Raw genomic sequence first — 64,446 nt, forward strand, 5'->3', positions numbered from 1 at the left:
GCACAGCTTGTGCCGATTCCTGAATGACACCATGAGGTACTTGTACTTTGCAAAGTCTGAGTGGCGAAAGTGGAATTGCAAGGTTGTGTTTCAGGTGGACGTCATGATCCACTTAAAGCATTTGACTAGTTGAGCACATGAATAGCGAACGAGGTAATTCGATTGGGTTAGGTAGCACTAAGATACACTTGCCTATCTTATAGTTCATCATATATAACAAAATGTTAGTGTTATAATAAAAGTTTGGATATATAACAAAATGTTGGTTATATAATAAAACGTTAAATATATAATGAAAGGTTGGTTATATTTTAAAAGGTTGGTTACATATGAAATATGATTGTTTATATGGTATGTGGTTGATCATATATGTTATGTGGTATAACTGCGATTAAACATATATGTATGTATGTGTGTGGTTAAACATGCGATTGAATAATTATGATATGTGGTTGTTTGCTAAGTGGTATTGGTTTATCATTTTTATGTTTTATCGTAAAATGAATGATTGATCAATTTGGGGTTTGTATGTTTTATAAGCAACCTTTATGAACTCACTCACCAGCGGCTAATACTTTTTTCTTCTCTCTTTTTTGTCTTGTGATCAGTACAGGTAACTTAGGAGTTTATCCTTGGTAAGAGGGGTTACTTTATGGGGTAGTTATGTTGGTTTTGATGATATCACTTTGGACATGTTTGATGTATTACAATTTCGAACATTTACTTTTGTTATGACTAAATGGTTCGGAAATATGTTTTTGATTTTGAAGTAATGTTGTGATTTGAAAATATTTTAAAATAAATAACTAAGTCTTTTGCTCACATATTATACTAAAAAGTGTATTAAATAAAATAAATAATTTATGGTAAAAATCGTGACGTTACAAATCAACCATGTAAAACCATGTGACCTTCGATACAAATTATTCTCACATTGACATGTCGGTTAACCACACATGATCAATCAATAGAATAATTTTACAAGTGACACATCATTTCAACTTATATTTTTGCAATGATGTGTCGATTAACCACACACGTTCCATCCTCAAAATATAAACGAAATGTCTGTTTTCATGGATAGCACATGACTCACTTGTTTAATATAAAAACGAGAATTTTGTTTTATTATTTTTAGTCAATACTTTTAATTTGGAACATCATCCAATGAAACCATTTCGGCAACTCTCCTTTCAAAATGCAAAGAGATAGTAAAGTTGGTAAGCCTAAGAGCTTTTAAAAAAACATCCACATTTGGAATCATAAATATCTCCTTAAATCTCTCTAATGTGAGCCTAGTGATGGTTCAACGATAATCTTTTAATTAAACATGTGAGTGCAATGTTGTATGATTGTTATAAATATAGTAATATACCATATATTAAAGTTAAAAGTTTTAAATTCATATGTTTATATTTTTAAATATTCTAAATTAATTATCTTATTAAATAATGTTTAAATTAAATATTCAAATTCTAATTCTAATTAAAATAATATTCAATATTAATTCCAAATTCAAAATCTTATTTAAATAATATTTAAAAATTAATCCATGATTGAATATTCAAATTTAAATGATTCAAATAATATTTTAATCAAGAGGTGTATCCCCAAAGTTCGATAAATAAAAAAATCTGAAAACTTGGCTAGACACGCCGTGTCCAAAAAGGGGCGCGTCGCGTCCATCACGGATCTAGAAATTGATTCTCAATTTTTTAAGCCTTGCAAATAACTAGAACATGATGTCTCTAATACCATTATTGGGCTTTCTTTGCATTTATACACACAATCGAGACAACATAAACAAAACAAAATATTTGTGTAAATGCACCCCTAGGATCTAGATTTTACTAGTTATATCATTCTACTTTAAAATTGAACTAAATAAAGGATAAATTACTAACCTATTTTTTTCTTTGATTGCATCTCGTAACACTAACTCTTGTAATGGATGAATGATCGAAAGTGGAATCTCTCTATTGTAGTCAGACCTGAAACTCCAAAAAGCTAATAAGGATTAACCATATTGAAGGGTGTTTTGAAAATACTGTAACCATATGAGAGGGGTTATAATTTTTGCAGAAAAGAGAGTGGATGGTTTCTGAGAGGGAATCAACAACTATGATTTAATCTCTAACAATTTATTTATAGGCATCAGATAAATCTTTAAGGAATTCAAACTCTTAGGATATTCCTCACATTTCCTTATCTCTATCTTGGGATCTCCTAAATCGTCCCATGCTCTTTTCCAAGAGCTTATGGAATATTCAAATTAATCTTTATATATTAATTAATATTCAAAATCTTTAATTAATTAAAACTATTTAATTAATTTCAAAATAATTTTTTAATCACTTAATAACTTAATTTTATATACTTTCTTATAGATAATTATGTTATAAGGTCAACCCAATTAATAACCTTAAACACTATTTAAACATCTGGGTAAGAGATGATGATGATGATGTAAATTTGAGACGATCTAAGTTGTTGTATGAGGACATATCTATGTTGATGGCGGTGTACATTTGGAGGGCTTGGGGTGAGAGGGTTCCCATTTTTTTTATAAAAATGTTAATAATAAATCGAAAAAAAATACATTTTTCATCATTACCACTCCAATCTAGTGACAATTATTTTTTGTCACTAAGTCTCCAATATAGTGACCATTATTTTTGGACACTAATACTTGTTATAATATACGAAAATGGTTATTTTACTTTTATTCTACACTTTAGTGATAGGTGAGTGACGACCATCATGAAAATGGTCATTAAAATTGTAGTATTAGCAAAATTAAGCGACGACTAAATATATGGTGACTAAATGATGTTATTAATGACCAAATTTTAGGTCGTCACTAAAAAACAGGTCACTAAATTAGACTTTTCTTGTGGTGATAGTAGTAAGTAGTACTTTCATCCATTTGGTCCATAAATTCCAAACAAAGTTTACTTGGTGAAAAAATGGCTTTCTTCCCTAATTTAGGCTATCCCTATCAATTAGGGATGAATTCATATTACAAGAACGCTAACAAAATAAGAAACTTAAAATATAAAGATGACATACTAAAAGATTTTGTAAATAGAATATATGCATATAGATAGGAAATATTATATACGAAGAAATAGGAAGAAACAAACTAGGACTGCACCATTTGGGTAAAAGAAGAGTCAAACATAGGATCTTTTTTAAGGTTCGATGTTGATTTAAAGAGTGATTGTCTCTTGTTTGAGATGAACCGCTCATAATTCGGTATAGGAGCCTCATTCGTGCCACTCAATAACATTTTCATTTGGTATAAAAGCCATCCCTACCATCCAAAAATCAAGGTTATTACTCATTAATACAAATATAGTAAAAGCTACAACAATTTCTTTAAAATTGGTATAAAGTTGTTAACGTATAATATATTTTCTATTTTAAAGTATACCATCAAGTTAAAATGCATATTTTGACTGTCTCAAATACTAAGGGGCTGTTTGGCAGGATCTGAATTTTTAAGATCTGAATTTTTAAGAGGTCTGAATTTCTAAGAGGGTCTGAAACTTTAAGTTCTGAATTTCTAATATACTGTTTGGTTGGAACCTCTGAATTGCTATGTTGAATTATAAAATGACCATTTTACCCTTCAGTGTTATTTTTTTGTGGAATTTAATGTTTCAATTTATAATAACCAAACAAACTTCTTGAGAATTATAAAAAAAAAGTATAAACATAATACAAAATCCAAATTAAAAAAAATATCAAACCAAAATAAATATTTGACAAATCAAATCAAACAATGCTCCAATATAAAGAGGTGAAAGTATGAAAACAACCTGAACTTTATGCTTATTACATGTACACAACCCCATTCATTTACACATCTTGATAGACAAGTATAAATGAATCACAAAATTGAAACCATTCCATTCATTCTTTGTGTTCCAAATCAGTGATATGTGGTTAGCTACCGGTGAACCTTTCTTGTCCAGCAGTATCCCATTGCATAAACATGGTACATTCAACATTTGTTTCATACAAATATACTCTTATATATATTTTCAGAAGAGACAGAAAGGAACATACAATCAGTTTCATCCAAATTTCTAATTGCTCAAGGTCAAACATCAATTCCTAAAGTTCTAATTGCTCAAATGAGAGACAGAAAAGGAACAATTTTGGCAAAAAAAAAATACGTCACAAGCTTCATCCACCATCATCCTGACCATCAAAAATCAGCTTTAAATCAAGAAATTTGGAATGAAGCTATGTTTCACCATCAATTCAAACACATCATAGAAAACCCAAAACATGAAAACAATTCGATTTCACAAATCTAGAGTGATTTTAGCAACTTCGTACCCGACCATTGAAGGAGATCGGAGACCGTATGGTGGAGCCCATCGTCGTTGAGGGCGGAACCATCGCTGGCAAGAGCAGCGCTTTCGAGGTTGGAACCAGCGATGCCGGAGCTTGCCGTCGGAGGTCGTAGTTCGGCGGTGGGAGTCGATTTCATGGAGGTGGGATTCATATCAGAAGCCGTGCGAAACTTGTGGGTGTACGAGATCGGCGATGGGGCAGCAGCGTTGTGTGATTCTACGATGGGAAGGGGTGTTCGATGATGGAAGGAGGTTGTTGGCATTGGAGTTATCGGAGGTGGGAGGAGACATGAGAGGATATTGTTAAAGTGGGCATTGGAAGCGTTCGTTCATACAAGGGTAGTACAGGGAGGATGCGTATTCTTTTTATTCAGATACAAGTTTAGGTCTGAAAATTTAAGAGGATTTAGAGAAATTAAGAGCCTTTAATTCATAGGCTATCAAACGCTCTACATCTGAAATATTAAGAGGTTGCCTCTTAATTTTTCAATTAAGAGGCTACCATACAGCCCCTAACATTCGTTCACAAACCTATAACCAATCATCTAATGAGCAATATTGAGCTTTAAAGTATATTTAACCGGCATCTGGCTTAAATACTAACATTTGTTCACAAACCTATAACCAATCATCTAATGAGCAATATTGAGCTTTAAAGTATATTTAACCGGCATCTGGCTGCATCTAATCTTTCGTAATTAAAATTTGTGGCATATTCCTTGCAAAATCAAAATATTGTAGATTCAAAACACAAGGTTGTAGCCAATTACTATGAATAGGCTTCAAAAGAGTAGAATAAAATCATAGACTATTAACTCTTACATGAAATATTCCCATTTTCACCTCTTTGTAGCCTCCATTGCAAGATTTATGTGCCTTGTCTGCAAATAAAAAAAGATACACATGTAAGGACAGGAAAGTTAACAAATGGAAGAAATCGCATTCGTTCTCAGAAAAAACAAAAACATATCTTTTATATTCCAATGGAATAAACCATGATTGAGAGAGTATTAACTTACAAATTAAGCAGCCTGAGAAAGTTGGCTTGGTTTCTAGCAAAAAGATGGTTTACAAGGTGTGCAATGCTCTTAGACAACACATTGTTGGTTGATTGTTTAAATTACCAAACGACTAACATACAATATTATGAAAAATCTGCTCACATACCTTGGTGGTGGTGCTAAGAAAAAAATCATTTTTTGAATTGATTGAAGAAGGAATGATACTTATACCTTATGGTTTGAAGAGAGGACAGATAGCCGGAGGATTTGGGGGCAACAACTGTTTTAGCATTTGTGAGGATGAGTGGTGGAGTGGTGAGTTAGGTTAGAGAGCGATGGTTGAGATGACGTTCGGTTGTAGGAGACAATCCACCGTTGGTAGAGTTCGAGGATGGTGGTCATCGAGGGCAAGCCCCTGGTTAGTGGCGGATGTAGGGGCAACCACGATTACAAGTTCTCTGAGGATGGGTGGTGGAGTGGTGGTGGAGTTAGGTGAGAGAGAGAGAGAGAGAGAGAGAGAGAGAGAGAGGGGAGAAGAAGGAACAGGAAGAGGAGGAGGCAAATATGGATTCTAGTAAGGATTCTTTTCCAGAAAAGTGGCTTGAAGGAAGAGAGACGGTGGTCCGATGCGATTCTAATGTGGGAGAGATAAGGATGAGGAAAATGACAACGGTTATCCATCATTTTTTTAGGGTTTAAGGGTATTCAATGAGAGTATACAAGAGAAAATGTTTTTAGTTAATTAAAACGGATGCAAATATATGTTTAGTAAGCCAACATAATATGATTGTATATGATGTATTAGAGTTTGTACCTCTTAAAATTCAAAAAACGTACAATATGTTTTATATAATAGTAAAGATAAAGATAATTTTTTTAACTAATTAGCAAATTTAAAGACAATTTACAACTATTAAGCATATTAGAGACTATTTGAATTAATTTTAAAAAATATGTACTATACATACAATTTTTGACATTTGATGTTGGAATGCATCAATAATATTTAACAACGCTAAAAAATAAAATAGGCCTATAAACTGTTATAAATCTGGCTAACGAGAGGACAATAAGTTAAGTTTGTAAGAGAATCTTATAAAAAAAATAAAATATATATATATATATATATATATATATATATATATATATATATATATATATATATATAAGATTTAAGTAGGAAGTAAAAGGCCATAAATCTATGAAATCGAGGAAGGTTTTATTGTCCCCATTTAATCAAAAACAGAAAAAGACAGAAAAGTAATGGAACAGGGACAATGGAGAGTAGTAGTATGTATGTAGGGTTATACAACACAAACACCAATTTTTACAGACCTCCACTTCTCGTTTATCGGTCCATCCCTTCTTCACGAATATCAAGGAATTTCTATTTCTTTCTCCCTTTTAATTAAATTAAAATCCCCAATTCTCCATTTTTTTTCACAGTTTTAATAAAATTTAACCCCTTACAAATTACAATACAATACCAATCCCATTTGGCATTTTCATTCAAAGGAGGAAGAATAAGAAGAAGAAGAAGGTAAACAACAATCTCCTTTCCACCTTCCATATAATATACATACATTATACGTAATTTCTTCCGTAACTTTAGTTTTAATCTTCATCGACCCATATGATTATGTAATCCCTGTCGTCATCGTTCTTCAAAACGACGAGTTTTACGTTAATTTCTACCGACGAGACCAGGTTCCATTTACCAATGCAGAAAGCATATGGAGATATGGTTAACGCGGAGAGATTCAATGGGCGTTGGATCTGGATCCACGACAGATATATTGGTTGTTCTTTAATATTATAAAATATAATAACAACAAATAATTACATTAGCTGTTAGAATATATATAATTGCCTTTACTGATCTGGGTTGGTGTGTAATCTTTTTATTGGGGTTTTAATTTTTAATTAATATGTTTGGTATGTTCGTTGCCTAGGGCTTAAAATGCTTGCTTTCTTGAGGTGACGTTCATGGGCTGAATTAAAAAAACAACAAAAACATGAATAGCTCATGCGAGGAAGACGAGTATCGATTTTTCGATGCTCCCGACTCAGTCGACTCGCTGCCTCATCCTGTTTCTGAACCTGACGAGATTAGCCATGGGGATGATGATGACAACGACGACGACGACTCTGTGCCTAATGATTTCCAATATGATATCTGGGCCAACGCTCCTACAAGTGTTCTCCAACGAAAGCACACTTTCCTTCGATTAATGGGTTTAAGCTCCGAGGAAGACGATCATATTCTATGTAATGATACGGTTGACGACAATGTGGTGATACGGGAAATCGAAATCGACGATAGAATTATGCAGACCAGTGGAGCCGTGCTGAGAACCCCCGTTGTAGAAGATGATGAACAACAAGAGAAAGAAGAATCTCCGGTTAGTTCCTCTAATTCAGCCTGGTGCGACGATGCCACATGTTCTTCGTCTACAATTTCCAGAACTGAAGATTCTAATGGCGGTGGGGAGAGCAAAGTAGAAGAAGAAATTGGAGGGAAGTTATTGGCGACAACAGATATCATACCAGCTCCGGTTGTTCAGAATTTGACAGATAGGCTTAAGGTCGCCGGGACAATGGTGAAGACGATGAACAGAGTAAAAGGTCATTTTTTTGGTAGGTTACGGTCAATGACGTCGCGTAGGTCTGATAGTTTGGCACTTATGCCACCACCTCCGCCACCACCGGAGCCCCAGTGGGGGAAAGTTCAGAGAGTCAGAGTTCGTCAAAATAAGAAGAGATTAAAGGAACTATCGGCTGTATTTATCGGGCAAGATATTCAAGCTCACGAAGGTTCAATTTTAACCATGAAATTTAGTCTTGATGGGCGTTATCTTGCTAGTGCTGGAGAAGATATGGTGGTCCGTGTTTGGCAAGTTGTTGAAGATGAAAGATCCGATGAAACTGATATTCCAGATGTTGACTCCTCTTGTTTATACTTCACTGTGAATAATCTTTCAGAATTGACACCATTAATGGCGGACAAAGAGAAAGAGAAGGAGAAACAGAAACTTAGCAGGATGAAGAGTATGAGAAAAAGTAAAAACTTAGCCTGTGTCATCTTTCCTCCTAAAATTTTCCGGATCCTAGAGAAACCAGTCCACGAGTTCCATGGACACACCGGCCATGTCCTCGATCTCTCATGGTCCAACAATAACGTGAGTGTCGTCAATCATGATTAAGAAAAACTACAGCTCTGGTTTTTTGATCTTGAGGAAAGTGATTGAAAATTTGTTTTTGATGTTATAGTTTCTTCTTTCATCATCGGTTGATGAAACGGTTCGATTGTGGAGAGTTGGAAGCGATCAATGCCTTCGAGTCTTCCCGCATAGCAACTACGGTATTGAATTTGTCTCAAATGGATTAATTATATTATATTCATCGTCATCATACTTACTTACATTTTGATAAAACAAAATACAAAATGCAGTGACATGTGTTGCTTTCCAGCCTTCGAATCAAAATTATTTTATAAGCGGTTCCATTGATGGAAAAGTCCGAATGTGGTCCGTTTCTAAATGCCAAGTGGTCGATTGGATGGATCTACGTGAAATAGTCACGGCTGTTGCTTACACTCCCGATGGAAAGGTTCAACACTATACTATATACTATACTATTTTCATTCATAATACATTTCAATTACTAAAATTAAAAATATATTTTTTTCCAGGGTGGTGTCATCGGATCCATGAACGGTTGTTGTAGTTTCTTCAGCTTACCAGAAAATCAGTTTCAAATGGAAGAATCGGTTTACCTAAATAGTAAAAAGAAATCACAGAGGATAATCGGTTTCCAGGTGATCATTTTTTCCTCGTCTTTTTAGAGTTTAAATTCATATCGCACTTCAATAACATAACACTGATAAATTGTTATTACATTACATTACAGTTTTACCCACAAGATCCAAGTAAACTTATGGTGATTTGTGCGGATTCCCAAGTCAGAATCCTCAACGGGATCAACGTGGTTGGGAAATTTAAAGGTCAAAGGACATCTACAAATCCGATTTGTGCAACCTTCACGTCAGATGGAAAACACATAGTTTCATCAAACGAGGATTCAAATGTATATATTTGGAACTGCTATGATCAAAAAGGACTTTCGTTTGACCAAAATAAGACTGTTACATCCTACGAATGTTTCTCTGCTAATGCCTCGGTTGCAGTCCCATGGTCCGGTTTTGCGGGCGGTGGAGGGGAGGTGGAGGATGGGTGGTGCCGCTCGTTGCCGCCATGTTACTTCTCCCAGTACTTTACAGAGTCGATACCAAAAGCTTCTGCGACATGGCCAGAAGAAAAACTTCTGGCTGCCAGTCCCAGTCAGCCACCTCCACCTGGCATGTCAAAATCACTGTCAAAGTCACTGTCGATGTCCATGTCAATGTCCATGTCAACTCCATTACGTAAATCTGATAAAAAATTTGTAAGATCGTCGTCTTCTTGTTCGTATAATTGTCACACGTGGGGTCTTGTGATCGTGACAGCTGGATGGGATGGACGGATCAGATCGTTTCTCAACCACGGGCTACCGGCTACTGTTTGAGATTTTTTTTTTCCTTTAAAAAAAAAAAAGGGGAAAAGGTTAAAGTCTTGGTGGAATGAACATAACAAGACCATCAGTTTAAGCATGGGGTACAAAGAAAACAGCCAATCCTGCCTTATTTGATTTGGGGGATTCTCTGAATCAAGGCTTATTTGAGAAAATCATGTGTGTTCTGGCCCCGGGTAGAGGTGGAGTCATCCGGGCAGGTGGGGGCCTGTATCCGGGCAGCAGGTACGGAAACAGGAAGGGATTGGTTGTGACTTTTTAGGGAGGGCTAGAGAAGCAGTGATGAATGATTGAGTACAGAGTGGGGTCAAAATGGGCAGAAATGGCGTTTTATGTGCTTGTATGGCTTTTACTTTTGGTCCAAGCTTTCTTCTGATAAAAATGGGGGTAAAAAGCAAAATATGTTCGTTCATGACTTTATTAGTGGGAGATTGAGGAGGGGTGATAATTTATTGTCTTTTACAGTTTACTTTACTAACAAAGCTGTCGTTCATGTCTGGCATTCTGTATTTTGTATTTTGATGCCGTATAGATTATAGAGTAGCAACTAGCAAAGGGTATTGGGTTATTTTCTGGAGTAGCTCCATTGTACATAACTACCCCTTCATTAGGTTTTCAAACTGTATCTATAATTTTGGCTCTAATGATTTTGTGGCAAAATAGATCAACATTTATCAACCAATCATGCACTTATTTTGTTTCCTAATTACGTAAATTTCATTCAGTTTCTACCAAATTACTCAAAAGGAACAACAGCCAGTGTACGGAGAACAAGAATCAACATGCAAATTCCAATAACACCCAGTTGGATACTAATTCTATACCAAACTGTATTTGATAAGAACAAATGATATATCATTCTTGGGGATAATGCAGGATTTAGAACCAAGGAAACATAATGACACTTTAGCATTCTGAATTTCTCATAGTATCAAATAATGAACATCTACAATTTGCTTGAATCGTAGTTTAATGACAACATGATACAATGATTTGCGAAAACCATTTCAAAGCGGAGGGCCAACACAAGATACAATAATTTTCGAAAGAAAATAAAAAATATATCATCCAGCGACGTAAGAAGTTCAACCAAAAGTGAAACCGTAATTAACAGATCGTAGCATTACAATAGAATCACATCAACTCAATTATACGACAATATCAAGAATAACATCGAAAACTCAAGTACATACTTTTTGTTCTTGGATTCTGGATAGGATCACCAGATGAGAAGAACGATTTACACGGGGAGATGCTCGACGGAGGTGGGGGTGTGTGCGGAACTATCGGATGCTGGAAATTGGATATTTGTTTGCATGAGAGGACGATCTTTGGCTTCTTCTTCGTTCTCATCGTCGGAATCGGAAGTATTCAGGTTGACGCAGGAGAAACGTTCCAGCGACGCGAAGAACGCCGATGCCACGTTGTTGCCGACCCAACAGGCTACCCCTTCGAGTTTTTCGTACGACAAGATACTCGGATTCTCCATCTTCGACGAATTTCTCCGATCTGTGTATATTGACTTTGATCCGGTCTTCTTTCTGTCCTAATTCGATTACGACAATGCAAACCCTAGAACACAAGGGGAAACTTACAGGGAGAGTTTGTGGAAACTTAAGCGAGCAAAGGTGTGCGTGTCATGCGTGTGCTTTGATTTTTGAAATAACTCCCCACGGGTCTATTTAAGTAACACTCGACACAAATTTTAAATTTGTTTGTGAGATTTTTAGAAATTAGAACTTTTGTTCGAGTAAATTATAATGTTTTGACATCTTTTGCATTAAAATTCTAAATTCAAAAATCATTTTGTGTCTTTTTTTTTTTTTTCAAAATAATAATCACACAAATATCATTTCATTATCAGAGCTAAAAAACATTTTATCTCCAAATTTTCTTCCAATGTTTGTCACGCTTATTATTGCTACACTGTTTTCATTAGGTCATCCACAATAGAAATTGTATGAGATCATCTCCAATCTACTCTTATTTTCCTCCAAAAAATAGAGTAAAAAATAAGATAAATAGTGTTTCATTTCCAACCCTACTTCATTTTTTACCTTATTTTTACCCCAAAAAAATATATTCATAGTATATTCTATTTCCCCAACTTATATAGATTGTCAATTATACTGTAACATCCCAAAATACGACCAAATTTTTTTTTTGTTTAAATAGTAATAAAAATCATATACTGTTTGTCATATCATAAAAAACATATGTCAAATATCTCAACTCATAATAAAATGTCGTGAAACAACTGTATCAAATCAAACTACAAATCAAAACAAACTCCCAGGATAAAGACTGAAGTTGTGGTGTGTGCGATGTCATCAACCCGAGCTCTTCCCCTTACTTGCGGAAGTACCTGAACCAAAACTGAAACTGTAAGCACGAAGCTTAGTGGGCTCCCCCAAACTACCACATACCATACAATAACATATAAACACATACTAGGCCTTGCCCACTACATCGGGCCGAAGCCCGGAAACTGCATCGGACCATAGTCTGGAACTGACTGGGACCTTGTCCCCTGCATCGGACCGATGTCCGGAACTAGCTGCATCGGACCGAAGTCCGGAACTGACTGCATCGGACCGAAGTCCGGAACTAACTGATCATAGCATAGCATAAACACATATCAACTAGCATAACCCTCATCATCATAAACTCATATACTACATACTACGCCAGGCCGTAGCCTAGAACACATAACACATAAATCCTGTCTGAACCATGAAGGCATCAAACACACTAACAATTGCATTGGACCGAAGTCCGGAAACTACTACTAACTAAACGGGTCGGCATTGTGGCCTTAGACTCGTTCCTACTGGAAGTAAACTCACCTCGTAGCCTAGCTGCTGAAAGGACTGCTCCGGAATCTGTCTGCTGCGTGTCCGGTTTCACCCCGGCTACAATATCCATGAGCACCATCAATCAAATACTGATAATAATAATACCGAGGGTAAAATGACTCTCCTACCCTTGGTCCAAGTCAACATTCAGTTGACCTGACTCGTCGAGTTGGGCCGCCAACTCGTCGAGTCCTTACTTTTACTTCCTTGATTCCACTCGCTACTACTCGTCGAGTTTTGGCGCAAACTCGACGAGTTCCTCTTCGCTACTAACACTCTGACAATCTGCATCCGACTCGCCGAGTTGTATGAACAACTCATCGAGTTCTTCTTCATCAGATGATCATTCTAGCTGTGACTCGCCGAGTTGTATGAACAACTCATCGAGTCTGTTCTTGAAGTATGAAGATGGCCTTGGACTCGTCAAGTTCTTCCACAAATGAGTCTAACCCTCTAGCTCACCGAGTCCACCTCTCACTGACTGGTTCCACTCGGCATAACTCGAAAAAGGAAACACAGGGGACTCGCGATTCGACTCGCCGAGTCGTATGCATGAAAATAATATACACTCGATTCTGCTTGAAACTAGTCCATGCCATTAATAGATCTGGATTCCTGGGACTTGATTTACACGTAAGGTTTCCAACTTTACGTGTAAATAACATCAAATGAAGGTTTTAAGGTTAAAAGCACACTATAATAGTAGATCTAGAGCTTTCATGCAAAATGGATCCATAAAGGTGCTAGATCTAAGCTCCTGGAAATCAAACCTAGCTAGATCTGAAGGTTAATCAACTCCATGAGTCCTCTATGCTACTACTAAGCTAAGAAATGGTTCAAGAATGGCTTTAATGGCTTCACAAAGGAGATTTAAGCATAGAAACAGAAAAGGGCCAAGATATACCTTACTTTCTTCTGAAATTCCTCAAGGATCTAGGATCTCCTTCTTCTCCTCTTGATCTACCTTCCTTTATCTCTCAAAATCTTCAAAGAACACACCAAAATCACACAAAATGCAAAAAAAGACTCTAGGGTTTCGAGAATGATGCTCTGAGGGGTGATAGTGGCTGACTAGAGGCCCCAAAAGTTGTTTAAATAGGGTGCAAACCCTTGAAATTAGGGTTTCATCCGAACTGGTGGACTCGTCGAGTCCGAAATATGGACTCGCTGAGTCGCCAACTTAAACGTGCTCGAAATCGCGACCCTACTCGACGAGTCCAGCTACTGACTTGTCGAGTTCCCCTTAAAACTTGAAGAAAAATAACAATAAATAACAATATAAATATCATACCAGAATTGGGGTCCTACATATACCCTTTCTACTAATTTGGTTTTGACAAATACATAATCTATATTTTTTTTCATTACAATACTATTAAATAAATAAGATAATATTTATAACACATAATTATAAGCTTTTGTAAAATACGTTATCGTATTTTAAAATTTCAATATGTATTTGAATTTTCATATGAATTTGATAAACAAAACATAAACTTTATATTTATAATTAATTAATATAATTTAATACATAATACAATGTTATAAGTATTAAATAATACATTTAAATTATAATTAGTAGATAAAATAAACTAATAATGTATAAATATATAAAAAGAGAAACTAAAACTGACAACTCAAAGTTCATCCTCATTTTGGGGGAAATGAATAGTATAACACAAAATATGATGTTATACTATTCATTTCCCCCAAAATGAGGTAGGGTTGGAGAGAAATGGGGGGAAAAATGGAAGAAAATTAGAAAATGGAAGTGAGTTGGAGATGCTCTGAGAATTTAATAGATTACATGTAAATATAATACAGATGAGAGAGAGTATGGAGTTGAATAGGGATACACCGGTGCAATAGAATTTTAAGATAATTGGGTGTGAGCAACAAGATGCAACACCAAATTGTGTCATCTCACATGTCACATAAGTAAATGACGTTATAACAAGTAGGAAAATGTGCAACAAGATGCAACACCAACTTTTTGAAAATAAATATGTTTTATTTTTTATTTATTTTTTGAATTTTGTTTCTTTTTTTTTTCTATTTCCTTTTTTTTTCCCTTTTTCGTTTTTTTCATTTTTGGTTTTTTTTTTTTTTTTTTTCCTTTTTATGTTTTTTCTTAACTACTAAAATGAATATGTTTTTATAAAACATAAGTTTTAAAAACAAAAAAAGACATAATATTTAAAATCTAAAATTACGATTACAATTAAAAAAAAAAAAAAACATAATTTTAAACCTAAAATCATAACTAAAATACCATTTAAATCACTTCTAAAATCACACAACAATCCTAATTAACCCAAATTTTTTTTTTCTAATTTGTTCATTCATCGCTTGTAGCACCGTTAGATCAGCAGGTGCCAAACCTTCCTCGTTCGTCCGAAGAATTGACAACTGATATGTCATTAGTTCCCTCTCTTTTTGCTCATGCTTCTCCCGTGCATGCCTTTCCAGGAACTCCAAATGACAGCGTTTTAACTCATTTTTTCTTTTATTAATAAGTTGTGTTCGTCAAATTTCGCTCTCATTTCCGACGCCTTTCTTGCTCTCGCCTCCACTTCCTCCATATGTCTTGCAACACGCCTCGCTTTGTTGCGTTCGAGCGGTCATCGTGGTGGGAATATCTCTTGGATATCATCAGGGATCCCATCGTCATCGGCGTTTAGGTCGATGTGAGTCCATGCGTCCGACACGTCGACCGAGCTAGAATTGTGAGACATTTTGGATTGAACCTCCGATGATGTAGGCGTTTTATTCCACTTTGGATCCGCTTGCAACATTTCCCATGATTTTTCGAAGTCGAAAACATTACTCATTTCAACCCGATATTATTCCTTAGCAGATTTGAACAAATCGAAGTCGTTGGTTCCGCTTTGTTGTTGCGTCTCAAGCCGGTTGTAAATATCGTTGAATTTGTTGCATCGCTTAGTTATTTGACCCCATTTGCTGCTCAACATGTCATTATTGCGATATGGATTTTTCTTCAAAATAGCATGAAACTTATCGTGCACCCCCCACCCACCCAATAAGCTCCTTTCTTCTCCATATATTTAATCCGTTGGAAATGACTTAAGACAAAGAAAATTGTTATTTTTTATTGGAACCAAGATACTTTTTCTTGACTTTTTTTTCTTCCCAAATGTGTCTTTCTATAGCTCGCCTTTTGTTAACATATTTAACACTACGTGCAACAATAATCGTCATATCAAAAGTGGTTGCACATTTTAATGCTAATTCACATTTTCATGGAAGCCTATTTTCATATCATTTAATCCTTTAATGTTTGCCTTTTGTATACTCATTCACAGACATGCTACTCTTTTTCAAGGCAACAAATTCTTCTTCAAGTTTTTCAATATCTCACGTGGTACAAAAACTTCCATTCAATCTTTTGGTGAAGCCGGTTGAATACCTCCCAAAACCATTTATAGCGTCTTCTTCCCCAAAGTTTCGTCTAAAATACTGTAATACTCGAGTTTTTCGTTAGACATTAATAAAATAATGTAATTGTAATGGTCAACGGTTATAACCTTTTAGACTACTCCGATTGATGATAGTTTTAATCGGTTGGTTGGCAAAAAAAAATAGTTAAACCCACCAATGGAGTGGGTGTACCAACCCACTAGTTGGGAGCATATCTCACCCAGGTGTCATCCATATATCAATTTCTCAAATTTTTTATAGATAAAAGATATTAGTATTATCTAATAAGATTTTATAATTATTTTATCTAATAAAAATTAAAAATTATATATATAATTTCATAAAAGAATTTATTTATAAATAGAATATAATATTGATATACTTCAACAGTTCAATCCCGATTCTCTATTTCTAATATCTTTTGAATTTGTATTTTGTAGAATCGGAAACCAGACCGGTGTACAGGAACCGGTTCCGGTTCGGTTCCGGGTAAAGTGAGTATAGAACCAGAAAATCCGGAAACATCATAGTGAGTAGGTTGTAACTGGATAAAGCGGGTTTAGAACCGGAAAACGCGAAAAAACCGGAATTTTTTGGCAATTACTTACTAATTAGTGGGTTGAATTTTGAAAATTTTCATATTGATATCCCAACTTCGGAAGATTGTAAGTCATTGAATATGAAACCAAAATTGACAAAATTATAGTCGAAAATCATATACAAACTCTAAATTACACTCTGGAAAAAACTGCATGTCAATCCGACTTTAAACAAATGAGATATGCACGTGTTAACGTTTTCACAAAATACAAAGTACAGAAACAAATAGCTAAAAAGTTCAAAATTTTCAGCTTTGATATCCCCACTTTGGAGGACTGTAAGTCATTAAATATTAAACCAAAAAAGACAACATTATAGTCTAAAATCATGTACAAACTCTAAAATGCAAGTTGGAAAAACTGTACGTCAATCCGACTTCAAAGGAAATGGATATGCATGTTTTAAAACTTTCACAAAATACAAAAAGCTGAAAAACTAAAAACTTCCAGCTTTGATATGTCGACTGTGACAACCCTATATTTTCCAAAAGCATTGTAACGCTCAAAAGTCAAATACAATTAAATTAACCTTGAAAATAAAGTATTCAAATATCTAAGTTGGGATGCATCAAATACTAGATAACGTGTCAAGGTTTCCGAAAACATAAAGAACGCTCAAAATCGGGTTATATTGAAGAAATTATAACCACTCGTATAATTATGACACGCCGTTAAAACAATTATTTGACGTAAAAAGTAAAATCTCAATAATGTGCATTTTAGCCTTAAGTATCTAAACAAAAATCGTAGATCTCGTTAAAAGGTGAGCGTGCATAAAAAGATCGCCCAAATTGGACCTCGTATGAAGAAGTTACGAATTTTCGAAGTTTCGTAACAGTAGTAGAGGGCTAAAAACTCGAATTTAAGATCGAGTGTAAATTAGCTAATGCTATCCAAATGAGAGTTGAAGATCTCCGCAATAGGAACAAATTGATGAGAAGACAAACAAAAACCGACGTCGCATAAAGAACCTATGAGTTTTTAACGAACTTTAGGAGGCCCGGCCTATTAAAAATATATCATTAAAAATAAAGACAAAACTAGCTGACGGGGTCTAAATGAAAGTTGTAGAGCATAATCTCACCTACGCGTGGATATAAAGAACACGAAAAACGGAGCTCGTACGCGAAAGTTACGGAATTTAGAAGAGGACAGGCCGGATTACGCCCCGCGTTCTCTGGGAGTACGCCCCGCGTACTAGACCCAGAGTCGAGTCCCATCGGCCCGCCCAAGCTACGCTTAGCTAGCCAGGAGTCGTAAGCCATGACGCATTGTTACGCCCCGCGTAACCGAAGTACGCCCCGCGTACTGACTACACCCCGCGTACTTCGGAGGTACGCGCCGCGTACGAGGGTTTCCAGCCCTATAAATAGAAGGCATAAGCTCGAGTTTTTGCACACAAATCACAAGCCCTCAGTCATTCTCTCATACTTCTAAGCTCCAGAGACCCTCCCCTCACCTCGGTTTCCGCACTCGAGCCCCCGACGAAAGATTTACGTTGCAGAGATCCCCGAAGAGCCCGACTACGCAACTATCCGCGATCGAAGTTCTACTTAACTCTAGTCTCTCTCTTCAAACTTAACGAGTGAGTTCATACCCCTACTTTTCAATTCTTTTTCATGTTTTAGGGGGGGAATACAAGTACATTACACGTTAAAGTATCGTTTTATAAACATAAATGAAATTTCTATCTTCGAATATCGATACAAACATCTTATGTATACAAGAGCTATTATGTCACTAAGTTATTTCTACTAAATGGAACATACTATCTGAAAAACTATAATGGGTATAGTTAACAAGTCAATCCTACATTTTACATATACATCTTGAAAAACGAAACACTTTCAAAAGAAGTAAGGTCATTTCATTGTAAATCTACTTATACTAGGCAATGTGAGATATTCAAACTTCAACGTACATTTTTGTATGCATTTCAAGTCCTGTATTATATACCATAATCTCTTGGAAGGAGAGCGTGATACTTGTGTATAGATCTATACGGGATTGACAATCCCGCACCTAAACTACTAGCTATAGTTAGACTGGCAGGTCTGGGGTGACAAATGTCATAACACTGCAACACCTGAAGAATGTTGTTACAGGCCGTCTGTGTCAATAGCATAGTTATAAAACTCACATAAAAAGTATAAAACAAGATTGATTTACGGGATTCATATGTGCATTGCAGTTTTCTATATTATATTTCATACAAAGATCTTTTTATCATTCACGTACAAAAGATACCAACACAACCCCACTTTGGGGAACTTTTTGAATCACTTACAAGAAAATATGGGGTTTTCTGAAAACCTCGTTTACCAATCTCCTACCAAAAAGGATATACTTTTCAACTCGAGACTCTCATGAACTCACCAACTTAATTGTTGACACTTTTTCAAAACCACTTGTATTTCTCAGGGAATCAGTGATACAGGTAACTACCAGCTTTTGGGAGAAGGAACACAAAGGATGTTTTTATTATTGAACATTTATCATCATATTGTAATATTCTTTTGATAACATGTATAACGCAACAATATACGTTTTCATTATATATATATATATATATATATGTTGGTTGTGTTACTTTCTTTACAATATTCAATTGTTGTGATACTACGTGAAGTCATTCACCCCCGAATGTTTCCGCCATTCTGGTTTGGGGGTGTGACATCGACTTTGGGACACTATAAATCAATGAATATAAAACTAAAAATGACAAATTCATATTCTAAAATCATGTACAAACTCTAAATTACACGTTGGAAAAAATCGTATGTCAATCCGAGTTAAAACGAATGAGATATGCATGTTTTAAACGTTTCACAGAAACCGGTTCTAGCCCCTAAAACTGGTTCTGGTTCCTAACATCGGTTCCGGTTCTTAGACCCAATTTACCCAGACCTGATGGACCAAATCCGGATTACCGAGTACCCGGATAAAGCAAATTTTTAAACTCGGAACCGGAACCGGTTCTATATATTCGGGTTTTAACGATTCCGGTTCCAGTCCGATTTTAAATCTCATCCCTAGTTTGAATTGGGTTGTTAATGGGTGTGAAAAGTTAGATGTAGAAGAGACATAATTTTATTTTTTAATGGATAGTTGGATTGGTTTTGGTTGTGAATGGGAGTAGTCTTATGAAGTTATTAAAAATAATTATCTGAGTATTATGTGATTTACGTAGTTATGTGTAGTATACGTGTTTAAAACAATATAATAAAATAGAAAATTAAACATACGTCCAAAATAGAATAATAATTATGATGAATGATGAAAGAGGAAGTAGTCGTGATGAGGTTTCTGGAGATATAAAAAACACTCTAATCCGACTTATAACGAAGAAGTTGTGATGCGTTGAAGTTTCGCGTCTTCCCAATATGGTTACAGAGATCGTAAATGGTGAATCGGAGATAGATCGCTTATTAGCATAGTATTCTAAACGAGAATTGAAAATATCGTCAATACCTATCTGTCGATATAAAGACAGTCGGAAATGGACGTCGGACGAGAGAATTATGATTTTTTTAATGAACTTTAACATTATAAGCCTGTTAAAAGAATAAATTTGAAAATAAAGTCAAAATTAGCCGAAGTAGTCTAAATGAAAGTAGTAGATCTCATCGATAGCCACGCTCAGATATAAAACGCATCGAAAACGGAGCTCATATGAAGAAGATATGAGTTTTATAACATTTTATAAAAATCTGCGTGCAGCCGTGTGCACAGATAGAGGATGCGGCGTGCCTCTGACAAACCTTAAGAACTCGCCACATGTCACCGTTAGATGACTGCCATGTCAGCCCTCTGACATAAAGCGCGGCACGCACAAACAGGGTGCACGACACGCTCCACCTTTTTTCGTGTATAAATATCTTTCGAAGTCCAAAAATTTTCCACACCTTTCACTTGTTTTCTCTCTCGGTTGCTTTCGATTCTAGCCCTAAAACTTCCTTAGTGTTAGTATTCCAGCGAAGCTCTGCATTGCCTAAGTGCCCCGCAAATAGTAGCCATATAACACCCATAAATTTTAAGCCAAATTTAAACTTTCCAAAAACATTTAAAAACCAATAATTACTAAAAATTTGTTTCCAAAATAGTCTCTATCAGAGTTTTCCCCAGAATACATATCAAAATGTGAGGAGCGGTACGATCAAGCATTGGCCTTGCCTCGATCCCCTGATGTACGTGAAACAATAAACTGAAACTGTAAGCCCGAAAGCTTAGTGAGTTCCCATAAAATACCCATACTCACAAATATACAAATTATCATAAATACAATATACAATAGGTCCAGTCAATCATCGGGTTGGAAAACCCTAGGCCCTCAACCAGCAGGTTGGAATGCCAACACACTATGGGTCCAATCATCCTCGGGATGGAATACCACAGACCCTCAACCAATAGGTTGGAATGCCCCGGTCTATTGGCCTCCGCACGAAGCAGATAAACCTCAACCACTAAACATATATGTGCACATATAACAGATAATCACATAACAGTCTACCGACAAAACTGATCTAACAGATCATACCACATAGCTCATCATATCATCCTATCTACCAGGATACCGGTCTAGCAATTCATACTACATATCATATAACATTATCCCACCCTCTAGGATACCGATCTAATAGATCATACTAGCATAACCTAACCAGATACATTCCAAAGGGCCGACCTTGGTGCCTTATACCCTTGAGTATAGTGAGGATAACTCACCTTGCAATGTCGTCTCGCGAGAAGAAGCTCCAACTCTCAGATCACTAACACGAACACCACCACCTATATTTATTACGAACCATACTCGTAAATCTCCAATCTTTCCAAAACTGTCCTCAAAAGTCAAAGGGTCAACTCATGGTCAAATTCAAAGTCATCAGTCAAGGTCAACAGTCCATGTTGGCCTTAACTCGTCGAGTACCCTCAGCTGCTCACCGAGTTTCTTTAATACTCACCCACTCGCTGAGTCACCAGAGTGATTCATCGAGTTCCCAAGCCTCGCGATCGAAGCTATGAGACCACTCGTCGAGGTTTTCCACGTGCAACTCGACAAGTTTATACACACTTAATGATTGGGAAAATCCTAACCGACTCGCCGAGCTGCTCTACAGGCTCGCCGAGTCTAAGGCAATCTTTATCAGACTCATCGAGTTGTTTATCCAACTCGTCGAGTCCATGACCATCTTCAAATGACTCGCCGAGTCGACCATGAGACTTGTCGAGTACCTTAAATCATTCATCCAAAAAGAAGCTTTTTAAGTCATGCAAAGGCTCCAAACTACAGATCTAAGCTTCTAGGGCATGATTATCACGTAAAGTTGCAAACTTTATGTGCATGCAATATGATATGACCCAAAACAAGCTAAAAGGAGTGGCTTAAGGAAATGGGATATGTCATAACTTAGCAATTACTGAACTTTATGATAAAGGGAGGCTAAAGGAGCTCAGATTCGAGGTTGCAACCCCAGATCTTGACCCAACACAGAGAATCACCACAAAACCCTAAAAAGGGCTCTAAACCCAACCATAAGGGGTTCTAATCAAAGGAGAATCAAGGTAACAACTTGTTACCATCAAAATGATGCCCAGGCAAAGAAGAATTCGGATCTACAACAGCCACTAGCTCCAACTTCTACTCCAAGCTCTTAACTCCAAAGGATCTTCTTTCAAGGTAAAAAGCACACACAAAAGAGGGTAAACACGAATTAGGGTTTCTGGATCCAAGAGAGGCAGTGAGAGAGGCTAAGGGGAATATGTAACCTTTAAATAGGGTGCCAAAACCCCGGGATTTAGGGTTTTATTTTCCAGCTCCTACTCATCGAGTCCCTATTTTGACTCGTGGAGTAGATTACTAAACACGCGAGCCAATCCACTGCTACTCGACGAGTAGGGCTACCAACTCATCGAGTAGATCTTGAAATCAAGAAAGTTCTTATGTAATTCAATTACCTGAAGATCAGGGCATTACAAGCCATCAAGTAGGAGCTCTGTCAGTAAAATTTTAGGACTTTTGTCAAGGGAATTTTTGTAAGTTAAATTACACTCTTTATGATTTTAGTGTAATTTATATTTAAATTCATAGTCAATGTTATGAATTTATAAATAAGATTTGTTAGTGATTCCAACGTCATATTACTGATTGATCTACTTACGGGGATGATGTATACGTTGTATTTAGTGAGGTGTTTAAAGTGAGATTTTTAAATAGTATACTTTGTATACCAAGCGGACCCTACCTCCGATATGGTCTTGTCTGGTTGTTCCTTAATTGATAGATCTTGATGTAGATATTGAGATTATTGAGGAGTCTAGACTATCATTAGTTATAAGAAATAAACTAAGATTTGGTGATAATTGAATCTAGGTCATATCAAAGGAAAAGTCAAGTGTTGAAGCGAAACGCTGCCCAACTTTCCAGTCATTCACTTTAACAAGTGAGTGAATAGTTAACTCTAGCTTACACATAGATATAAAAGTATCTAGATGATAAAATGTTATGTGTGCCTATTATCTATATTACTTGATATGTGTGTTAAATGAATTATATAATTTTACTTGATTTAATCATAAAAGTATTTTCATATATTTATATAAAATATATTGGGTAGTGGTGGGTGATGAAAATGATGAGATGATAATGAGAAGACTTAACTTTTGATGAACCAGTCATCTAACAGAGTATAGATAACGACCATAGACTATTCTAAACAGTCCAGTGGAACGCTGATAGGCTCGCAACTTGTAGGTGTTAGTGAACTATAAATTCATTGATGTACTCTATCTACCCCCCCCCCCTAAATGGTTGACTTATTGACATTTATTGCTAAAGGAATCCTCTAAACAGTGTTGTCAACCCGTTGATGATGATTATCCCTATGGGAGATCCCTTGAGATCAGTATTTTAGGATCAGTAGGTGAGAGTAACGGGAATGGTAATCGGGTAAATTATTTGATGTGAAATATATATAATTAAAGAACTTAATTATTGTGGGTTGAAAACCCTATGTGCTCACCACGCTCCCTAGCCCGACCCACTCAGTTTCTTTATATGTCACATCCCCGGCCATCGGTGGAAACGTCGAGGTGCGTGACGTAATTAAACAATAGAAATATAATCTTCTATTACTACCAAAATAGAAATTACATTGACAAGACTATTGCTAAATCAAGACACACGTTTAACAATTCGACGTTTACAAAGGTAAAATAAAAATAATGGAGATTCTTCTGAGCGACCACTTCCGACCTGCTAAATAACCTGAGAATACATGCATTAAGATACGTCAACAAAATTGTTTGTGAGTTCTATAGGTTTTGACACAAAGTATTCATTTTATACTCAAAAATGTTTTATAAAATTTATCTGGTTGTCTAGCTTTTATAAATACGTACTTTTCTATCAAAAGTATATAACAATTGAGTTATAAAAGTATATTTAGACTCATTTGGAAATATCATTTGCTCAAATCCACAAATACATCATTTGTAATATATATATATATATATATATATATATATATATATATATATATATATATATATATATATATATATATATATATATATATATAAGGAAATCAAGCTTATAAATTTTTTTTTACGGTTCCGATGACCAAAATGCTTTTCAAAAATGTTTTTCATATAAAGATTTTGAATACCAATTTATATAAAATAAAGTCATATCATACTTTGTGAAAGCATAAAATAGCCAAATCTACTCTTAAAACCTTGTACAAGCATTTATATAGTTTATATGTAAAACTCATAAGTTTCGAATTTATAACTTTGTAAATTCGTGTCATGGTATTAATTAAGTATTATCTTACATAATTTGAAACCGAACTTAACTACCGAGGGAAACTCTTCACACATAAATATTGTGTTTTCATATAAAAATAATGGGTTTATATAAATAATTTATTAATTATAAGTTAATAAACCTTAATCAATCGTGTCAAGTTGTTAATTAAGTGTTATATCACTTAATTTATGGTATTGACACTTATCATTTTGAGTCACAAACCATCCCACTAGATACACTCTCTTCCAACTAGTATGAGTGAACAATGACCCGTATTAACCTAATGCAAATTTATACGGTAACAAAGGAAATCTGGGATCTAAGATGAGCCTTTAACCGACACTATAGGCGTTCCTCCCCCATAATAGCACAATACATTGGATGTATCTGGATCATTACTAATGTTTTGAATAGTCGTGTAGTAACAAAGAAAGAAACATCTGACACATGTTGCCTCATCGAACGAAGTTGTAGCTAGCAACCACGTATGGAGATTATCAACTCGCATAAATCTTTCCATACATAATAGATCTACACCAAAGTCTTTATAATAAATCTATGACGTGTGCGGAATTTTATAGTATAAGACCCCTCCTGGATTAACGGTTAGAACTCATAGGATTTTGATCCTCAGTAATGAAAAACACCTCATCATAGAACTCCCTCTTTCACCCCTTTCATAAATTTTCTCACACATACACACACGAGATCTAACCCCCGAGCACCAGGACCTATAACTTAGGAAATGATCCTAGCTTATAAGGCTTTTATAAATAAACATAACTCACATAAAGCGCCCAGTGGGTGTAATGGAACCTAACAATATCTCCAATATAAGACTTTAGAATACTTATAATTCTTTGGTGTTTAGGAATGATTTTGATTTAAGTCTTTTAGTATTTGAGATTCATAAGACTTGGTATATTCTCACACCTTATTGTCTATCATGAAAAAATTCGAGCAGCCTAAAGACTATTTTTATAATATTTTCCAGTTTTCAACTAACGTGAAAACCAACGATTTCCATAATATTCGATAAGTTGCATAATTGATATGATATATTATTTATTAGGTAATAACTCCTAAAATCCGAGAATCAATTATGTTATCACATATGACGAATTTCATATTACAACTAAAATGATTTATATTTCTATAATCATTATAAAAATAAACTATATCCTTTATTTGGAAATCATTTCTACATGATTACCGGGAGTATAATAATAATAATTGATTTTAGGTATATTTTCAATTAATTATTATGTATTCGTATAATTTTTGTTTATCAATTGTTTAAGGCAATGTACATTCCATTTATAATAATCATGTTGAATAACATATTTGGTCATATGTATAATGTATTTTCCTGCTTTCTCAACATATTTGTGTATATATATACGACAAGTATTACAGTTTATGATTCATCGTATAACTTATATCTTTATATCAATCTACTTAAAATCTTGTGATTTTTATTAATATTAATTAATATATCACAAGAAAGTGTAATTATGTCAATTATAACATTCTACTATAACTTATATAACTGAATGATGATTTACACATTTTAGATTGTTATTTCATAAACTTTTGACAAACAATAAAGTATGATGTTATTATGTGTATAAACTTGAGAATCATCAAAACTTTAATAGACAGTCATGTATTTTCCTCCAAATATTTAAACTATAAAAGAGGGCTTGTGGAAACTCACATTCGAAGCGTGATCTCGATCTAAGCTCGGTTTTGGTGAAGCTTCATGTAAGAAACCCCATCTTGACATCTTTTTGAAGTAAAGCAAGGCCCGAGACTATTTTTATAATATTTCAAGTCAAATGGACTTGTTTTGAAACAATTTAGTTTTAAAAGTTGTTTTGAAGTTTTACTAACACAAAGGACTGCTTTATGATAAATTATATCTAGAGAGAGAGACCATTTTTGTAATAACTTAATCCATTGGGGCCAGGTTTGATTGAATAATGCTAATAAGGGTTCACTTGGTTAAAATAAAGCAATGAAGGGATTGTTTGTGTCAAATCTATCAAATGTATAAAAAGAGGGATTGCGTCTTCTTCTGATCGGGGAAGAGGAACTGACGAAACAAAAGAAACGTGAACGAAGCAGACATACGCCTCTCATCTGTGGAGCATGGGAAAAGGAAATCGAAGGCAAATCGGATGGCTCTACGGGGGATTTCAATCTCAAGGATGAGAGGGATCCGTTTCTTGGTTGATCGATGGTAAGGAAGAATGAACGGAGGCAGGACAGAGAAATCGAAACAAAGATCGAGGAAGGGTTTTGGAAATCGAAGGATGTGGTGGTGGTGCTTAGTCCGACAGTTCTAACAAATGGGAAAGGGGATCGTCTTCTTCATTTTTGTTCATGATTGGAACGAACGGGAATGAAAGCAGCGACGAGTGGTAGCCTGGAGGGCTGAAACAAATGGCAAAGGCAATAGTGGTGCTTCTTGGTTCGGCATTTTAGACAAAAGGGGAATGATTCTCCGAACCTCGTCTGATTGAGAAGAAGATACATGAACTGAAAATGGTAAACGGGAGGCTATCGTCGACAGTAGTGGTGACGATGGCTGTTTCCGGCCGCCTCGTGACTGATATGATAGCAAAACACACAAGGGAGGGTAAGTCCGGTTATACCCACCACATACTAAATATGGGTGGGTGTCATATCAGCACCATATTCTCCTACTACTAGCATAGGATACCTACCACTAAAACACAACTCCATCTCATTTTTTTTATTTAAATTTAATTCAAAACTACATTAAAATCATTTTTTTAATACTAGTTTTTCCATTAAATTAAAATAACAAAATACATTAAATAAAAACTACATTAATTGAAATAAAAAAAACTAACAATAAAAATAAAAATTACATTAGTTAAAATAAAAAAACTTAAAAAAAACATTAAAAAAACTAAAATTTTCAACCATAAATAAAATAAACTACCCCCTACGCCTACTTCGGGCACGAAGCGACTCTTTCATTGCTTGGAAAAGTTCCAAATCTTCGCCGTCGAGGTCACCCGCTTTCATTTTCAAGATTTCCATAACATTTTTTGTTTGGAGCGTTTCTTGTGCCTCTTGAAATGATGATTATGCTTCGATCATTTTTTGTTTCATCTGAGTCATCATCTCGGCCTTCATTTCTTGAAGTTGCACATATCGATCAAATTTATCGCAAAACATATCCATGACACTAGAATTCAAAGATGTTGACGCCGCTTTTTTTCTTTATTTCTTCCAACGGGCCGACGAAGACGTTAGTCGTTTTCAAGATCTAGCGGATCATCGTTGATGTTGATGTGTGTTCGGCCGTCCGATTGTTGGGAACTTGCATCGAGGTTTCTCGAACGCTTTGAACTAGAAGATTGCGAAGTTCCTTCCGTTTGCTCTTTCCATTTAGGGACGTCTTTCAATTTTAGCAACAATTTCATATACGGAAAAGTTGTGCGTGCTGGCGTTGTTTTTTCAAATTGCTCCATTGCTGCCTTGAAAACATCAAAATCGTTCGAGCTGCTTTTGCATATGTTTAGGAGGTTGTTGTAGATTCCTCCAAACTCAGTGCATTTTAGTCAAATATCTCGCCATTTCGACGTAATTTGATCGGCGTTTTGAGTTTCACTTTCCATTAACTCGTAGAAAATAGCTCGGAATTTCTCCCAAAAACTTCCGTAAGGTTGACTATCTCCTACAATTGGATCTTTGGAAGCCGCCACCCACGCCTCCGCTAACTTTTCTTCTTCTTCTTTTGTCCATGGGACCCTTTCTTGGGTGGTAGCGAGTCGGGCCATTTTTTTTTTTCCTTTTTTCTTTTTTAGTTGAGGTGGTAGTGAAGGTTGCGTTTCTGCAACAAAATCCGGCGAAAGTGGTGGTTGTGAGCTTGGTGGTTGTTGTTGTTGTGTCGAGCACGAGAGAAAACGACCACGAGCCACCACGAAGCAACGGGGTAGTGTGCACGCCCGTTGTTCGTGGCCAGCTCAACCAGAAATGTCACACTCGGCCGAAGGGTAGCATCGATCCCACAACTTCCATGAGGTTTGCTTGCTTTTTTCGATAAGGAGAAAAAATAAACAGGAGGCTGATGCTCTTCTGTTTGTTGGGATTTCACAAGATCTACACCTCTGATGTAGGTGTTTTTTTTATTGGAATTCGAACTAGTAGAAAAGGTAGAGGCTGATGCTTCTTTATTGACCGAAAATCCCCACTTCTGGTGATGCTCTTCAAAGCAATCAATCCCAGTAGAAAAGAAGAAAGAAAGTAAATGTTTGAGATGAGAAAACTGGTTCATTAATAGCTTGAGTGAAGTTTTGTTAAAGTTGTGATTTTTAGCTCAATTATTTGTACTTTTAGATGGATTTAGAAGCAATGTATTGGTTTTATTAATTATGTATTTGTGTGTGTATTAACATGTATTTGTGTATGTATTAACATGTATTTGTGTATCATTGAGTGATGTGATAGAAAATATAAGTGTAGATCTATAATCGTATAGCTGGAAATTTAAATTCAATTCTGCTTTACTCAAAGTGCCAAAAGTATAATGTTATATTTGGAATAGCTAAAATGGTGATATTTTCTAACTTTCTTGATTTGTGTGCCCTCGATCCGGATATCAAATAATTTTTAAGAAAATGGTGAATGATAATATATGCTATAAGGTTTCTAAAAAGTCATACGGATCTTAAATCCGATAAGTAGAACTCTGGTAAAATCCGTTTAAAGTTTCACGATTAATTCGTTTCAGATTCGACATATATTACGAATCCGATTTTGGTCGAGATTAAAATTGTGATAAAAATATAATAAAATAATAGAACATAGTCTGAGTTTAAAAACATGCTCAAAAGTGGTTTACGGGGTTCGTAGCTAATTCAAACGAAACAGTGCACAATCCGTTTCAGGAAATCAGATAAATATTGATTCTCGATAACTTTAAAAAGACGTAACTTTCTCAAAGGACTTCTATTTTGGATTTCTTTATATTGACAGAATCAGATGAACGTGGTCAAGTTAAATTTACTATCCCTAATTCTCAAATATACTTAATGCATTTTTTTAACGCCACAAATATTTTATTTTATTATTATTTTTTTTTTGTAATTTCCGATTCTACTCTAAACGATAAATGGTTTTGAACAATTTGAGATGTTCTAAAAGTAATTATGAATATAACATCATTAATATACATTATAAACATAAAATTACACACAATTGATCTTTAATGCATAACGGTTCGCGGTGGTTTGACTGACGAAGTCTAACCAATTTTTACCGGTTGTTACATTATATCACAGGTAGTGTCACAAAGGCCCAAGGATGTTGAGTAATTTGAGGAGTTTGTAGGCCATAATATAATAAGATGTTGTAAGACCTATTAAAACTTGTTTATGCTTGTGTATTTGTATTGGCGATGACATCCTATAGTTTTAAATATAAACAAAATACATTTTCTCAAAAAATGCTTTGATAATAATATGATCATGTTTTAGAGACAAATTCTGCAATAAGTTTTACACTCTAAATAAAATACGCATAAAGAAAAAGTTTAAAATTTTCCGTGAAAATGGGGATGTCACAATTAGTATCAGAGCATTAGCTTAAACGAACTGGGAATATTTGAGGATTTTAAACTTAAACTTAGAATGCTAATCGATTATTTTAAGATAAATCTTTGTTATATTTTAGGTAGAATATCTGAAATGACACATGCATTAGCTTATTTTAGGATTGATGCCTAAGTTGCTTTTATGTGTTGAATGATTTATAATAAAGCATACTATAACGATAAGATGTCTTAAGATACTTTAGGTTGCCTACCTAGGATGTTATTATTTGAATAAATCGATGGTCTGTTGTCGACCTAGATTTTGAAATTTTATGTGTTCAAGATTCTAAATGTTTAATTATAGTATTAGAACTGGCATATAACTTTTCGGAATGATTAGAAAGTCTTATGCATCTAAACATATCCAAAATTCCCAACCTTAAATTCTCGTCTCGGTACACTGAACGCTAAATTGGTGTATAGATCTACATGGTGAGAACTCTGTAACAATCCAAAATCCAAATATAAAATTTTCATTTTCAAAAAGGAAATTACATCCATAAATTGTTTCCAAAATTCATTACACCTTAAACATGTTCCATTATCAGAGTAAAAATATCAGTAAGTGCGGAAATTAGTGGAGAGTAAATGTTGCACCATCAAGCCGAGCCATTCCCCTTAGTACCGGAAGTACCTGAAATCACAATTCAAACTATAAGCAAAAGCTTAGTGAGTTTTCAAAAATATCACACAACATACAATCACAAAGTACCATGCAACATACATATGATTGCCATGGGCTACCCCATGGTCTTTCCCCTGGAATGCCATGGGCTACCCCTGTGGTCTGATATCTAAGTGTCATGGGCTACTCCCACGGTCTTCCATGTCATAGGCTACCCTCATGGTCTTTTATACTAGTGCACGGGTTACAACGAGTTCTTTAGACAAATAAACACATAGAAAATATAATTTCCAAATTTCAAGTAATGGGTTGGCATTGGTGCCTTCGACCCATTGCTATGGTGAGAGAGTCACCTCGAACTGTTGAATCACACTAAAGGATCTCTGACTGCTGGTCTGACAAATCCCCAAGCTATCAATACCAAATAATATCCCATAAATATTTGGATTTCAAATCCATAACCAACAATCCATAAATGGGGTAAAAATAAAATTTTACCCCTTACCTAGTTTGGTCCAATACTAATGACCAAACCTACAATCCAAAGGCCCATTTACCAAAATAATCATCCAAGGCCCATTCATGGACCAATTTTCCAAATTGGGTCGAAACCCTTACATGGACCTTACCCCAAGGCCCAAAAATATTCTTAGTCCAAAACACTTGCATTCAAATGGCCCAACAAAGCCCTAAGCATCTAAGCCCTAAAGAATGACCCAAACTGAAGCTCGCTGACTGAGTACGCGGGACGTACTCAACTGTACGCTAAGCGTGCACGCTTTAGGGCCTCAATGCGATGCGTATTGGCTTGTACGCCCATCGTACTTCCCCGTACAGCCATCTTCCATTTTTAACCCTTAGTCCATTAAGACATTGCTCCAATACATGCATCTGACTTCCTTAAGTTAGATTATCACATAATGTTCTTAGCTTCGTGTTCATACATGGCTAAATGAAGCTCTTAAAGCTCAAAAGGACTTAACATATGACTTATTCCATGCATGAGCCCAAAAACCTCATAAAATATGCACCTTTATGCTTAAGAAACTCCTAATAAGCTCAGATCTAAAAGAAAAATCCCTTCAAACGTCCTAACTTATTAAACCAAGCCAAAAATGGACAAAAAGCATAAAAAGTAGACACGAAGAGATCTAAGCACGGAGAAGACAAGGTTTGGACTTGATACCTCTAGAAGCTTGCAAAATGAGTGATGATTCTAAATATCTAAACTTCCCACCAAGCCAAGCACCTTCACCTTTCTTCAAATCCTTCAAGATGAGCAAAATAAGCACCAATTCCTTCTCAAATGCTCAAGGACACAACAATGGAGGCTTAATGTTGGATTTAGGGTTTAGAAGATATGGGGGTGGTAAAGAGGTCAGCCCTAGGGACTTAAGGTCTTTATATATGGTACAACATCCTAAAATTAGGGTTTCATAATCTCTGAGTATGCTAAGTGTAACCCTCGTACGCCCAGCGTACAAGGCCTCACACACCTTAGTACGCTAAGCGTACCATTTGGTACGCCCCGCTTACTAGCTTCTTAGCTAGTACACTAAGTGTACCATGGATACGCCCCACGTACTACTCCAAGGACCATTATTGGGAAGACTTTCTGGTGCAAGCAATGATTTATGCTATGATGGTCGAACAAAAGGAAGTGCTGAGAAAAATGTTACGTGATAATAGGGATGAACCCATGACACCTGTTGTACAACCTGGTCTAATGGTGGACGTGGATGCAAGTACAAGGATTTCATGGCATCCAATCCGTTGATTCTTTATGGAAGCCTAACATTGGTGGAAGTCACGGATTGGATCTTAGAGATGGGGATGATGTTTGAGAGTTGCGACTAAAGCAATAAGAAGAAGACCGTTCTCGTGGTCAGACAGTTGAAGACTAGGGTATTAATCTGGTGGAAGTTATGGATTGGATCTACAAAGGAAAAACTAGTAATATGTCTTAGGAAGACTTTCTGGTGCAACTAAAAATGCAGCATTACTCTGAGAAGGTTCTTCTATAGATTAACGATGAGTTCCAAAACCTAAAGAAGGGCAAGATGAGCGTCAACGAATATACCACAATCTTTGCAGAGAAGATGAACCTAGTTCCTTATTTGGTTCCAACTTAACTCTCCAAGATCAACAAGTTTTCTAGTGGACTACCAGCAGATTTTGGTCCAATGGTAAAGTTGGCAACCACCTTGTTAGCCATGATATGGTTAGCTAAGAATGTTGAGACCCAAATAAGATAGAAGGGTCTAGAGAGAGCGGAGTCAGGAGAGAAGAGAATGTTTGATGGATCATCAAGATCCATCAAGAAGATCCGATTTTAGAAGTGTGGCCCTAAAAACAAGAAGTTTGGGGGATTAGTGAGGCTAAGTGGTGTGAAAAGTGCAAGAAGAAGCACTCTAGAAGATGCATCGATGAAGTGACTTGTTTCAAATGTGGGAGAATGGGTCACTATTCCAATGAACGTATGTTTAGAAAAAGGGTGTGCTATGGATGTAGAGAGGAAGGGCATGTTCATAAGGATTGCCCGAAGAAGGAGGTTGGGAAGCCTAATGTGCCGCCGAAGCCAAAGGCAAGAGCATTCCAAATGACTCTAGAAGTAGTTTTGGAGGAAACAGATGTTGCTTCAGGTACATTTCTAGTAGGTGATTTGTCTGCCAATATTTTATTTGATTATGCAGCAAACTACTCCTTTGTATTGCATAAATTTGAAAGAAGACTAGCATTTTCTATAGATAAACTAAATAGAGGTCTAGTAGTAGAAGTTTCTAGTGGCAAATTTGTACCTGTTAGCGAATGCATGAACAATATACTCATTGAATTGAATGGGAATAAGTTCCATGTAGAATTGTTGCCTATTGTGTTAAATGGCTTTGAAATAATATTAGCGATGGATTGGCTTAGTGCGAACAACTCTGAGATATTGTGTAGAAAGAAGATGATGAGAGTAAACCCAACTGGAAAAGAATCATTTGTGTTGTACGGGGAAAAACGTAGAGTGAATTTTGGATTCATCTCTTAGATGAAATCTAAGAAGTGTTTGTCCATAGGATATGCATCATATTTGATATGTGTCATCGATGAAAAGAATGAAAAGAAGGAGATGCAAAGGATACTAGTGGTGTGTGACTTTCCAGAAGTCTTTCTTGAAGATCTTCCCAGATTTCCCCCAGAAAGAAAAGTAGAGTTTCATATATACTTGTTACAAGGAACAACATAGATAACGAAAGCACTATACTGATTAGCACCGACAAAGATGAAAATTATTGTGATACAACTTTAGGAGTTGTTGGACAAAGGTTTAATAAGACCTAGTTTTTCACCCTCAGGAGCTCCTATGTTTTTCTTAAAGAAAAAGGATGGAAGCATGAGGATGTGCATAGATTACAGAGAGATGAACAAAGCAACGGTGAAGAATAAATACCCATTGCCTATGATTGATGATTTGTTTGATCAACTGCAATGTACGAGCTATTTTTCAAAGATTGATCTTATGTGAAGATATCATTAGCTGAAGGTGAGAGAGTAAGACATCGAGAATACAACTTTCATAACAAGATTTGAAAATTATGATTTTTTGGTTATGTCTTTCAGACTGACCGATGCTCCAGCATCATTTATGGATCTGGTGAATAGGGTTTGTAAACATTTCCTCGATCTATCTGTAATACTTTTCATCGACGACATTCTGATTTACTCAAAGAGCCAATATGAGCATGGAAAACACTTACGAGAAGTATTGGAAGTTCTAAAGAAGGAGAAGTTGTACGCCAAGTTCTCTAAATGCAATTTTTGGATCCGAGATGTGCAATTCTTGGGTCATGTGGTTAACCAAGAAGGAATAATAGTTGATCCAGCAAAGATCAAAGCAGTAATGAAGTAGGAATGACCAAAAATCCCCATGGATATTTGTAGCTTTCTGTGGTTAGTTAGATATTACCGAAGGTTTATCTAATTCATTTCTTCAATAGCTGCTCCGTTGACAGATTTAACTCACAAAGAAGCTACCTACATATGGAGTGAGAAACACGAAGAATCTTTTGAAAAGCTAAAGAATCTGTTGTGTGAATCACCAATCCTTACATTACCTGACGGAGTTTAAGACTTTGCAGTTTATAGTGATGCATCTGGAGTTGGGTTAGGTTGTGTTCTAACCCAGAGAGATAAAGTGATAGCTATGCGTCTAGAAACCTAAAAGCATACAAACAGAACTACCTCACTCACGATTTAGAGTTGGTAGTGGTGGTCTGGGAATCATCAAAAAAACATGAACTGTATAATGACTCTGCACATTAGCTTTCCATCATAGGTGGTAATCGTAACATCTAATGTCTCTTTTCTATCGTGTTTCTAACTCTTAGACTTCTTGAACGATGACGATGTTGCATCTATTCTTCCTTCTAAATTTGATCTCCATTGGAAGCTCCTGTTCTTTCTTAACCTAAATTAAGGTCCTTACTTTGACCATTCTAACATATCAATGGGTCATGTTCTTAACGACCTCTCATCAATAAAACATTGGTTAGAATCAGGTATTTTGAGTAAGACTCTTAACATGAAGGATACCTTCCTTCATGTTCTAACATGATACAATCACACTTTATCATGTAGTACTTCTAGCTACAGGTCACGGCAACTGTGATACTTCTATTGATCGCTTTGACTATCTCTTCCTTCAATCTAAAGTTGGACGCTATAATGAACTTACTTCGCAGATTAGTCAGGCTTGATTCGCTTTGACTGCTAGGGTCGAAATTGAAATCATCACCGAAACAAAGGTAATGATGGATATGAACAAAAATGAATGCAATCACTAGTGCCTTAGTAACCTTGTGACTTCTTCTAATCCAAGTACGATTCATGTGCTTTCAGTAGTTCAGGTCCATACTACCTTCCACACATATTCATACTTGTCCAAAAAGTTGTCTCACGGTTTTTCCAAGTTACTATATCCTAAGATCACAAAACCAATTTAACACATATAGATGTGTCCAAGTTATCACATATAACAAATTTCCTATACTCTACTACGATATCTTCCACGCGTGTCTTCAACCACAATTCTATTTTCTAACATTTGGTTTAAATTCTTTCTCGTGTAGTGTCCTGCTTACAGGCATACTATACTAGAATTTATTTTCACCAAACCATTACTACTAGTGCTCCTCTTTTAGTATTTAGATAGTTCTTGAGCTAAGAGCTCCGTAAACTTGCACCATTGTTGAACATGCATTTCTTGTATCATTACCCGAGCTTCATTCAGCGGGATATGAATAACAGCTGCTTCGACATTCTGAGGTGTTGGAACTCCTTTGGTATTGATGACTCCACCGCTCCTTGTAATGGTTATGATGTTCTATATACCCAAGTAGGTGTTCAATATACCAAGACAATAATATAGATAGGGAAGATTTAGACGCGAAATCCTACTTATTACTCTGAAAAGTTATGTACTAGTTCTAATACCTTAATTAAAAGTTTAGAAACCTGAACGCATGAAATTTTCTAATACTAGTTCGACAACAGACCTTGAATCTAATAATAGCAACCTAGATTGTAATCTAAAGCATGCTATACGAAAATTCGTTTGATACATAAAAGCAAATTAGGCATTTTATCCTAAAGTAAGCTAGTTTATGTTATATCAAATAAGGTATTTAACCTTTGTTATGCTATATATATTAATTCCTTACTTAGCACTTAATAGTATTTAAGGCCTATACCCTAAAAAATCCTATTGTTTGTGTCTATTTGGGTTTAGAAGCTAAACTATCCTAGACATACACCTCACCATCATTGCTTAACTCCTAAGTTTAAGTCTAGAAATCCTACAAATTCCTAATTCGATTAAATTAATGCTCTAATACCAACTGTGACATCCTCTAAATTTTCGAACTAATTAAAACTTTTCTTTACGCTTTAAAAATCATTTATTTATATTTGCAGAAATTCCCAGTACGAAAGATCATTTTGATTACAAATGTTTGTTTCCAAAATGTTAAAACCTTAAGGATGTCATAATCAATACAGATACATAAGTTACATGTAACGCGCCGTTCTTAAAGTACTTATTTATGAGTCCCTGGGATTTAAGAGGAAGGGTATTTTGGTCCTTATATGGGAAATGGGTTTCATCCGAGAAGGTTTCGGACCAGGGTATGTATCTAAAAGCGTAGGGCCTCTCGCCACCTCTTCGTGGATATAAAGTTCTTCGAAAACGGAGCTAGAATGAGGGAGTTATGACACATGGAAGATATTGGCATTTATGACCCTTAATGGAAAAAGTTGACAAAGTAAGCCATGCATGCATGAGACACGCGTGGGTACGCCCAGTGTGGGCTGGGTTACGCCCAACGTAAGGAGTAAATGGACGCGGGTGCAAGGTCGAGTCCGCCCAGCGTACTAGAGGTACACCCAGCGTACTCTCAGATTCTTAAAACCCTAATTTTAAGGGCAACCACTATATAAGGAACATAATGATTCCCTCCTCAGCCTCCATAGACACTCTCTTAGCCTCAGAAACCCTAGATATCCATCTTACCTCCATTGTTGGGTGTGGTTGGTCTTGGAAAGCTTGGATTAGCAAAGGAAAGCATAAAGGAAGAAAGGAGAAGTTGTCAAAGAAGGAGTGGAGCGGCTGGAACTTATAGATCTGGAAAGACATCATCCTTTGGAGCCTATCTGAGGTATAAAGCTTCTTGCTTGACATTTATATTGAATAGATCTATGTGTTGTGAGGTATTGGCAGCATTCTTGTCCCAAAAGTCCTCATCTTGTTGCATGTTTCGAGTTGGTCGAGATTATCTGTCCTTTCAGACCTTAGGAGAGGTCTTGAGTGAGAAAAATGAGGTCCCAAGGGTTGTGGTTGTTCCATGTGTGAGATAAGTAAGTCTTAATGGATTAAGACCTAGGAATAAGAGCTTTATGGACGTCCCAAGTAATAAAGTTTGAGACTTTATGAATCCTAGGCGTATTTGGCCTAAGGATCTGAAGTTTGGGCTTAAGAGCTTAAGCCATTAAGAAGTTATCTCTACTTGTTGAGCAGCGAGGTTACGCCCCGCGTAACCTAGGAGTACGCCCCGCGTAGCGAGTCAGTGCCCCGATCCCCAATTGCGAATCAGCGTTGTACGTCCAGCGTACCAAGAAGGGTACGCCCAGCGTACTCCCTCTGTTGGGTTTTCATTTTGGGCCTTAGGAGATTGGGTTGTTAATGGGCTATTGGATTTTGGGCCGTGACTGGACATTATGGAAGGAGTATTGTGGACTCACTAATTATTATGGACCTTGGATCTAGGCCCATTTGGTGAGGTGGGCCCAATTTAGTAGATTGGGCTTTGCTTCGTACTTTTGGTCTTTGGGCCATTAGTGGGCTTGAGAGCTTATCTAGCGATGGGCCTTTCATATTTTAATTGTGGGCCTTAGTCATGAGCCGGATTGAGTTAAGGGTAAATTGGTCAATTTACCATTGGAAGGGTATTGTGCTTAGCCTAATGATTATTTTGCTATGTTGACTAGTTCGGGATTTTCGGTGAGTTGGTGATTCGGGAATCTGCTTCTTCAGATCAAAGTTTCGGCAGTGGCAAGGTGAGTTATCCTCACTATATCAACAGGGTCTAAGGCACCAAGACCGGCCCTTTAGCGGATTGTGATCCGGGTATCGTTGTTATGTTATTGTTTTGCTATGTTTGCATCCTGGTAGTTAGGGTGGTATTAGGTTAGAGACCGGCTAGGTCGGTATCCTGGTTAGGAAAAGGTTATGTTATGTGATCTGTTAGATCGGCTTGATTGAATGTGAATTGTTATATGATTGAATGTTTATGTGCGCATGGTTGTATGATTGGGGTTGGGTTGAGGCGGGTCCTGCTTTGTGCTGTAGGCCAACATACCCAGGGCGAACCGGTTGTCCCGAAGGCCCAGCGAGCGGTATGGATAGGCTGTAGGCCCAAGAGGGCGGACCAGACGTGCCGAGGCTCGGAGAGTGGACCAGACCGACTGAAGGCCCGGTGCGGGCGGACCAGTCATCCTATAGACTCAGAGAGTGGACCAGGTGGATTGAAGGTCCGGTGCGGGCGGACCAATCACACTGTAGACTCGATAGGTATGGCTAGACTCAGAGGGTGGATCAGGTGGACTGAAGGCCGGTGCGGCAGACCAGTCACACAGTAGACCCGAAGTGCATGGCTGTTATGTGTTCTGATATGATACGGCATGTTATGCGTGTGTGGTATGTGTGGTTGGTATTTTGGGGTATCTCACTAAGCTTTCGGGCTTACAGTTGTGGTTTAATGTTTTTCAGGTTCTTCAAGAGACCGTGGCAAGGCAAAGGCGTGATCGTACCACTCCTCATGATTACGTTTTATGATGTGATTCTGGGAAGACCCTGATAATAATTGTATTGAAAACCTTTTGTAATAACATTAAGAAAATGGGTTGTTTTTGAAAAGTTAAAATTGGTTGAAAATTTATGGTCGTTACAAGTTGGTATCAGAGCATTGGTTTGAGTGAATTGGAGGAACATTCGTGTGAATCCAGTCTCAAGTCAGGGAGAGTTTTTAAAAGAGAATTTAAAATGGTTTTCAAAATGAGTAAAAGGAGGAAGCGGAGGTACGATCAGCCGGAGCTAGTAAGTAACCCCAAAATACCATACATGATATTTGTTTTTGAGCTTTGATAGAACAACATGCTAGTATTAGGCTAGAGATCTTCAGGATTTCATGATAATGTTGCCTGATTTATGATGCCTGTTAGCCTAGGGTTCTTCTGTGGGAGATTTCTAGTGTTCCTCTAGGAGTGAGGGTTGGGTTCTTGTTATGTTGTATTTCACTAAGGTGTTGTGGTGATAATTGATATAAATATGGGTAGGTGTGAAAGGTAGTATGGGCCCGTACTACTGAAAGCACAGGACCCATACGCGTATCAAATAAGCCACAACCTCTAAGGTTGGTTTGGGAGATGGTTCCCGGGATAGCGGGAAGTATTTGAGATCTTGTGGTGTTTTTCAGTATGGTGGTTACGAGACATGCTGGGAGCGGATCCGGATTGGGATCGAGTGCAGGAGAGGGAGGTCAGGGCGGGTCAGTACCACCCGAGGTTATTGGTCAGATGAGCACAGGCGAGTTGGACGCTAGGATCCGTGAGATCCTGCACGATGAGGTTGCTGCATTGTTCTGGGCTGAGTTGCCAGAACTGTTTGGGTCGATCAAGACCGCTATGATTGAGTATTTCAATGAGCGCTATGCGGCTCTCACAGAGACGGCTGCCGCAGCAGCTACAACGGCTGTAGCAGCGGCAGAGGGAGGAGCCGGTCGAGGTTTTTAGTAGCGGGACTTCGATAATACGAAGCCTCCTACCTTCGATGGGGTGTAGGACCCGATTGTTGCTATGAGATGGTTATCGGACGTGGAGAGGTGTTTCTTAACGTGTCCATGCCCTGCTGATCAGAGGGTGAGGTGTGCTCTGAACCTGTTGAGGCTCGGGGCGAAGGATTGGTGGAGATTGAACACGGGGTCATTTTCGGATGCGCAGAGAGTTGCGGTTTCATGGGATCAGTTCCGGGAGACTTTCAGCACTCGTTATGTTCTGCGGGTTGAGAGGGAGAGATTAGCTTAGGAGTTCCTGGAACTGAAGCAGGATTTGGAGTCGGTGACAGAGATCACCAGGATGTTCACTGAGAGGGCGATGTTTTGCCCTGAGTTTGCTTCAGAGCAGGCTCAGATATCCCGATATCTGAGTATGCTCAAGAGGGATATCAGACAGTTTGTGTCTACGCAGAGGTGCGAGACCTTGTTGGAGTTGCAGGAGGCCGCCAAGCGGCGTGAGTTGGAGATTGAGTTGCAGTTGTGAGAGCAGAGGCAGGCTCTGGTGTAGTCGCAGCCAGCGCCGAAACGGTCCAAGACCGTTGATTCTAGATTTGGAGATCAGAGCAGTCACACTTGTGGGAAGTGTGGGAAGGGTCACATCAGAGCTTGTAGGTCCGGTGGTGCATGCCGCAAGTGCGGAAAGGAGGGGCACTATGCAAGGGATTGTCGACAGACAGCCCCGAGTCGGGATTTAAGGATTTGTTATCATTTTCATCAGCTTGGGCACTTGAGGGTCAACTGTCCACAGCTTGATGCGGGACCAGTGCAGGCTCCAGCACCGACCACATTGAGGATCACGGGTGGAGGTCAGGGTGGAGCGGAGCCCCCAAGGGCTCAGGGTCGTGCTTTTCAGCTTATAGCAGAGGAGGTCAGGGCAGTGCCGGATGCAGCTGTGGGATGTTTCTTTCTTGATGTCTTGTTATTTTATGATTATTGTGGAGTATTGTTTATCTGCTAGTCTCGTTGTGTGGTTTTCGGTATTGTATTCATTGATTTTTGAGGGTTATTAGTGGGAATCTGGTGTTTGGTCTGAATGTCGGGAAGCATCTGCAGTCTGAGGAGTGGTTACCTGAAGATCGAGTTTCTTTCGAGCCCGGGATGATCAGTGTTGATATGTGATTTGTGAAGGTTGCTCGTGTTAGTGGGAATCGGTTCACGCGTAAGTGTTCGTGTCGTGTAGGGTTGTTGAGGGAGGTCGGTGATGGCGATCGGTGGTTGATAGTCATTGCTCTAAGTGGGGGAGAATTGGAGAATTCTCCGGAAGATCGATGAGCATGAGAGGTTGTTTCGCTGCATGGGATTCAGCGGTGTTTCTGTCAGCCAAAAGCGTAGGTTGGTATGAGTAAGTGGCAGGCATGTGGGGCGAGATACAGACCAAGGGTGATTGATTGTGGAAGGTCTGGGATCGGGCCGGGACTGAGTATGTAGGATGCAGGTAGAGTTCGGAACCCCTAGAGGACTAGAACAGTATGCATGGGAGAAGTTTCCCGAAGGAGTAACTCGGAATGTTGATTGCTAGTTGGGCGGTCCAGATAGACTGAAGGCCGGTAGGCGTACCAGTCAGGCCGAAGGCTCGGAGAACGGTCCAGCCAAGCTGAAGGCCCTGGAGGGCGGTCCAGATCTGCTGAAGGTTCTGAGAGTGGTCCAGATTGGCTGAAGGTCTGGTAAGGCGGTCCAGTCATGCTGAAGACTCTGCATGTATCGTTAGATCGGTGCGAGGAAATGGATTGAGTATGTCGCGATATGTTAGTGTTAGAAGGTCTGGCCCCGGGTATTGATCATAGTGGGTGGAAGGTCGAGCATGGAATTGAGAGTCCTTGCGAGCGGATCTAGAGCATGTGTGGTACATAGGATAGTGGTCATGCTATAAGAGAATGGTGTAGTATTGAGTGAGCACCGCGGCACTTGTGGAAGTGTCGAGGCAGCCAAGTGGATTTCCTTGGTAAGGGAAAGGAGATGAATGTAGCTCCGAGAGGGAGTGTAAGTTCACGGAAGTGAAAGCAGTAGTGCAGAGTTATGATTGGGGTGTTCCAATCATGGTTGATGAGCAGTGTATCGGCGGCTAAGGTATGGAATCACATCCGGGTTGGATGTTTGCTGAGGCTCAGAAGGAATGCATGGATGGAATCTTGGATTTCCAGTTTGATTTTGATTTATGTGGTGGAAATTCATCCTGGAGGATGTTTGGAGGTGTCATCAGTGTATCGGGTTTTCCCAACCCGAGGATGCTAGAGCCAATTCAGTATGGGTATGAGATTGCGGTGGAGAACTCGTGGGAGTTGCTTTGAGGCTGAAAAATGTGTCATCCTGTCAGCAAGAAGGGGATAAGTTGGGCTCAGACGGAAATTCCGGTGGTTCATGGATTTTTCTAGCTCGTATGAGTTGAGCGATTGTTGTGTTTTGGAGCAAGTGATGTATCATGGAGCGGTACTCAGTTGATAAGTGTGGTTACCAGAGGATGAGGCCAGTAACCGGCTTGAAGCGGTGGTCAGAACACCGCAAGAAAGGGAAAGTTGGGTTTCGGGTTTCAATGGTTGTGTCTTGAGGAAACTGGTCTGGTGAATGCCAGGTGGTGCATTGTGGGAGAAGTTCTGGAGTCGAGTTGCCGCAGGCTTCGAGGGCGAAGCCTAATTTAAATGGGGGAGAATTGTAACACCCCGTTCTTAAAGTACTTATTTATGAGTCCACGGGATTTAAGAGGAAGGGTATTTTGGTCCTTATATGGGAAATGGGTTTCATCCGATAAGGTTTCGGACCAGGGTATGTATCTAGAAGCGTAGGGCTTCTCGCCACCTCTTCGTGGATATGAAGTTCTTCGAAAACGGAGCTAGAATGAGGGAGTTATGACACTTGGAAGATATTGGCATTTATGGCCCTTAATGGAAAAGGTTGACAATGTAAGCAATGCATGCATGAGACACGCGTGGGTACGCCCAACGTAGGCTGGGTTACGCCCAGCATAAGGAGTAAATGGATGCGGGTGCAAGGTCAAGTACGCCCAACGTACTAGAGGTATGCCCAACGTACTCTCAGAGTCTTAAAACCCTAATTTTAAGGGCAACCACTATATAAGGAACATAATGGTTCCCTCCTCAGCCTCCATAGACACTCTCTTACCCTCATGAACCCTAGATATCCGTCTTACCTCCATTGTTGGGTGTGGTTGGTCTTGGAAAGCTTGGATTAGCAAAGGAAAGCATAAAGGAAGAAAGGAGAAGTTGTCAAAGAAGGAGTGGAGCGGCTGGAACTTATAGATCTGGAAAGACATCATCCTTTGGAGCCTATCTGAGGTATAAATCTTCTTGCTTGACATTTATATTGAATAGATCTATGTGTTGTGAGGTATTGGCACCATTCTTGTCCCAAAAGTCCTCATCTTGTTGCATGTTTCGAGTTGGTCGAGATTATCTGTCCTTTCAGACCTTAGGAGAGGTCTTGAGTGAGAAAAATGAGGTCCCAAGGGCTGTGGTTGTTCCATGTGTGAGATAAGTAAGTCTTAATGGATTAAGACCTTGGAATAAGAGCTTTATGGACGTCCCAAGTAATAAAGTTTGAGACTTTATGAATCCTAGGCATATTTGGCCTAAGGATCTGAAGTTTGGGCTTAAGAGCTTAAGCCATTAAGAAGTTATCTATACTTGTTGAGCAGGGAGGTTACGCCTCACGTAGCGAGTCAGTGCCCCGATCCCAATTGCGAATCAGCGTTGTACGTCCAGCGTACCAAGAAGGGTACGCCCAACGTACTCCCTCTGTTGGGTTTTCATTTTGGGCCTTAGGAGATTGGGTTATTAATGGGATATTGGATTTTGGGCCGTGACTGGACATTATGGAAGGAGTATTGTGGACTCACTAATTATTATGGACCTTGGATCTAGGCCTATTTGGTGAGGTGGGCCCAATTTAGTAGATTGGGCCAATATTGGGCTATGCTTCGGACTTTTGGTCTTTGGGCCATTAGTAGGCTTGAGAGCTTATCTAGTGATGGGCCTTTCATATTTTGATTGTGGGCCTTAGTCATGGGTTGGATTGAGTTAAGGGTAAATTGGTCAATTTACCCTTGGAAGGGTATTGTGCTTAGCCTAATGATTATTTTGCTATGTTGACTAGTTCGGGATTTTCGGTGAGTTGGTGATTCGGGAATCTGCTTCTTCAGATCAAAGTTTCGGCAGTGGCAAGGTGAGTTATCCTCACTATATCAACAGGGTCTAAGGCACCAAGGTCGGCCCTTTAGCGAATTGTGATCCGGGTATCGTTGTTATGTTATTGTTTTGCTATGTTTGCATCCTGGTAGTTAGGGTGGTATTATGTTAGAGACCGGCTAGGTCGGTATCCTGGTTAGGAAAAGGTTATGTTATGTGATCTGTTAGATCGGCTTGATTGAATGTGAATTGTTATATGATTGAATGTTTATGTGCGCATGGTTGTATGATTGGGGTTGGGTTGAGGCGGGTCCTGCTTTGTGCTGTAGGCCAACATACCCAGGGCGGACCGGTTGTCCCGAAGGCCCAGCGAGCGGTCCGGATAGGCTGTAGGCCCCAAGAGGGCGGACCAGACGTGCCGAGGCTCGGAGAGTGGACCAGACCGACTGAAGGCCCGGTGCGGGCGGACCAGTCATCCTATAGACTCAGAGAGTGGACCAGGTGGATTGAAGGCCCAGTGCGGGCGGACCAATCACACTGTAGACTCGATATGTATGGCTAGACTCGGATGGTGGACCAGGTGGACTGAAGGCCGGTGCGGCAGACCAGTCACATAGTAGACCCGAAGTGCATTGTCGTTTTGTGTTCTGATATGATATAGCATGTTATGCGTGTGTGGTATGTATGGTTGGTATTTTGGGGGTATCTCACTAAGCTTTCGGGCTTACAGTTGTGGTTTAATGTTTTTCAGGTTCTTCAGGAGACCTTGGCAAGGCAAAGGCGTGATCGTACCACTCCTCATAATTATGTTTTATGATGTGATTATGGGAAGACCCTGATAATAATTGTATTGAAAACCTTTTTGTAATAACATTAAGAAAATGGGTTGTTTTTGAAAAGTTAAAATTGGTTGAAATTTTATGGTCGTTACATTACAACGTAAAGACCTGATGGTCCTTAATACTATTACAAGCTGTCTCTTAATCACACTGGATCCTAATCAAGTTCTAGTGGCTTAATTCTTGATACCTATGACGCATATGAATTGAGTGGGTCAAGTTGGGGATACCTGATGATATACATAGGGATTTCAATCCCATGATATTGATATGATAATATTCCATAATTATCATACATGCAAACTAATCGTAACCAGACAATAACCATTCCTACATATCCATTCTACCGATCCACACAGATCCAGGACTATCCATTTCTATCGATCCTCACAAATCCTAGACTATCCATTTCTATCGATCCTTAGAGATCCTAGACAATCCATTTCTATTGATCCTCACAGATCCTAGACTAACCATTTCTATCGATCCTCACAGATCCTGAACAACGATTATCAAAGGGAAATTATCTCCATGATGAATTGTTGACTACACAGCTAGGGGCTTCCTTTGTAGGTGTAAGTCATAAAGGCTTATGGGTCATCAAAGTATTTGATGAATATGGTTTTCCAATTCATCTATGTTTGTGAGTGATGAGCTTACACTAAAAATGTAATTCACAAGACCGTCTAGAATGATCAAGTGTTGTCACTTACTATGGGGGTGACTAGACATACCACTAACTGTTGCCTGATCGAGACCCATCATTTCTGGTCATCCAGTATGGAGCTACCGTACATCAACACATGATAGTATCATGGAAAGAACTTTACTCTCCGTTCCTAGGTTTCACATATTCTCCGAATGAGACTATCCAATATCAAACTTAATTGAGCAAGCTATCTTCCATGAGTCTAAGTTTATCCATATACTAGATTACAGTGTCTAAAACCAACGTTTTAATAACAATTTTATTCTTTGGCGGAACTAACCTATCTTAGTGTGTGTGTGTGTGTTTGTGTGTGTGTGTGTATATATATATATATATATATATATATATATATATATATATATATATATATATTACATAAGAGTATTAGGCATTATTAATTATTTATCTTCTAAATTTTTTTTTTTGCCTTGAATATTATTATATAATATTATCTATTTATTCTAACATAAAATAGAACCATATTTGGTTCGCACATAGCATGCTATGTGTGTGTGTGTGTATCTATATATCCTAACATATAATCCAAGTAATAAGCACATAATTCACATACGACTTCCAATAGATATTTGATATTTAATTAATACTTATATTAAATCATGTTAATGAAAGAGATTGTGCACCCACTTGATAAAAATGGTGACTGATGATTGGTGAATTGGGCATAGCTTCGCTTTACACCTTTTTCCAAGATACCTAGATGTACATAAAGCTAAGTCTTAGTCTAATTTCGTGGAACTATTATCCTAAAGGTTTAGATTCCTTAATAATCCTAAAGTCTACCTCAATATCTAAATAAGGAATAATCAGGTATGATCATATCGAATGTAGGGTCCGTTTGGTATACAGAGTATACTGTTTGAAAATCTCACTTTAAACACCTCACTAAATACAGCTTAGACATCACTCGTGTAAATAGATCAATCAGTATAACGAAATAGAATTACTGATAAATCTTATTTATAGGTTCATAATAACGACTTATGACCATAAAAATAAGTTATACTAAAAATGATAAAGTGTAGCTTAACTTACAGATGATTTAGTGAAAAGCTGGGAACTTTGCGGGCAAAATACTGACTCGGGATCTCCTACTCGAAGGCTATTATTAATATTATAATTATTTTATTATTATTATTTAACCCCTTAGCATTTATATATTCTTTTTATTTAATTAGTTCACTATCAAAACCTATAAAATTTAGTCTTTAATTATATAAATATGCATTATTATTTATCAACCATGTTTTAAAATCATTAAGTGGAAATGGAGCGTTACACATTAAATTAAAGAAAATCAAAAATCCACCAATAAATTTACCAAATTTTATCAATATAACAGAAATAGCAGACGACAGAAGGATAGGAGCCGAGAAAGGTGGAGATGACAAAAGTATGCAAATGTAAAATAGGCCGGATGTTAGTAGTTCATCTATTCCAGATGAAGTTGAAGTTGTAAAAGACAAACATTTGGTTAAAAACATGACTCGTCTTATTCCTTCTACTTCTATTGCATCTGGAAAAGACAATACAATGAAGTTGTAAAGTTGAGCTCACCATTAAGTCCTCAACATCAGCCAATCATCAATCCTCCTACAAACAATGGGAACAAATTCCATCACTCTTTTATCTTTTCTTCTATATCAAATAATTATTAACAAATATAAAATCTCTAGTTTTCCTTTTTAAAATAAATATATACCTAAATGAATCAATGGTGTTCAACACACAATTTATGCCCTTTATCTCTCGATTTCAATCAACCAAATACCGTCTATCTCCCTTTCATGCTTTGAATCAGTTCCCATCTCGTCGTCGCTTCTCTTTTTTATGAGCACATAATAGGGGTTTGAGTTTCTAAAATGAATAAATAAAGAAATGGGAATAGAAATCAAACTTAGATACAGGGGAGTGGAATCGATTCAACTCCTTATGTAATTCAAGAATATAAATTGTAAAAGCATGCACCAATATCAAATTTGTATGAAGATTGAACCATAATCACACTTCACTTGACATGGTGGTGAATTTGTCAACATTAGAGCACCATAGGATCAAATCGACCCATACGATTCTAGAAAGCATAGAGGTCGAAACCTAATTTGGGGACGACACAAAATCGAGGAATTAAATAACGTGGGAAGTTGGGGAAGACGCAAAATTGAGGAATTAAATAAGGTGGGAAGATCTGAAGAACTGAAATTACAGGAAGAAACCACGTACCCTACTGAAGAAACAAAGGTTAGAGGATTGGATTAGAGGAAAAAGACATTTACCTGTAGAAGAAACCGTGAAGCCAGAGAAGAAACCAAAAGTAGAGTTGACGAATAATGTATGCAAAAACATGGAAGGAGATTAGCCACAAGAAAAAGAGTATAGTCGTAGCTCAAAACTACCACTGTTCACTAGTGCCTTTGAATATGTATAATAATTGTATATGTTGTTTTCCATATTTAATGTGAGACTATAGATTTTGCCTAATTTCACGAGTAATTACATTGTTTTAATTCTTATAAAACATCAAATTCAATGTAGTGTTATTTATAGTTTACATATTGCAACAAATTTCATATTTATTTGTATTAAATAATAATTAGTAACTAATAACATAATCATAAACCCTCAATTTATATATTCTTTATGTATTCAAACAAATTTCAAATCTATAAATATAAATATCAGTGAGTATTAAGACTTGAATTGGGATGTGGAATTAAAAGAGTAAGGACTTTTTTTTGTTTTAGAATTTTATATTCTGTGTGAAACAGTTTTGATATTGAACTCCGTATAATTACTTTTAATTACTTGTGCTCCAAATTAAATCACTAAATTATAATAATGTTTTGTTTGTTTTCGATACGTTATAATAAAGTTTCTTTTTAAGAAATAAAAATGTTGTTTTAATGGTTTATTACGTTTATAACAAATTTAACAACAAAAAGCGCATCTAGTGTAGTGGTATCATAGTACCCTCCCACGGTACTGACCGGGGTTCGATTCCCCGGATGCGCAGTATATTTCTATTACAGTTAGTCTACAATTTTGCTTTAGAAACTTTATTCAATATATGTTTTTGTCACTTAAAAACTGTTTGTTTACTACTTGAAATATAGTGAATACTCATATGTTATTCATTTTATTAATATTTATAAATATAAGTTTTTTGATCGATATGTTAGTAACATGTTCATTTGATTGGAAATTTTTACATATTTAATAATATTTGGTTTGTATCTTCCTCTGTTTGCAACTTATTGCTACATACGTAGAACTCGTTATACTTTCCATAAAAAATCATTTTGATTGACAATGTATACAACCAAAAAAATAAATGTAACTTACTCGTCCATCAGGTGTACGTTAGAAAAAACTTTAAAAAAGAAATTAATAACATGTAATTAATTCGTAAAAGAATATTGCATAGTTATATCTCGTCTACTCTATTTGTTTTATGTATTTTTTAGATACTTAGATACTTTTTGTATATGGCGAGTTTCCTATTTGTTTTTGTTTTTTTAAATCGTTCTAAAAATAAATTAAAAAATATCACATATACAAACACCAACACGTGTGCAAGATCTAATGTTGTGGGTAAGGTACCAATACCATATTCCTAACAAAATGATCATAAGAAACTTGATTTGCCAAGTTAAAAGATGCAAATCCATCTTTGCCTAAAAAATACTATAATAAACCACTGTTCACTTTCAGATAAAACCCATAAACAAAAGTAAAGCATCTCCTTGATGCACTCCTCTTTTATTAGTTTATATATAGACGTGACTTTTATTTTGAATCATTCATTCAATCTTGGCCTCAAATGGAGAAACCCGTAACTTCTTTCCTACATACCCCGTTTCCACTTTTTCTCATATTTTTCCTCGTTAAAGGTATGTAACATACGAAAGAAAATATGATTATATATATTTTTTCATTTACTTAGATTTTATTCTATTATCTAATACTTACATTGAATAATACTTCATGCTTATTGTTGGATTAACTTGGAACAATTAAAGTGCTTCCAAAACTCAAATCTTAAAGATTCCAGTATCATGTAATTTTATTTTACGAACTTTAAATCATTTCTGTGATAAATTAAAGGGTTAATTTAACAAAAACCATTTTATTTTCAATAATTACTCGGAAAAGCATATATTTTAATTTAAAATTATTGTCTCTTTTATTTATTTTTTTTGACTTATTTTAACAACTAATCGGTGGTTAATCTATTTCAGTAGTTTTTATATACAAATTTAAATAATTTATCCTCATCTATCTAGAATGTTCTATAAAACTTCGTCATTAACTTTTTTATAAACATATTTTCTAAATATAAAAAAAATAATATAAATTTTATATAACTTGCTATAATTTTTTTATTTTGTAAATGAAATATCATTAAAAGATTAGTAGAATAAATTAAATATTAATCAAAAATCAAATATTTAAAACACCTAATATTATGACAAGAATAAAATGTAATATATATTAAATGAAATCTCTTAGATGTATATATGCAAAACCTAAAAGTAATTTGATTGTTCAATATTTATATTGACCGTTCAATAAAAAAGAGAAAAAAGAAAAAATAAGTATACATTCCAATGAATGAATGATGTTGAATGATGATAAATAATAATCAAATAGTAATTAATTAGAAACATATAGTATTTAGTTATAAAAAATCAAATTGATATATTGGTGATTGTCTGTTGTCACTTTTTGTTATTTTGATGTTAAAATAGCCATGATCCATAAGACCATAACTTTTTGAAACATAAATGTTTATATTATGAAATAATAAAAATCTAAAAAACATAATGATTTCTGTGAAAGTTTCCTATATTAAACTAACAGATTAAGTTTGTTAGCTATACCATATCGAAATTAAATATTTCCGTTTTCATCGTATTTTTTGAACTGCTAAAAATTCGATATCACGATTGTTTATTGCAAATTCATTATTTAGAAAGAGTAGCGTGTTATATTTTGATGTTCTACAAATATAATGATGAATTCGCAAAACTTGCAAATATGATGGGAAACCGTGGTCTTTTATCTCAGGAATCAAAGGGAACATCGGTGTAAACTATGGCACGGTGGCCGACAACCTACCACCACCGGCACAAGTGGCGCGCTTCCTCCTTGATTCCACCATTATCAACCGTGTGAAGCTCTACGACACCAACCAGGAAATCCTTCAAGCCTTTGCGCACACTGGAATCGCCATTACTGTTGCTGTCCCCAACAACTTAATCCCAAATCTAACAAATCTCAAGTTCTCCCAACAATGGGTCAAAACAAATATCGCACCTCACGTTCCAGCCACCAACATAGTCCGCATCGTCGTCGGGAACGAAGTCCTTTCCACCACGGATAACTCCGTCGTCTCTAGCCTTGTTCCGGCGATGCAGACTCTCCACGCGGCTCTAGTCGGAGAGGATCTGCACCGTAGGATCAAGGTCTCCACACCACATTCATTAAGCATTCTCTCGTCTTCAAGCCCACCTTCATCTGGGAGATTTAAACAGGGGAATATCGTTCAGGTGGTCAGACAATTACTTGGTTTTTTACGAGCGACAGACTCACCATTCATGATTAATCCCTATCCATTCTTCGGATACTCCGGCAACACGCTGGATTATGCCATGTTTAGACCCAACTCCGGGGTGTTCGACGAAATGAGTCAGAGAAAATACACAAACATGTTAGATGCCCAATTAGACGCTACGTATTCAGCGATGAAGCAGCTAGGTTTTGGGGAGGTGGAGATCGTTATCGCCGAGACTGGGTGGCCGTCGAGAGGCGATCCCGGGCAAATCGGTGTTGATACAGAGAGTGCTCGTGAATTCAACGGCAACCTCATCAAACATGTTATGTCAGGTCTCGGGACACCACTCATGCCCAATAGAACTTTCGAGACTTACATTTTTGCACTCTTCAACGAAGACCAAAAACCCGGCCCGACTTCGGAAAGAAACTTCGGGCTTTTCCACCCGGATATGACATCTGTTTATAACTCCGGCATCTTAAGGCACAAGGTAAGTAACTCTGCATTTTGAGTTTTCATCATTCAAATTAACAGGGTTTTGTTGGATTTCTTATGATAGGCGGGATCAAAGTCGCCGTCAAATTGGAATCCAGAGAGAGGAGTTCCGGTGGCGGGAAACAATGGCGGTGGCGGTGGCGGGAAAACATGGTGTATTCCGAGAAGTGGAGCGAGTGATGAGGTTTTACAGATGAATATTGATTATGTATGTGGGTTAGGGTTTGATTGTCAGCCAATAAGCAAAGGTGGGAGATGCTTTTACCCTGATTCGGTTCGAGCCCATGCTGCCTACGCCATGAACGTCTATTACCAAGCTACCGGCCGGCATGACTATGATTGTGATTTTAGAAGCACCGGAGCCATAACTTCCAGCAATCCAGGTATCAATCTTTGCATTTATTTACTTTATTATATATATATATATATATATATATATATATATATATATATATATATATATATATATATATATATATAGTTAAGTTCATGTGAGACGGTCTAATTTTGTGAGACTTTGAGATGGATTTTTTTATTTTTTTTTTAAATTTTTTTTAGTTAATTCAAATTCTGAAAATAATATTTAAAAAAAGAATTTTTTGATTTTTCTATTTATTTTGCATTTTAAAATTATTTTTAGAATATGTATAGTGTAATATTCTATTTAGAATATTTTACGTATTTTTCAAAAAAAATAGAATTTTTTTTATTGTTTTTAGTTAATTCAAGTTCCGAAAATAATATTTAAAAAAAAAATTTAGATTTTTCCATTTATTTTGCATTTTAAAATTATTTTTTAGAATATGTTAGTGTAATATTCTATTTAGAATATTTCACGTATTTTTCAAAAAAAAAAAAAAAAGATTTTTTTTATTTATTTTTTATTATTTTTATTTTTTTTAGTTAATTCAAGTTCCGAAAATAATATTTAAAAAAAGATTTTTTGGATTTTTTCATTTATTTTGCATTTTAAAATTATTTTTAGATTTGGTATCACGATCTCACAAAATTATAATGGTCTCAAATAAACCTGAAACTATATATATATATATATATATATATATATATATATATATATATATATATATATATATATATATATATATATATATATATATATCGCTAACATAATATGACCGATTTTGTGTAAAAGTTGCCATGTTACTTGTTTAATAGAAAATGAGAAATTTAATAGTATAAGTGATATTGTTATTAGAATTAGAAATGTGATAATTGATTTCTCATGGCTATGAATATATTATTTGATTTACTACTAACTTTTTCGAATTTTGATGTCAGGTTATGGAAGATGCAAATATTGAAGTACAGGAAAGAAGCTTTATATTTCCAACGTTCTAATGTAGATTATAAAGCATGTGAAACTTTTAAGGATTTGTAATGCTTACAAGTTACAAGAGTGTATCCATGTATGCATGCCATTTTTTTTTTTTAAATTACAAAAATAGCAAAAGAAAAACACAAATTAGGAAAAAAAAAATCTTTTGTGTATCCATGTGATTACCGGTAATTAACGATTTTTCAATTGATTGGTTATAGATTCAAGTCGCATTGAGGTGAAGACATAGGTGAGAATTTAAGAATATATTAACTTGTCATTAATTAAAAAAAAAAAAAAAAAGACTTTGGAGTAATTTAGAGAAATGTTAATTGTGGTTGTTATTAGGTTAGGGGTGGGAATTAGTTCAGTTTACATGTTTTTTGGTTTCTTCGAATCGGGTTTCTCGGTATAATTTTTTTTGTTTAATTCGAAAATCGGTCCAAATCAAATTCAAATTCTCTAGACCAAACTTAAACTAGATTCTAATTCGGTTTGAAAACCGAGGAAACCAAATATTAACTTAAAAAAATTAGTGTTGCAATTTTCCAAACATAAAATACAATGTTATAAACATAGAAATGAGGACAGAGGAATCGAGTACCGATGATCGGATTTTCGTGAGGACGAAACTTGAATGAACAGGAATGGCAAATGAGGACAAAGGAATCGAGTATCGACGATCGGATTTTTGTGAGGGCTTGAAGCCTTGAACTGTGAAAAGTGATCAAGTCATTTAAGTGAACTATACATTGGTAAAATAGCAAATGGGTTAAAAGAGTAAATGGGCTATAATGATTTTTGCTTCGGTTTGATTTAAACTCCAATAGACCGAAACTAGAACCAAAAACCAAATTCGCAATTCGGTTTGGTCTCGGACCATACCAAAAACTGAATTTGAATATGGTCTTGTCTAAAATCGATTTCGATTCGATTTGGTTTTCTGGTTTTTCAGTTCCAAACCAAATAATTATCACCCCTAATTTCGTTTTAAATTGGGAAAACGAGATAAAATGATAATATGGTTCTTATTCATATACCTATTGCCACAATTTTCATTTTTTACCTAATTACTTTAGTAACAAAAAGCAAAAAAAGGTCGATTTGAAAAAAACAAAAAAACTCATTTGCTAAAAAATGGTTAAAATCCACATACAAAAGAATTATGGAATACTCTAAACTTTTTTACATGGTGTTCTTTTGTTTGAGAAGTGCCAAGTCAAATTGGGAGGAAACAATTACAAAGAATCTCATTGTCTGCTATAGAGATAGATGAAACTGAAGTCGAAGAAGACATCTTCTTCTTGGAGAACACTAGGGCACCAATATTATTTGACCGATTCGTGAATTAAGTTATTAATATAAGTGACAGATGAACCACGTATGTGAACACATCATTAATGATTGTCCTACATAAGATGTCATTTAAGCAAAACTGATGAAATCGATCATAAGGACTAAATGTGTATAAAAACAATAATGATTGATTTTGCAAAAAAAAAAAAAAGGGGGGGGGGGGGAGGGGGGGTTATGAGTGTATAGTAGGGGTGTGGATGGGCTGAGTAGCCAATTATAAAGACTGAATGTTTACTAGGGGTGTGCATGTGCCGAGTTGAGTCGGTTTTGGGCTAAAATTGAACCCAACCCGACCCGCAAATTTCAGTTTTGAATAATTTGAATTCAAACTGAAATCAAAAATGATGGGTTCGGTTTCTTGGTTCCCAGTTCAATTTCTGGTTTTTCGGGTTCGATTATGGATTTTATGAGTATAGACCACCTTGAGATAATTTAGACTTGAAATATCATGATATAAGCATCAAGAGGCTGTAAAGTTTATATAACTGATGAGAATGGTATAACTTCTTTGTTAGAAGTTATGTGGGACGAGACTCCTAACAAAGCTTAAAGCAAACATTTATATATAGGAGACGAGTATAAATTTTTTTGATCAACTCAGAGATGTAGGATGGTTGCATTTTGGTTGGAAAATAAAAATTCCTACTAGCATGTAACATCCGGATTCTTGGAGGTATTTAAATTTAATGTATTTTGGATTTTAGGCGGAACCACATCGTTGTGAAGGCATCTCACGACGTGGTCTTGATCGATGTATCACTTGTTTTAAATAAGTGCCACGTCATGACAGCCTATGGCCACGACATGGCAACTGATTAATGAGAAACCTTAATATTCGGGGTTTACACCCTATTTAAGAGAATATGATGGCGAGGGTTGCTCACCCTCAACCTCCATCACACTCTCTCAACCTCCAAGCAAATTCTAATCTCTATTTTTGCTCTCTAAGCTTTTTATGTTGATTTTTGGGGTTTAGAAGAAGAAGGGCGTGACTTCTAGACTTGGATTCAGAAAGCAACTCTTCTCGCTATCTTATTGTGCATCTTCTAGACTCTTGTAAGTCCCCAAGTTCTAAGCTTTTTGGTTTGTTGTGCATAAATCTAGGTTTCTATGCCTTAATCTTCATGTCCTTAATTATTGGGTGGTGAGATCTCATAAAGTTTGCAACTTTATGAATCTCCAGGTCATTTTGGCCCTTTGATGCTTTGGATCTGGAGTAATATTGAGTTTTAGCATCATACATGGAAGATTTGGCCAAAAACCCTCATTTTGACCTAATAGAGTCCAAGACATGCATTAGACATGCATGTGTAGAAAGTATGTTTTTTATGTTGTTATTTGAAAATGAAGGCACTGCAAAGGGATTCAGTTAGGATGAAGGCTCGGCGAGCGGTACGGATAGGTTGTAGGCCTTACGATGTGATCCAGACATGTCGAAGGCTCGGAAAGCAGTCCAGATAGGCTGAAGGCCTGCGAGGCGGTCCATTCAGGCTGAAGGCTCATTATGCATGATGTTTGCTTATATGTTTATATGATATGGTTATATCTGTATGGTGTTGGTATTTTGGGGGTAACTCACTAAGCCTTCGAGCTTACATTTATCGATTATTCTTTCAGGTACTTAGGATGATCGCGGGAAGGCGAAGGCATGACCGTACACTTCCTCAATCTTGATTATGATTTCTAGGAACTCTAATATGATACTATTTTGAAATCAAATTGTAATAACTTAATGATTTTTTTATGTTTTGAAAAAATTCAAATTTGGCGTGATTTTTATGGATGTTACAAGTTGGTATCAGAGCCTTGGTTTGAGTGAGTTGTAGGAACACTTGTGTGAATCCAGTCTCAAACTAGGGAAAAGATTTTCAAAATGATTTTCAAAAAGGTTTTCAAAATATCAAATGAGGATGCAGAGTGTGCGATCAGCCGGAGCCAGTAAGTAGGCCTCATAATTCAATACGGTTATTTAATATTGTGATATGTTAGAACAGCATGTTAGTACTATGCTAGGGATCTTTAGGAATTGCATGATAAATTTCCTGATTGTATGATGCCTAATAGCCTAGAGATTTCCTTATATGAAATTGACATCATTACTGTAGTTACTCAGTGTATGCATCATAAGTTATACATAATCAAGCTCTTATAGCCTAAGAATGTTTGGTTTGGCCTTATTTCCTGTTCTTGTTTGATGAAGGGCTTAGGGTAGGATCGGGTATTCGAAAATCTATAGGGTCCAACGTTATGTATGATGGGTTTTGGTCATAAGACATCCTATGTGCTCATATAAACCCTAATGCTTGGATCTATGTTTCTCTATTGTACATGCTTTGAATCCAAGACTATAAACCCTAATTCTAGCATATAAATAATCATATTAACATAAGAATGAGTTTATAATGTTACCTTGATTGTTATGTAGCAATAACAATCCCAAATCTCCTTGATTTGACTTTGGAATGCTTAGAGTCACAAGTGTCACTCCTCTAATGGCTTACAAACACCAAGAGCAAATGGAGAAGGTATAAAGAGATAGGAAAGAGGTTAGAATTCGTCCTTAGGACTCCTTGGGAACAAGTACACGAATTCTAAGGCCTTAGGGTCTTTATATAGGTGTAGAGATAGGGTTTCAGTCATTATCCTTATCTAGTTGCTTATCCACAAAGCAACCATAAGATAAGCCTTGAAAACCCTTATCCTTTATCCTTTGGACGATTTCAAGGATCCTTATCTCCTTGAATTCGTTCAACCCATATTTAGGATAACCATCACCATATTTTGTGACTATCACATAATTACAATTCAGCCACTCTAGTTTAATTAATTACACTTGATCACAAAATTAATTCCTAATTAATTATTGACCAATATTAATTAAGAAAATATGATTTCTCCTTTAATATATTATTCTTATAACATATTAATAAATCATAATAACCTCTCTCTCTTTATTTATTTCTCCAATCAAGTTGCTTTAGTGAAGGCAACCCAAAAGGACCATACACCATCGGGTCAAGTACATACCAAAGTAGTTATGGACTTAGACACTAATCCAACAGTCTCCCACTTGGATAAGTCTAATAACTATTCTGCGTATGACTTCAGATCCTGATCTGCAATCGTAGCTTTCCAAAGCCGTTGTCAACTCTGATCCTATCAGATACGTGTGTCCTTAGATAAGGGATCATATATTCCTCCATTCTAGATATCGTATGAGATATGATTTCAAATCATTCTCTTTGTACTACTTCTCGATTTCCGATTTATGATGACAGACTAATTGAACAAATCAAATTAGCCCTAGCCCGGCCGAGCATTTACGTTTGTCATCACTAAACCATCGAGGGGCCCAAAAGATATCGCTTTTATCCTTCTTTGGATAAAAGGAACGGATAAACTTTGATACAATGCTTGCTTGCGCTCACTAACCAAATCACACACAACAATATGTTTTATAACACCAAGTTACTAGTGCGTTTTCATATTATCAATGTGCAACCGATTAGCAAGATACAACTCACACATCTCGGTTTCAAGAATATAAGATGTTATCATCTCACCAATCACTGGTGATACAATTCATGGAGTGATCCAAGTGAGCGTGGGTTTAATCCAATGCTCAAATCATATTCATAAGCACTCATGAACGTTGTAGCAAACATTTGCTTATGTCTAATACTCTTCTTCCACACACCAATTCACGACAGTCTTCATTCATATCTACTTCCAACATATGAACGACTGTGGCCCGTTCGAATAATTCGATTATTCTTAATAAATTCAATTATTCTGGAAGTCAAAACATGCAAGGTGAAACACAAGAATAATACTAATCCCATATGGCCTCAACCCTTTGAGCATAAATAAAACACCTTTTATTTATCACCATATCGATTACTCATTATTTGTCGTTTCGGGTAATCAACTTCTTACTTGAATTCCAACACTTGTCCCATGCTCCTAGCATGCACACAATGTTTACATATGGTTCTTTCTTTTGTGAAATAGACAAATTGAACACATTTCCAATCATTCTCATTTTACAACTCCAAATCCTTTTTCATAAGTGTAAGAATATCAAATTCTTGCTACTTATAGAATATGCTAGATTCTAACATTCTATGCAATGATTCTTTCGTAATATCACTAACCAAAGTCACAAAGACTATTGCCAATGAAATTATAAAGTCTTTTATCGGAGATTGTTACAATACAATTCCTTAGATATGATGTTTCTCACTCAAAGTACATTCTTTGAACATCCTTTTGCATAAAAGTTTCTAATCTAGACATAGATTTTCAATATTCAATTCCTAATATGGACACGCTTCCATATTTTCCATATGACAACTCATTCTTAATAGAATCTTTTCTATTTGTAATGATGTCGATATGGTCCATCCAATATGGAAACATTTCCATATTTTCCAATACTATACTTCCAACTACTCACAAGCGACCAATCCTCGTCGAACTTTGAATTGTCCTTTGATAGTTATTTAATTATTTTAGTCAAAACCGATTCTAGTCCCTTTTCCCTCTAAATGCGCTAGACATTTGGAAAATTTAAGAATAGTCAAACATTAAAGCATTTGCAATCGATCCTATACCCGAAGCGTAAGGGACACGACGCATAATGTTTTATTTGCTATGTTCTCAAAATTCGAATTGTGAAGAGGAATGCCGTAATCATAATCAAAATTTTAAGAACACACTATGTACCTTTGACTAAATCTATTAACGTTTCACAACCTAATCCTTTAGATTTGAAATGAAGCATAATATTCTCTCCCTTAATTATAGCAAAACAACTATACAACCCTTACGACTTTGCAAGGTATAACTCTTGTTTTCTATAATTAATATTGCCAACTTGCAAAACTTTCCATAATAATCATACAATCATAACTTTTATGCTCCCACTATCATGATGATTACTATAAAACATAATACTTATGCTCCCACTAGCTTCAATATGTATTCATAAACATCTTAACTTTCAGAAAGACAACACCTATTGAATTTCTTAAGTCCATGTTTCTAATACTTAGTGCTTTGATAATCTTTTATCAAGGCTTCTCGAACTTATACACCTTTGCCTTAGATAGTTCATATGTGTGTCTTAACAATTAGGACTAATTGCCAAACCTCACAATTCAAATTATGGAAAGGGATACCGTAACCATTATCGAATTCGAGAATGCTATTTTACAATCACTATCTTCTTAAAATCTTTCTTAGTGAAAGCATTTCCTCACAATCATTTTCATGAAGGAGGAAATCTTATGACACTTAGATTTAAATGGTGTATTTGTTCCTATCCATGTGAATTTGTTAAAACCAAAGTTTACGACAAATTCAAACTCATATGGACCGAACTTTCTTAATCTTGATTTCTTGCCTTATGGTAGCACAGCTGCCCACCACGTCTTCCAAGTAGTTAAGCAACTCACCTTTTCCTATCAATGTACCTTTCATTGATCAAGGTGCCTTGCCTTTTACGCGTTCAAAATGAGAACTCAAAGAACTCGCATGCATAATTAACTCAATTGGAAACAGCACAGAAACAAAATAATGTTAACACGATAGGTTGTAAACCTCAACTCGTGTGCTAGTGATGATCAATAAGGTTTATTTGATTTGTTCTTGAAACCTTTCAAGACCATTAAGACTACCACTGACTCCTTGACATATAAGATTCTCTTGTCAATAAACATTTGTTGACAACCAAATATTCAAGAGTTAGTGTAGCTTTTATCAAAACACTTCATAAATTTGGTCCTAGTTGGTCTTTGTCTTGTCCAAGACATCACAACTCTCCACATTTGATGAATGTTATAAACCTTTAATACTTTTTACTCATTGTCACAATCTTAACTTTAAGACTTGTTATTGGAACGAAGTATGATTGACCTTTTGATTTAACCATTTCTTCAATTCTTGATTCCTCTTCTTAAACATACAATTGTACTATGACTCACTTAAAGGATCAATTGAGATATGGTTCTTAATCATAAAGACCTATCATAAAGCATAAAAGGTACTCTCCCTTCTTCTTAGAATGGAGAAACTTTTATCTTTCTGCCTACTTGATTCTTCTTATTCGTTCTACTATTGACCTAAACCCTTTAATCAATTCAGAATTACACTTAATCTTGTAAGTGTAATCATATTTACTAAGCCTTTAGTAAATCATGATGAATATCTTTGTTACTCTTATGGTGAACTTGATCAACACACAACTTTGTGTACTCGATCTCCTAGTCCTTCACTTGACACTTTGTCAACAAATTTGTCTAATTTCCAAATATGAAATTTCTCATTCATCATGCAACCAAGTTGCGTGATTCCAAATTTCAGTCCAATTGAATTTTGGGCGATGAGAAACTCTCCCTATTTGGTAAATTCTTGATATTTCCATAAATAACATAACTAATAATCATATCCATTCGTTGTAGAAATATACAAACATCAATTTTCATAACGATTTCATTGCAAGGAAGTAAACAAATAAATAAATAAGTCAAACAAAATTTATTTTATTTATTAAAAGCAGCGGAAAAACATTTGTCCTTACAATGCAAAATATATTGAAAACTATGTAAAAGGAAAATTTCTAACAACTCTATCATAACTATCTAAGCTCAAAATCCAATCTTCAAGTCCATGCGATCGAGATCCATCTCTTGTGATTAGATTCATCTTGCTCTCTTATCAAGCTTTATTTTCTTTTCATCGATCCTGCAAAACATTCAAATGCAATCTTATCACATCATGTATTAAGAATCAATGATCAGGAACTTAACGGAGTTAGATAGTGGATTTTACCTGAAGCGTAGTCATACTTTTGACTCTCCCATCTCTTAGATCTCTTAGGTAAATAGGGCAACTTCGTCTCCAATGCCCCTTCTCTTGGCAATAAAAGCAAATTGACTCTTTTGGAACAACACATGGAACTACTTCAGACATCGCCTTTCTCTTATGATCAAACTTTTCGATCATTGCATGTCTTTCATTGCCATTGTCTATATCCATAGAGGTCTTGAAGGTAGATTCACCAATCGACTTTGCTTTTCTATTGCGCCAAACCATTGCTGATTCAACAGCAATAAGCATATAGGTGAGATCAATAAGGGTTACGTCGTGGTTCATCATATAGTACTCTCTTACGAACTCACTATACGAGTCAGGAAGTGACTGAAGAACCTAATCAACAGCCATCTCTTCACCGACAATGGATCCCATCATCCTTAACCTATCAATGTGTAACTTCATCCCTAAGACGTGTGCACACACCGACTTTCCTTCTTTATGTTTACTTGCCAACAGGGCTTGAGTAATATTGAACCTTTCAATTTTACAATCTTGTGGGTTAGGGAGAATAATTGGAGGAGGAGGAGGAAGTGAAGCATGATTTCTTGTTCCTCGATCGAATCGTGGAATATCATCTTCATGTGGAATGCTTGTTCCACGGGATTTGAGAAGACCATAGTTGTTGAACTTTGACATCTACAGAATGGGAGAAAAACAAATTCAAGTTAGTTGATAGATTGAGTCCTTAGTAAATCACCCAAATGAAATACTAAGGCTAGGACCCAACACAATATTCTACAACTCGGGAGAGGGATGCCGTAACCCTAATTGCAGAATATTTGAAGGTAAGTGAATGACGATTCACTAATTTCCACCACGAAAAACGAAAAAGAAATTTAAGTTTTAAATCTATGAAAATTCCTAGATCCTTTGAGATTCATTGAACTTTCAATGGCATGTTTAAATCTCGATATGCCCCTCTTATTTGTGACTGGGATGTCGAGGATCACAAAGCGGGTGTGAATAACAATGCAAACTTACACGGTGCCCTCACATGTTACAATCACCTATTCGATGTGCCGGTAAACCACACACGCTCCATCGAACTATAACAAACATTGAGTCACCCTTTGCTACCTTTGCTTAGAACCATTTAGTGTGCCGGTAAACCACACACGCTCCACTAACGTCTTCGCAAGGGCACAAAGTGTAATTTCATGGAATTGCATCAATTCACTTTTGCCTAAGTAACTAAGATTGGGAATTAGAAAAACATTTAGTTACTTTGTATTTCATTATACTTATAATGGAAGGTTTCGTCCTATCCTACCCGTTCGGCTAACGACCCTCCACTAGTCAAGAGTGCGGTGGGTAAGAGTGGATACCCATCCAATCGCCATATTATAGGCAATTTCCTTAAACACCCCTTATAGACCAGCTTCGTGAATGAGGTCTATTAACGGTAAGACTGACTTTTACTCATACATATATATATATATATATATATATATATATATATATATATATATATATATATATATATAATGTTAGACTTTTAAGTTATATATAGTATAGGGTGCATTTTACACTTTTAAAATATTAGGTGATCAAATTTAACAATTATACTTTTAATTCAATTAAATTGTAAACCTAAACTTTTATGGATTTATTAAACTTCCTTTAATTATACACCTTAATTGATTAATAAAACCATAAGGGTGTGATTTGAACTTTTCAAAACATTACTAGGGTTTTAGAATTTAACATTCCTAATTAAACTTTTAATCAACTTTTAAATTCCAAAACTTGAGGGCAAGTTTTGAAACATTTCAAAACAATTTAGTTTTAATCTATCTTAAAAATTCGAATTTATGACATTTAAATTAAAATTTTAAATATTAAAACTCTTGATTTAATAATTATCTTGAATTAGACTATTAATTTAATTATTAAATCATAAGGGATTATCTAAATAATGAGGATAATTACCATTTAGACATTTAAGTTATCCTAATCCCTTAAATATCTATATAGATTTCGAAAATATGGATGGATAATGCAAGATCTTGAATTACAATATATAACAATTAGAGGATAATTACAAGATATGCGATAATCCAAATCCCTAAAAATTAGGACCTTATCTTGGGGAGGAGGCAAATTTCGAAAAACAAGGGATTATAACAAACCCTGGATTTCGAAATTTAAGGGTTTAAGGAAAGGATTTGAAGATCTTATTCAAACTTTTGCAAATTAGGGTTTGCAAACCCTAATCTCAAAAAACCCTAGCCTCCTAGGGTTTATTGGCAATAAACCCTAATATATCAAGTTCATACAATTGAAACCAAACCGATGTCTCTGATACCACTGATGGGTTTTGGTCATAAGACATCCTATGTGCTCATACAAATCCTAATGCTTGGATCTAGGTTTCTCTATTGTACATGCTTTGAATCCAAGACTATAAACCCTAATTCTAGCATATAAATAATCATATTAACATAAGAATGAGTTTATAATGTTACCTTGATTGTTATGTAGCAATAACAATCCCAAATCTCCTTGATTTGACTTTGGAATGCTTAGAGTCACAAGTGTCACTCCTCTAATGGCTTACAAACACCAAGAGCAAATGGATAAGGTATAAAGAGAGAGGAGAGAGGTTAGAATTCGTCCTTAGGACTCCTTGGGAACAAGTACACGAATTCTAAGGCCTTAGGGTCTTTATATAGGTGTAGAGATAGGGTTTCAGTCATTATCCTTATCTAGTTGCTTATCCACAAAGCAACCATAAGATAAGCCTTGAAAACCCTTATCCTTTATCCTTTGGACAATTTCAAGGATCCTTATCTCCTTGAATTCGTTCAACCCATATTTAGGATAACCATCACCATATTTCGTAACTATCACATAATTACAATTCAGC

The 64,446-nt window shown here is 36.2% G+C and overlaps 2 protein-coding genes, 1 long non-coding RNA gene and 1 other non-coding gene across 6 annotated transcripts; 3 read left to right on the forward strand and 1 right to left on the reverse strand.

Annotated features, from left to right (window-relative positions):
- The first annotated feature begins 6,694 nt into the window (after positions 1-6,694).
- On the forward strand, positions 6,695-10,612 carry LOC145010739 (uncharacterized). Of its 2 annotated transcripts, XM_078969257.1 has the most exons (6): positions 6,695-6,905; positions 7,318-8,544; positions 8,636-8,726; positions 8,817-8,974; positions 9,057-9,182; positions 9,275-10,612. In XM_078969257.1, exons 2-6 carry the CDS (start codon positions 7,381-7,383, stop codon positions 9,926-9,928), a joined length of 2,193 nt encoding a protein of 730 aa, XP_078825383.1. In that variant the 5' UTR covers positions 6,695-6,905; positions 7,318-7,380; the 3' UTR covers positions 9,929-10,612. The 2 variants fall into 2 exon arrangements, with proteins under 2 accessions (XP_078825383.1, XP_078825384.1); XM_078969258.1 differs by lacking the exon at positions 6,695-6,905 and having other exon boundaries at positions 6,922-8,544.
- A 20,094-nt stretch (positions 10,613-30,706) lies between these two features.
- On the reverse strand, positions 30,707-48,367 carry LOC145013083 (uncharacterized). Of its 2 annotated transcripts, XR_013664826.1 has the most exons (4): positions 48,240-48,367; positions 47,666-47,820; positions 47,521-47,556; positions 30,707-30,896 (listed from the first exon to the last, which is right to left on the reverse strand). It is a non-coding gene; the product is annotated as an uncharacterized LOC145013083 (long non-coding RNA). The 2 variants fall into 2 exon arrangements; XR_013664825.1 differs by lacking the exon at positions 30,707-30,896 and having other exon boundaries at positions 47,251-47,556.
- A 537-nt stretch (positions 48,368-48,904) lies between these two features.
- TRNAG-CCC (transfer RNA glycine (anticodon CCC)) lies at positions 48,905-48,975 on the forward strand. Its single transcript has one exon. It is a non-coding gene; the product is annotated as a tRNA-Gly (tRNA).
- An 800-nt stretch (positions 48,976-49,775) lies between these two features.
- On the forward strand, positions 49,776-53,568 carry LOC145007982 (O-Glycosyl hydrolases family 17 protein). Its single transcript, XM_078966596.1, has 4 exons — positions 49,776-49,853; positions 51,031-52,007; positions 52,077-52,395; positions 53,312-53,568. The coding sequence occupies exons 1-4, from the start codon at positions 49,784-49,786 to the stop codon at positions 53,332-53,334; spliced, it is 1,389 nt and encodes a 462-aa protein (XP_078822722.1). The 5' UTR covers positions 49,776-49,783; the 3' UTR covers positions 53,335-53,568.
- The last annotated feature ends 10,878 nt before the right edge of the window (positions 53,569-64,446 follow it).

This window comes from Lactuca saligna, chromosome 8 (genome assembly GCF_052625555.1).
Source record: "Lactuca saligna cultivar CGN05327 chromosome 8, ASM5262555v1, whole genome shotgun sequence".
Lineage (NCBI taxonomy): Eukaryota > Viridiplantae > Streptophyta > Magnoliopsida > Asterales > Asteraceae > Lactuca > Lactuca saligna.

Coding starts and splice junctions, on each gene's coding strand:
- LOC145010739 (XM_078969257.1), top strand. CDS start 7,381: ATGAATAGCTCATGCGAGGAAGACGAGTATCGATTTTTCGATGCTCCC. Junction 8,727..8,816: donor CTTCCCGCATAGCAACTACG/GTATTGAATTTG, acceptor TACAAAATGCAG/TGACATGTGTTGCTTTCCAG. Junction 9,183..9,274: donor AGAGGATAATCGGTTTCCAG/GTGATCATTTTT, acceptor ATTACATTACAG/TTTTACCCACAAGATCCAAG.
- LOC145007982 (XM_078966596.1), top strand. CDS start 49,784: ATGGAGAAACCCGTAACTTCTTTCCTACATACCCCGTTTCCACTTTTT. Junction 49,854..51,030: donor CATATTTTTCCTCGTTAAAG/GTATGTAACATA, acceptor CTTTTATCTCAG/GAATCAAAGGGAACATCGGT. Junction 52,396..53,311: donor CATAACTTCCAGCAATCCAG/GTATCAATCTTT, acceptor TTTTGATGTCAG/GTTATGGAAGATGCAAATAT.